The 72089-nt window shown below is 41.3% G+C and overlaps 3 protein-coding genes and 2 long non-coding RNA genes across 5 annotated transcripts; all 5 read right to left on the bottom strand.

Annotated features, from left to right (window-relative positions):
• Positions 1-29394: 29394 nt before the first annotated feature.
• Positions 29395-29943, bottom strand: LOC109188065. Its single transcript, XM_019338566.1, has one exon. It carries the CDS (start codon positions 29941-29943, stop codon positions 29395-29397), a length of 549 nt encoding a protein of 182 aa, XP_019194111.1.
• A 7149-nt stretch (positions 29944-37092) lies between these two features.
• LOC109188193 lies at positions 37093-39635 on the bottom strand. The gene is made up of 3 exons (XR_002055363.1): positions 39226-39635; positions 37492-37605; positions 37093-37292 (listed from the first exon to the last, which is right to left on the bottom strand). It is a non-coding gene; the product is annotated as an uncharacterized LOC109188193 (long non-coding RNA).
• A 5707-nt stretch (positions 39636-45342) lies between these two features.
• On the bottom strand, positions 45343-60505 carry LOC109187611. The gene is made up of 3 exons (XR_002055288.1): positions 60422-60505; positions 46943-46945; positions 45343-45353 (listed from the first exon to the last, which is right to left on the bottom strand). It is a non-coding gene; the product is annotated as an uncharacterized LOC109187611 (long non-coding RNA).
• Positions 54941-57054, bottom strand: LOC109187600 (DNA-directed RNA polymerase III subunit rpc9-like). The gene is made up of 5 exons (XM_019337839.1): positions 56959-57054; positions 56217-56370; positions 55970-56087; positions 55675-55827; positions 54941-55361 (listed from the first exon to the last, which is right to left on the bottom strand). Exons 2-5 carry the CDS (start codon positions 56222-56224, stop codon positions 55152-55154), a joined length of 489 nt encoding a protein of 162 aa, XP_019193384.1. The 5' UTR covers positions 56225-56370; positions 56959-57054; the 3' UTR covers positions 54941-55151.
• Positions 60506-62774: 2269 nt separating the features above from the next.
• LOC109187593 (WD repeat-containing protein 20-like) lies at positions 62775-67553 on the bottom strand. Its single transcript, XM_019337826.1, has 11 exons — positions 66937-67553; positions 66059-66367; positions 65871-65979; positions 65707-65800; positions 65341-65428; positions 65156-65239; positions 64841-64934; positions 64639-64726; positions 64360-64465; positions 64182-64274; positions 62775-63658 (listed from the first exon to the last, which is right to left on the bottom strand). The coding sequence occupies exons 1-11, from the start codon at positions 67129-67131 to the stop codon at positions 63287-63289; spliced, it is 1632 nt and encodes a 543-aa protein (XP_019193371.1). The 5' UTR covers positions 67132-67553; the 3' UTR covers positions 62775-63286.
• Between the last annotated feature and the right edge of the window lie 4536 nt (positions 67554-72089).

Genomic DNA, 72089 nt, shown 5'->3' with positions numbered 1-72089 from the left:
TATGTCCTTATTTATATATCTAAGATTCCTAATTAGGGTCTGAATGGTATGGGTTTGCTAGTTCTATTTCTTATAGGAATAGGGGGTTGGTTTTAGGGATAAGGATCCATGGACTATGGTGGACCCTTCCTAGTTAATTGATGGATTTTAATTCTCTTTTTAGGGTAAGTAATTAAATAATTGGTTTTGGTTAGAGGCCGTAACACGGGGTGTTACAACAGCGTCGCTTAGCGTCTGGGCGACCTGAGTCAGTTGCTGTAGATTCTGAACTAGTGATTCGTGAGCGGAGATTCAGGGGTCCTTCACTGACTTCTTGTCGGCACCATTCTTGTGGTCTACAGGGCCAATGTCGATTGTAATTGTAAGTTAGGGGTTCGCATCCTTACCTTGATGATATAAGTATTGGGAATCTTTAAACTAAGCACATGATAGAGTGAGGAGAAGTTAGGCAGACAATGATAGATAAACTCACAGCCTCACCGCGCGTCCTAAGATTCCTAAGTCTTAAGTATTTAAACTCCTAAAGTTACGGCTAAGCATCTTAAGGTCTCAAACTTAGAATACTATCCTAGATGTAGCTTATATTCTTAGAGCCTAACTCTTAACATCCCAAGTATGTATGTATCTAGAGTTCAAGCGTAATGTCCCAAAGTTTTATCCTAAAGGCATTGTCCTTGGGTCGAACTTAGGCTTTGATACCAACTGTAACGCCCATAAATTTCAAGGTATTTAAAACTTATAAAATAAGCTCATGACCTGAAAAACATTCGGTATAACAACTGTCAACGAATAATGCTAGTAACCCATTCCAACGCGTTAAGTACAATATAGGTAGATATAAGAAACTCATTTTGAAATTGTAATACATATATACTTACGAGACTCTAGTTTAAATCCAAGATCGAGACTCAAAGCGTATTAACAGACTCAATATCATAGAATAATCATAAAAACTAATAGACATCCTAACCATGAATTGCAGGACATAAAAGGCAGATAAGTATGCAAATAACTAAGGCATTCAATACAATCAATTAGCAAGTAGTTAACAAAGCACACAATTCATACTCCAACCTTATACCAGGTTCCAACCATATAACTCCCCTCCGTCCTTATATCAGTTCCAACCTATACCTCCAGGCCACCTTTATATCCCTACCCCTTATGCCTCCGGGAAATTAAACTACATGCCCCCACCGACGAACCCACCTTTCAACCACCAACATATCAAGATGGTGCCGCTGTGCCATTAAATGATCCGCACCTCTAGTGCCAATATCAAGGAGTTAGCATGTATAACTCTAACATGACATCGCAGCACTTATAACATGACCCATGCTCAACGGCAATCTAGTCGAAGGTGGGTGTGTGCCTTTAACACAGTCACCGCTATGGCCTGTACCTTTAGTACAATGACCGGGCACAAGTGGTGCCAACAGCCAACTGTTTATTTTCCACCAATCACAATCTCATCAATATCATTATCATCATAATCATCAGTTACACTGGCCATTGCGCAATGACCACAATACTCATCATCATCAATCAATCAACACATAAACATATAATCAAGCAAGACACAACAACAACGACACGTATCACACATAAAATCATGCCTAAAACACCAAACAAGACTCATACACGACAAACGGGGTACAACGGGACACGGCGAAACATCAAACGGGAAAAACACCTCGAACCACGTCAGGATTCCAGCGGGTAGGTGGCGGGTGGAGGACCACCCGCCGGCGGCGGGTCACTATTCCAGCGGGTGGCCGGTGGGCAGACCACCGCTCGCCGGCTGCCCGCTGGAACAGTGAATGCGGGCAGCGGGTGGTCAGTCCCCCCACCTACCCCCCACTGATATACAGGAAACTTTATGGTCCCGGAGGATCCCTCGTGGAACTCGAAACCATGTCCAAACACATTTAAACACATAACGACAACACCACGTATTCAATTTACGGAATTAAACCAAGAATCACACCAAATACACCCTAACACGATTCCTAAACATGTCAAGACTGAACATAAACCATATAATGATCCAGGGACATCCGGAATCACAAGAACATCAAGAAATCTATATGCAAAGTCCTAAACACAAGTCCTAGGCTAGACTCAACACCAGATCATGCGAAATCCCACCCAAATATACCAAGAACATGATAACGCGAAATCCATGTTATAACCGTAGGGCTCTAGACATAATCAAAATACAAGATCATTCATATAATTTATCATGGTATCAAGATCATCGAGATTATCTCATAAACATCAAGATTATCACATAAACACAATATAAACCCTAGGCAAAGCTCTATCAAGACTCAAGCATAGAATCATACATCAAAGGAGCCAATGAATAAGATATAACAAGGAAAATAGGTTTTGTCGAGACATGGGTTACTTCTTAGCCTTAATAAATATCTTTGGCTACTAAGGTTCTTTCTCTAAGATCTTTTTCCCATGGATTCTCCTACGTTTGGTGGCAGGGGGGATTCTTGGGAATATCTTGTGTGGTAGAATTAACTGTGGTTGGGTTTCTAAATGCTTCCTAAGTCCCTGTATATATGGGACTGAATAGTAAGGATGCTGTGACACCCCAAAATCCAAATTCAATAAATGGATTAATTGAGTAATTAATCCTATTTCAATTGGGGAATTAATTCCTAAAATCCTGAAAATTCAATACTTGGGGACTAGTAATTGACTAGTCAACCCCAAAGTCAAAGTTGTACCATGAGCTTTGTAAGGAGTTCCCTTGTTCCTTACACTTCCTAATGTTAGTAAGGGCATTCGGGGGAATAAGGTTGGACATGGCGTACAGGGGTCCTGGAGGTAAAGGTTGGAACTAGACATAAGGTTGGGGGTAGCCACAAGGTTGGAACAGGGCATAAGGAAGGCATATCAACTCGTGATGAGTGATATCACGAGGGCCTGTGTAGCTGTTGTTGTGTGTTCTCTTCTTGTGACGTGTGTAGTCACAAAGGCATGTGTTGCCTAGGCATGTGTTGCCATTGGTCGTGTCTTTATCCTTTGAGTTGTTGTTGTCCTTTGTGGTCTTGGGATGTGTTCCCGTGTTATTGTTGAGAGTGTTGAGTCTTGTGTTGGCTATTACTCTTGGTTTTACACTTATATATATGTATTCTGTTTCGAAAATGGCTTTACAATTTATATCTTACTTATGTATGTTATTTCACAAGTATTGGTGGTTTACCAGCATTATTCGCTGACCGGGCGTCGTCCCATGTTTATTTATGTTCTTTCAGGTGATGTCTAGGCGAGTGCGCGGTCTAGTGCTTGCTAGCATAGTTTTCCCCTCTCTTGGTATGGCCTGTGAGCCTGTTTAGTTATAGAACTTTGAACTTATGGGATAGTTGTAAACATTGCAGATATTGCCTGTGCGTTCATCCTTACGGTGAACGTGGCATAACACCCTGTGTTTCAGACTTTACCTATCTATCTATCGTTAAGACTTCCGATGTGTTTATTGTTTAGTTCCGTTATCTGCATGTTTTAAGGCTTTCTATAGCATGATTTAGGGGGTGTTACACTGTGAGCCATTATAGATTTAGAACTTTGAACTTATGGGATTAGTTGTAAACATTGTAGATATTGCCTGTGCGTTCATCCTTATGGTGAACGTGGCATAACACCCTGTGTTTCAGACTTTACCTATCTATCTATCATTCAGACTTCCGCTGTGTTTATTGTTTAGTTTCGTTATCTGCATGTTTTAAAGCTTTTTATAGCATGTTTTTAGGGGGTGTTACAGTTGGTATCAGAGCCTGGGTTTGAGCGTAGGAAGAGTTAACTCTAGACTTTCTAAGTGGCTAAGTGTGGTTTGAGACCCTTAAGCGACCTTAAGAATCTAAGTGTTAGGCTTAGGACTCTTGGTTGCGCGGTGAGCTGAGTGTTTCTTTCTGTTCTTTGCTTGTTTGCTATCTTTTGGTAACCGTGTTTTTGTTGTAGAAGTTTGCGATGCCTCCTCGTCCCCGAGCACGCACCCCGGAGACCCCGACAAACGAGCAGCTCGCTCAGAATCTCCACCAGCTGACACAGACAATGCAGACGCTCAGTGAAGCTTTGCTGAACAACAACCACGCTGTGCCGCCTCCCCAACCTGCTGGGCACCGTGATATAGGTCGCTTGGTGTCAGGGCATAGGCCGCCAACCTTCGCCGGTGAAGAAGACCCGGTAGTCTTGGAAGAATGGTTGAGGGTGTTCGACAAGATCTTCACAGTTTTGGGTTGCCCCGAAGAGAGAAGAGTGGAATTTGCAACGTTTTACTTTTGCCATGAAGCGGATTTGTGGTGGATCCATGAAGGTCTGGCTTTCCTTGAAGAACCTGAGTTCGATTGGCCCGCGCTTAAGGACAGAATGCGCGAGAGGTTTTACACAGAACATGTGCGAGCCGCCAGGTATGAAGAGTTTCTCCACCTGCAGCAAGGATCCATGTCTGTGGTTGAATACCACAAGAGGTTCTTGGAGTTGGCACATTTTGCGAGGATGCTCGTGCCTACAGAGCTCGCTAAAGTCGAGAAATTCGTGGCCGGTTTGAACTATGAGGCGCGAAAAGCTTTGACTGTGAGTAGGCCGAGTTCTCTTAAGGATATCTACGTGTGTGCCGTCGATCTGTATCGGGTACAGCAGCTTCAGAGAGGATCGTACGAGCTAGCTAGGAAGAGGACTGAGTGCGGAGGTTCTTCCACCTTTAAGAAGCCACGACCGATTTTTTAGGCCAAGAACGTGTCATCTTCATCTCAAGGACCATGCAGGATGGAACATCGGGATCAAGCTAAGATGGTTGCTTGCCGTAGATGTGGGAAGGTGCACGCGGGCCAAGATTGCAATGGCCAAGCGTTCCGGTGCTACCGATGCGGAGAACGTGGTCACAATGTCGCAGACCTTCCTCAGCTAGCCGGTCAGAGAGCGTTGCCGCCACCCCCGGGAGCCGGAGGAGCATCGGGAGGTAGTTCGGGTCGCGGAGCAGTTGGAGCTAGGCCACCTGGTAGGGTCTTCGTGATGGCGCGATCGCAGGCTGAGTCGGACAGTTTGATGGAGGAGGAGTTGGCAGGTAACCCTTTTCCCTAGCCTATCCTTGTTTTTTGCGAGCATCGTGTTCTTTGTTGTCTTGAGTGTTATCTTGTGTTTCGTCATTGTCTATTTGAGTTACTTGGCAATCCTTGGCATGTTTTCTTTTGTAATAATTCTTTTAGAGCTTAGTGTAAGCTCTTCGTGCTAAGTGACTTCCTTAGTTGGCATATAAGTTTCATTGTGGAGTTAGCTATCCATCTTTGGAATGAAATGTGCTTGGGTTAATCCTATAACCTTTGTATTTGGTCATTCTTGCAACCTTCCCTTTGTGAACCTTCTAAATTTTCCAAGTATTCTTTGAAATTGGAGATAGTCAATCCTTACCAAAAATCCTTTCTTGTGTAGCTTAAAAGTCAAGCCAAAATGGCTTGATTTTATTATAACCCTTGAGTTTCAAACCCAGGCCTATTCTTTGTCAACCCAACCTCTAAACTACTTGAGCTAATTGTCTTTCTTAGAACTTACCTAATCTTAATTTCATCTAAACCATAAATTTCCACTTTACCCAAATCCCCAAATTAAATCAGCTTTTCCCTAATTTTTCCCACAATCCCTAATTTCCCAATTTCTTCCCTTCTTCTTCTCCTTACCCGTGAACCACCACGATACCATCCCCACCCGTCGCCCACCATCAGCCCGTCGCACTACCACCGACGCAGCAGCATGCCGCCGCCGCTGTTCGCCGCCTTCCGGAGTCCCGCCGCCGTGCTGCTTCATCGCCGAGAAGCTGAGCGGGAGAGAGGGAGCAGCGAGAGAGGTAGAGAGAACCGTGAGCGAGGGAGAGAGAACCGCGAGAGAGGAGAGGAGAAGTTGTGGGCACCTTTTGTTGAGCTTCGGGTCATCTCCTACCATGCCTAGAAGGTCAAGTTTGGCTAGGAAAGCGGAATGGGTGGATGCCCACTACCTTGTTCTTGAAGGTAAAGCTTTTGATCCGAAATCTTTTCCTAATTCTTTGTTGGATATGCTTAGATTCCAGGGCTTGGTGGATGGGTTTCTCGCCATAAGGGTTGAGACTTACCCGAGTTTGGTTAAGGAATTTTATCGTCACATGGTTGTGACAAAAGAGGGTGAGAAGCTTGAGATCACTTCTAAAGTGAGAGGTGTGAAGAATGTGTTATCTGAAAAGAGGCTGGCTCAGCTTTTGAGTTTGACTGCTTCAGAAGTTGTGCAGTATAGTGGTCATTCTTGGATTAGTACGAATACCATGGGGTACTAGGACTACTTGAGCTACTTGTTGGGCCGTACGAGTGGTTTCACTCAAGCTTCTAGGCCGGAGAAAAAGTGGTTGACTGCGGAACAAAGGATTTTGGTTATGTTGGTGTCGGATTGTTTGTTGCCTAACAACAACAAGAGCAAGTTGAAGGGGAAGTTGGAGTGCACTTTTTGCCTTTTGCCTCAAGAATATGGTTAAGTTCAACTTGCCAGCTTTGCTGTTGCAACACATGGTTTTCTATCGGGATCATAATCGGAAAAGCCTACCGTATGGGATGGTGTTGAGTTGGATCTTGGTTAGGAAGGGTATCAGTGTGGACGGTTGTCTTCCGAAGGCCGTGAGAAAGTTGGTGTTGGATGTCACCAATCTTCGGAGTTGTAATTTGTTTCAGCTGGATGATGGTGAGTACATCACGCTTGAAGAAGTGGCAAGGAAAGCACCTGAAAAAAGGGCAGAGTTGGCAACCGAGCTTGGAATCCATGCCGGGAAGTTGAGCCTCGTTGTTCAGAGCTTGGGAGGTTATGAGGAAGCCGAAGATGAAGCCGATCGTGAGAATGATGTGGGAGCACTGGAAGCTGTCGAGGCCGAAGAAAGTGACTTGGAAGGCGAAGAGAACCGACGAAGAAGAGAAGCTCGCACCAAGAGGGAGCACGACTCCATGATGCATGAAGAACGTGTTGTCGCCTTGCTTCGCCAGCAGAACCACATGATCGAGGAGGGCTTCGCCTTTATGAAGACGCAGTTCGTCGCCGTGCACCACAGGCTAGATCAAATCGAACCCAGCTCGAGTCATAGAGGGGAAGATGACGAAGAATCTGAGTAGTCGGAGAGCGAGTCCTTCTAGAGTGAAGCTGTGGCTACCTTGTTCGCCCTTTCCTTAGTAGTTGTATCTCCTTAGACGTTGTTGCCGTTGTTGGTTGTTTGTTGTTTACTTTTGTGCTTGTTTTGCTTGTTGCCTTGTTGCCTTGTTGTTTAGTTAGCTTAGTAGTAGTAGGGGGTGTTTTGTGTTGGTTGCTTTGTCCTAGATGGTTGGCTAGAAGTTGGTGCTTGTATTAAGATTAGAGTTCGTGATGCTCCAAAACATCCATTTGTTAAACTCTTGCCAATCCTTGATTTTATATGCCTTCTTTCTTGTTTTGAAATTCTTGTGAATTCTTTTGAGTTTTGACCAAAAGAGTTTGTTCTTGAACCTCTTGTCACAATGTTGTTTCCCATCACCGTTTACTTTTAATTCGTCGTACCCAAGCTTCGGGGACGAAGCTTCTTTGAAGGGGGAGAGGATTTGACACCCCGAAATCCAAATTCAATTAATGGATTAATTGAGTAATTAATCCTATTTCAATTGGGGAATTAATTCCTAAATCCTAAAAATTCAATACTTGGGGACTAGTAATTGACTAGTCAACCCCAAAGTCAAAGTTGTACCATGAGCTTTGTAAGGAGTTCCCTTGGTCCTTACACTTCCTAATGTTAGTAAGGGCATTATTGACCTTTCACATGGTGTTAGTATTGTAACCTAACCTACTAGACCACCTTCATTCTTTCCTTACACTTTCTAAATATCTAGCTCCACCTTCTCTCTAAAAAGGTGAGTAGCTTTTCTTCCAAGCCAAGTTGGAGCCTTGCCAAGACTTCAAGAGTTGCTTCCAAGATTCGACCTTTCTTATATTTGGAAATCTAGGAGGGTAAGATCTAAGTTCATCTTGTGTTTTTGGTTTCATCTTATGTGTCTTTTCTTAAAGGTAGGATCTTTATGATCTTTTGGTTTGTTCTTGAAGTGGGTTTGGAAGGTGAGCCTTGAGAAGATCTTATTAAGGTGTAAAGTGAAGTCTTTAGTCTACAAGAGGTAACCCATGATCTACAAAATGTATTTTGCTTACCTATATGTGATTTCTTGGATTCTACATATGATTATGCTATGAAATGTGAGTGTTTATGCATTGTCTTGTGAAAATGCATATCTAGAGCTTGTGTTTAGGGTTCATTAGTGCCATTGCTTGGCATTTCCTATGATTCAAGTCAATTTGTTGTATTGGGTGAGATTTGGCATGTTTTGGACATGAATTTGAGTTTGGAGTTGAAAATCCCCGAAGGGATATTTTGAGGTACAGGGTTGTAGCCGCGGGCGGAACGGCGGGTAGGGGTCTAACCTGCCGCCCACCCACGGGGTACACATTTCGGGCAGCCTGTACCCGCGGGCGGAACCGCGGGTAGAGGCCTAACCGTGGGCCCTACCCGCGGGTACATATTGTGGTGATGGCGGGGATTTGTTCCCCGTGATTCTTTTGACTCGGTATTAGGTCTTTTGACTTCCGGATGTTCTTTTGTAGAACTATTTGAGTGTCTTCTTGATGTTTCGTATGTCTAGAACTATATGGTAGGAAGCCATGTAGGTATTTGGTGTCTTGAATCGTGCTAAGTGTTCAACATTGTGTTTCGTTGAACCGTGATGAGTCTTGTGTGTTCCTCGGAACTACGTTTGGTTTACCCGTTTGATAAGCATGCTAGTTTGGTGTCTAAATGCTAGCGTGTGTGTTGTTTGTACCTTCCGATTGGTTGAGGATAACTTGTGTTATTCATCATTGTTGTTGTTGGGCTGTGACCCATTCCTTGATTGAGTATGGTTTAATATCTTCGTTGTGATTCGTTGATTGATTCCTGGTGAGGTGTGATGCGTGTTTGGTTATACCTGGATTGCACGATTTCGGTTTATGGTGCCTTAATCACCAAGGTACGGCAGCGGTCCTCGTGGTGGCCGTGACGTGATTATGGAGTTTGTGACCTTTGTGTAAGGTTCACGTATTTCTTGGGAGGCATGTGTTGCCGTGTGTGTGAACCGTACCCTCGTGTACTATGAAATTGGTGGTCTCGTTGGCGGTCGTTGGTGGATGGGGACGACGGTCCTCGGAGGGATAAGGTGGGACTTGGTTATACAGGGGTCCTGGAGGTAATGGTTGGAAGACGAAATAAGGTTGGGGGTAGCCATAAGGTTGGAACCGGCCATAAGGAAGGCATATCAACTCGCGATGGGTGATGTCACGAGGGCTTGTGTAGCCATTGCTGTGAGTTCTTCTCTTGTGACGTGTGTAGTCACAAAGGCATGTGTTGCCGTTGGGTGTGTCCTATTCCTTTGCGTTGTGCATGTCGGGTTTTGATCTATTGAGTGATGATAGATCATACCTTGAGACTTCTTGTGAGCTGTGTTGTTCTTTGTGGTCTTGGGATGTGTTCCCGTGTCATTGTTGAGAATGTTGAGTCTTATGTTAGCTATTACTCTTGGTTTTGCACTTATATATATATATATATATATATATATATATATATATATATATATATATATATATATATATATATATATATATATATATATATATATATTCCGTTTCGAAAATGGCTTTACAACTTATATCTTACTTATGTATGTTATTTCACATGTATTGGTGGGTTACCAGCATTATTCGCTGACCGGGCGTCGTCCCATGTTTTTATTGTGTTCTTTCAGGTGATGTCTAGGCGAGTGCGCGGTCCAGTACTTGCTAGTATAGATTTCCTCTCTCGTTTTGTGGCCTGTGAGCCAGTGTAGATGTAGAACTTTGAACTTATGTGATTAGTTATAAACATTGCAGATATTGTATGTGCGTTCATCCTTATGGTGAACGTGGCATGACACCCTGTGTTTCAGACTTTACCTATCTATCTATCGTTCAGACTTCCGCTGTGTTTATTGTTTAGTTCCGTTATCTGCATGTTTTAAGGCTTTTTATAGCATGTTTTTAGGGGGTGTTACAGATGCACTTATCCTATTCCTTATAGGATTAAAGACTTGGTTTTAATGATGAGGGTCCATGATCTATGGTGGGCCACATCACCAAATTAAAGGGAATCCTAACCCAATTAAATCAGTTCTAATTATTATTAACGGAATAAATTAAATAATTACTCTGGGATTAGAGGCCGTAACACGGGGTGTTACATTAAACATAGTAGTCGGGGTGCTATGACACATATGAGCTAGAGAACTCAGATGCACAGGCTAAACTAACTAACAAAGTATAAACCATAATTAATACCAAATACAAATCAAGGCACGCAGGCCATCTCATCAAGGCTGGAACTATCTAAACTAAGTCCACAAATCCAACTAGCGCGCTCCGAAGCTACTCAACTGTCCCTAAAAAACATTCGGTGTAACAACCGTCAGCGAATAATGCTAGTAACCCACTCCAATGTGTTAAGTACAATATAGGTAGACATAAGAAACTCATTTTGAAACTGGAATACATATATACTTACGAGACTCTAGTTTAAATCCAAAATCAAGACACAAGATACATTAACAGACTCGACATTATAGAATAATCATAAAGACTAAGATGCATCCTAAGAACGCAACGCATGGCATAACAGGCAGATAAGCATATAAGAAACAGTTAGAGGCAACGAAGGCATTTAATACAATCAATTAGCAAGACAAAGCACACAATTCATCATCTAACCTTATACCAAGTTTCAACCTTGTAGTTCCCCTCTGTCCTTATATCAGTTCCAACCTATACCTCCAAGCCACCCTTATATCACCACCCATTATTCCTCCGAGCAACTACATGCCCCCACCGACAAACCACCTATCAACCACCAACATATCAAGATGGTGCTGCAGTGCCATTCACATGATCCGCACCTCTAGTGCCAATATCAAGGGGTTAGCGCATATAACTCAAACATGACACCGCAACACTTATAACCTGACCCATACTCAACGGCATGCAAGTCTAAGCTGGGTTTGTGCCTTCAGCACAGTAACCACTATGGCTTGTACCTTTAGTACAATGACTGGGCACAAGTGGTACCAATCTCCAACAACTCATTTCCACCAATCACAATCTCATCATCATCATCATCGTCGTCGTCGTCATCATCACCATTCACACCGGCCATTGCGCAATGACAACGACACTCATCACCATTCAATCAATCATCACATAGTCAAATAACAATCAAGACGCAACAACAATGACACATAATACACATGAATTCCTAGAATGGCTCACAAAACATCAAACGAGACTCATACAAGACAAACGGGGTACAATGGGACACAGGGAAACAACAAACGGGAAAAAACATCACGAACCATATACCCTTTCCAGCGGGTAGGTGGCGGGTGGTCTGGGTGACCACCCGCCAGCCACCTGCCGACGGCCGCTCGCCATTCCAGTGGGTGGCCAGCGGGCAGACCACCGCCTGTCGGCTGCCCGGTGGAACAGTGCCTTCCGGTAGCGGGTAGGTGGCGGGTGGTCACCCCCCCACCTACCCCCACTAGTACACAGGAAACTTTTCGACCCCGGGATCACTTGTGGGACCCGAAACTATGTCCAGACACATTTAAACACATAACGACAATACAACGTATTCAATTGACGGGATTAAATCAAGAATCACACCAAATACGTTCTAACACGATTCCTAAACATGCCAAGACCTAACATTGATCATATAACGATTTAGGAGCATCCGGAACCACAAGAATATCAAGAAGTCTATATGCAAAGTCCTGAACACAAGTCCTAGGCTAGACTCAACACCCGATCATGCATAATCCCACCCTATTATACCAAGAACATCATAACACGAAATTCACAATATAAACCCTAGGGCTCTATGCATAATTAAAATACAAGAACATTCATATAATCAATCATAGTATCAAGAACATCAAGATTATCACATAAACACAGCATAAACCCTAAGCAAGGCTCTATCAAGACTCAATCACAGAATTACACATACGATTATCAAAGGAGCCAATGAATAAGATATAGCGAGGAAAATAGGTTTTGTCGAGACATGGGTTACCTCTTAGCCTCAATTAATCCTCCCTTGGCTATTAAGATTCTTCCCTAAGATTTCCCTCCGATTGATCTCCCTTGGCTTGGTGGTGGGGAATTTCCCGGGGAATAATTTCGTGTAATATAACTATGGGTGGTAAGGGTTCTAGTTGCTTTCTAATCCCCTTTATAGAGTTAGGAATCCTAATCAGAGTCTGGATAGTAAAGACCTACATTCTATTCCTAACAGGTATATAGGTCTAGGATTCCTAATTAGAATATGAGTAGTAAAGGCCTACTATCTTTATTCCTAATAGGTTTAGGATTCCTAATTAGAATCTGAATAGTGGAAGGTCCTGTGACACCCCAAAAATCCACATTTCAATCCATGGGTTAATTGAGTAATTAATCCTATTTTTATTTGAGGAATTGATTCCTAAAATCCTGATTTTTAATACTCAAGGACTAGTATTTGACTAGTCAATCTTTAAGTTGTGTTGTACCTTGTGCTTTGAGAGGAGTTCCCTTGTTCCTTACACTTTCTAAAGGTTAGTAAGGGTATTCTTGTCCTTTCACCAAGAGTTAGTATTGTAACCTAACCTAGAAGACTTCTTTATTTCATTCCTTACAATTCTTAGAAATTAGCTCTACCTTCTCTCTAAAAAAGAAGTGTAGCTTATTCTCCAAGCCAAGTTGAGACCCTTGTCATGATTTCAAGTTTTGCTTCCAAGATTCAACCTTTCACCTATTTGGGCATCTAGGAGGGTAAGATCTAAGTTTATCTAGTCTTTTTGGTTCCATCTTAGTTGTCTTTTTCTTAAAGGTAGGATCTTTATGATCTTTTGGTTTGATCTTGAAGTGGATTTGGAAATTAAGCCTTGTGGGGAGCTTGTGGTGGTGTTAAGTGAAGTCTTTTGGTCTACAAGAGGTAACCCATGCTCTACAAAACCTATTTTGCTTACTTATATGTGATTTCTTGGATTCTACTTGTGCTTTGCTATGAAATGTGAGGGTTTATGCATTTATCTTGTGATATTGCATATCTAGAGCTTGTGTTTAGGGTTCCTTTGTGCCATTGCTTGGCATTTTCTATGATTCAAGTCATTTTGTTGTATTGGGTGAGATTTGGCATGTTTTGGACTTGAATTTGTGTTTGGAGATAAAAGTCCCCGAAGGGATTATTTTGCACAGGAGTATGTACCCGCGGGCGGAACGGCGGGGAGTGCCCTACCCGCCGCCCACCCGCAGGTACATAGGATTATGGGTAGTGTACCCGCGGGCAGAACCATGGCTAGGGGCCTACACGTGGGTCCACCCGCGGGGAACACAGTGGTGTTTGGTTCAGGATTTGTTCCCCGTGATTCGTTTGACTCGGTATTTGGTCCGTTGATTTCCCGATGTTCTTTTGTGGAACTATTTGAGCGTCTTCTTGATGTTTCGTATGTCTAGAACTATATGGTAGGTATCCATGTAGGACTCTGGTGTCTTGAATCGTGCTAACTGTTCAACATTGTGTTTCGTTGAACTAAGAGGTGTCTTGTGTGTTCCTCGGAATAATCTTGAGTTTCACTGTTGTTAAGCATGCTAGTTTATTGTCTTAATGCTAGCGCGTGTTTTGTTCGTACCTTCCGTGTGGTTGATGATAACTTGTGTTATACATCGTTGTTGTCGTTGGGTGGTGACCCATTCCTTGATTGAGTATAGTTTCATACCTTCGTTGTAATCCGTTGCTTGACTCGTGTGAGTTGTGGTGCGTGTGTGGCTTTACCTGGATTGCACGATTAGTGGTATGGGACGCTAGTCACCAAGGTATTGCAGCGGTCCTCGTGGTGGCCGTGACGTGATTATGGAGATGTGTTCCTTCGAGAAAGGTTCACGTGATTGGGGGATAACATGTGTTATCCGGGCATGTGTTTCGCCGTGTACGGTACCTTGTGTACTATGAATTGGTGGTCTTGTTGGTGGTTTGTTGGTGGGGGACGACGGTCCCAGGAGGGAAAAGGTTGGACTAAGAAGTACAGGGGTCCTGGAGGTAATGGTTGGCATGAAGGTACAAGGTTGGGGGTAGCCATAAGGTTGGAACAGGGCATAAGGAAGGCATATCAACTCGTGATGGGTGATGTCACGAGGGCTTGTGTAGCCGTTGTGGTGAGTTCTCTTTCTTGTGATGTGTGTAGTCACAAGGGCATGTGTTGCCATGGGTGAGTCTTATTCCTTTGTGTTGTGGTTAACCTTTGTGGTTTGGGATGTGTTCCCGTGTTATCTTTGAGAGTGATGAGTCTTGTGTTGTCTATTGATCTTGGCTTTTGACTTATATACTTATGTATTCCGTTTCGAAAATGGTTTTATGACTTATATCTACCTATATATGATACTTAACAGTATTTGTGGGTTACTAGCATTATCGCTGACCGGGCGTCGTCCCAATGTTTATCTTTCTATCTTTCAGGTGATGTTTAGACGAGCGCGATGTCTAGAGCTTGGTAGCTTAGCACCTTTATCCTTGATTTTGTGGCCTGTGCAACCAATGTAGTTAGACTGGTGTTTTGGGATAGGTGTATACACTTACAGATTGTTCGCCTTAGCGTTTACCGGGTTTGGTAGACGTGGCATAACACCCCGTTGGATTTCTTTTTATCCAGTTTCGGTTTTATCTTCCGCTGTGCTAGTTTTGTTGTTTAATCCGCATGTGTTAGGGCTTTTATTTGGGCCTTGTTTGGGGGGTGTTACAGGTCCACTCTCTTTATTCCTAATAGGCTTAAGACTCTAGCTTAGGCAAGGTCCACGATCCATGGTGGACCACATTAATTAATTAAAGGGAATCCTAACCAAATTAAATCCTTTTTAATTATTATTAACGGAATTAATTAAATAATTAATCCAGGATTAAAGGCCGTAACACGGGGTGTTACAATACCTTTCCAATTGCACTCCAAACTCTTGACAAATTAGATAGCTACACCAATCTTTACGCTAGTCTTCCCAATTCTTTTCAAGATCTCTCACGGACCAATCAACTGTGAGTTGATTTTCTCCTCTTATCGGTCTTCATCGTTGCCTTTGTAACCGAGACACCTTGCAATGCTTCATGTCCTTCTCAAAATTCGGCTTGTTGCACATTCTTGTTATACGTCTAGTGACTAAAACACTTAGCAACACTTAACTCTTTCTTCAAATACAGTTGGTTGTCTATTCTCATCGTTGAATGACTCGGTGGCTTTACAAACCAAGTTCACTTCCTTGTTGTACCTTATGACCATCGATTCCTTAACACCAATGTATCACTTATTGTAACACCCCATGTTACAAATCCTAAAACCAGCTGATTAATTAATTAATTAATAACCCAGGAGAAAGAATAAATTATAATGATTAATTAGGGAAAAAGGCCACCATAGCCCATGGACCCAATTATATAAACCCAACCCCTAACCCCAATAAGAATAAACTCTAAATAAACCCTTAGATCTATAAATAGGGAACTTAGGGAGCACCTAGAACCCCCACACGCCTAGACGCCCCACCACCCCAGGAGAGCTCCAAGAATTCCCTTAGAAGAAATCAAGAAAGCAAGAGAGCTTAAAGAAAGATCCTTCATAGCCAAGGAATTAATTAAGGCTAAGAGATAACCCATGTCTCAACAAAACCTATTTTCATAGCTATGATTTCCCCTTAGGGTTTCCCCCGTATGATTGTGAATGGCAAATTACTATGATTATTATTGATGTTGATTTAATGATTCCATGGGGAATCTTGGTAATCTTGATATTGGGAGTTTCTTGATAATCGGGATGTCCTTGATGATTAATTGGGATTCTTGATGATGATGTGCTGTTCTTGATGATTATGTTGTTCTTGATGATTAATTGCTATCCTTGATGATATGTGTTGTTCCTACCGAATCTTGCAATTAGAAGACGAATCGTATTCTTGTGGATATAAAAGTGATTAGAACCCTAGGTTGTATCGTATGATCTTATTCTTGGATTATCGGGTGGGAAATCGCATGTTTGGGTGTTGATTATGATTAGAAAAGCATGTTAGGTTATGTGCCGTTCGTCTATCGTAATTGATCCGTTAATTGTCTATGAGTTGTCGTTAATTACGTTGAAAAGTGTCTAAGCATGGTTTCGGGTTCCACAACGGTTCCCGGGGTGAAAAGTGATGAAAAGAGTCAGTGGGGGGTAGGTGGGGGGTAGGGGACCCACCACCTACCCGCGGCAATTCGGGCAGCTCCGGCAGCGGGCAGCCGGCGGGCGGGCAGCTGCCCGCCGGGCACCCGCTGCCCGGAACAGTGTCAGCCGGCGGGTGGACCCCACCCACCGGCTACCCGCTGGAATTTCTCCCACCTCGGGACCCCGGCTTCCCCGTTTGATGTTTCCCCGATCCCCGTGGTGTCCCAACGGACCCCGTTTGTCGTGCCTATGTCTAGTTTGATGTTTCGGGTACCGTTCGTAGGTTTATGAGTCCGTTATATCGCATGCTAGTTGAATGGGTATCCCGTTGACCTAGGTGAAAGAAGTATGAACCCCTTAGGACTATTCTTAGTATGTGATGGATCACGCATAGGTTTGTTATACGCTTTATCCCCCCTTCCCAATGTGTAATGTGGGTTGCATGTGCTTGCTATGTGTTATGTGTGTGTGTTACCCCAATTCGGTTGCGATCGGATTGGTTATCCTGAGCTGCGGTTCAGAAGCTGGCTGCGGTCAGATGGGTATTCCTGGCTGCGGTCAGATGACATTCTCTTGGGCTGCGGTCCACCGTTTGGTTGCGATCAAACGTTTCTATACGAGCTGCGGTTCGTCCTTTATCCTGGCTGCGGTCAGATGACACTCTCTTGGGCTGCGGTCCACTGTTTGGTTGCGATCAAACATTATGATGAGCTGCGGTTCATCGGTCGGTTGCGATCGACCTCCCCGTGTTGCGATACGGGGCATGGTGCTGCGGGGCCGTGTTAGAGCTATATGCGCTGACCCTCATGTATGGGCATGCGATTGGTCCTGTGGCGCCAACAAAGTGTGTTATGTGTTGTGATACGAATGAGTTGTGATTATGAGAGTCTTGGGGGCTGTGACTAAGGGATTTACATTGGGGATTGTTCATGTCGGGTTATGATTATTGTTTATGCTTTGCCTTATCTACCTTATCTGTTGTGAACTGCATATGCTCGTTATAACTGTTACTTGTGTCTGGCCTTATCTGTCGAGTCATTCCCGGTTTTAAAAGCTAGAGTTCGTAGGACATATCTTCATGCTCATAATGGTTTTCGTATATCTATATATATCTCTATATGTATTGTATTTCAACGCGTTGGAGTGGGTTACCAGCATCTCTCGCTGAACAGATATATTTGGCTTTCAGGCACAGAAGAATAAGTCACTGGAGCGCGCTAGAACTCGGAACGTAGAAGTAGATAGTTCCCTTTTTCCGGCCTGTGTGCCATGTTATGCATTTACATTATTGAGGATATTAGTTACTTAGCCTGTGCACCTGGGTTCTCTAGCTCAGGTGTGGCATAGCACCCCGTACACTTGTATTACGTTTTGGGATTTAATGAGATAATACCTTTATTTTGTGAGTTTTTAAATGTCTTAAAAATCTGGGGTGTTACAGTTGGTATCAGAGCCTAAGTTTGACCCTAGGAAAAGACTCTTAAGACCGGACTTTAGGACATTAGGCTTGAACTCCAGGTATCTAGGAACATAGGCTCCAGGAATCGTAGGATGCGCAGTGAGATTGTGAAACCTACACGTCACCCCGCACTTCATCCCTCTCTAATATTAGAAATCTCTTCCCCACTTATTATATCAAGTTGAAACACAAAATAACATCAACCTTTAATCACCAGGATGGCACCCAAGAAGAAACAGTCAGGAACACCGAGACACCCCTCTCAAGAAATCTTGACTCAAACCCTACAACGCCTGACCCAAATTGCCCAGGCACTGAGTACTATCGTTCCCCGACCTCTGCCGACAGACGAGAACTTGGAAATCCACCACCAAGTCTCGGCACATCAACCACCCACCCTCTTGGGAGACGAAGACCCCACAACCCTCGAGGAATGGATTGAGACATTCGACAAGGTGTTCAGGATGACTCAATGCCCCGAACGCCACCGGGTCAGTATAGCCTCCTTCTACTTCAGGCGCGAGGCCGACAGCTGGTGGGCCCGCGAGGGGCCTATGTACGAACAAGACCCCGGGTTCAACTGGGAGGACTTAAAGACGCAGTTACGAGAACAGTTCTACCCCAACCACCTGAAAGCCGCCATGAGCGAGGAATTTCTCAATCTAAGACAAGGAACGGCCCCGGTCTCAGAATACTACCAACGATTCTGCCGACTGGCTCGCCTCGCCCCCGAGCTAGTACCCACCGAAGGGATCAAAGTCAGGAAATTCCTAACGGGCCTTAAGCACGAACACCAGAGGGCCTTGGCCACCCAAGAACCGAAGACCCTCGGAGAGGCCTATGCCAAGGCATGTCAGCTACAACAGGTAGCGAACCCGCCTCCAGGGACGCAACTGGGGTATAAAAGGAAACCCGAAGGAAGTCGTCCAATTCTCGCCAAGGAACCTAAGAACCCCAAAACCGCCCCACTTGACCAAACCATCGCGCCGACTACCCGGGGAAGGATCCTCACCCTAAGCAAGTCCGGGATCGGAGATAGCAACATAGTCTCCGGAACCTTCCTAGTACACGCCACCCCAGCCATCATATTATTTGACTCAGGGGCTACCAACTCGTTTATAGCAACCAAGTTCGCCGCTCAGCTCGGCCTTAACGCCACCACCAAGGTCCGACTCCAAGTCAAGGTGGCCTCAGGCGAGGTCATAAAATGTGATCGCATGTACGAGCATGTAATGATCACCATTCAGGGAGTGGAATTTCCCAGTAACCTGATCCAGTTTCAATTAGATGGGATGCAAGTAATCTTGGGCATGGATTGGCTAGGGAAGTTCCAAGCGCAAATCCTGTGCGGAGAGCAGAAAGTGGTCCTACGAGGGCCAAACGGTAAGAGGGTGTCGTACCGCAGTGCCCGCCAGGATCCAGGGATCAAGCTGATAAACATGATGAAAATTAAGAAGTATCTGGGCCAAGGAAACGAGGCCTTCTTATGCTCAGTCGAAGACCTCAACGCCAAAACACCCGAACCACAAGCCATCCCAGTGGTAAACGAGTTCACCGACGTCTTCTCAGACGAAATCCCCGGGGCACCCCCGGCCAGAGAAGTCGAGTTCACCATAGACCTCATACCGGGCGCCGCCCCGATCTCTAAACCACCCTACAGGCTAGCACCAAAGGAAATGAAGGAACTGAAAACGCAACTCCAAGAACTGCTAGATAAGGGTTACATCTGACCCAGCACCTCCGCATATCTCTGCAAACCCTCAGGGAGGACCAACTCTACGCTAAATTCTCCAAGTGCGAATTCTGGCAAGACAGCATAACCTTCTTGGGCCACGTGATAACCAAAGAAGGGATTAGGGTGGACCCCGCTAAGGTTCGCGCCGTTAAAGAATGGACCACGCCGAACTCACTCTCGGAAGTCCGAAGCTTCCTAGGTCTAGCGGGCTACTACAGGAGGTTCGTACCCGACTTCACCAAGATAGCCCAACCCCTCATTAAGCTCATGAAAAAGGAAACCCCCTTCCGTTGGGACAACGGCTGCATCTCGGCCTTCCAAGCATTAAAGGATAAACTAACCACTGCACCCGTGCTAGCCATACCCTCCGGATCGGAAGGGTTTGAAGTCTACAGCGACGCATCCAAGAAGGGGTTAGGATGCGTACTAATGCAAGATGGCAAGGTAATAGCTTACGCATCCAGGCAACTCAAAACCCACGAAGAGAATTACCCCACCCATGACCTCGAGCTAGCCGCTATCGTATTCGCACTGAAAATCTGGAGGCACTACCTGTATGGGGTACAATGCAAGATCTACACCGACCATAAGAGCCTGAAGTACATCTTTACTCAAAAAGACCTAAACATGAGACAACGAAGATGGCTGGAACTCATAAAGGACTACAACCTAGATATTCAATACCACGAGGGGAAAGCCAACGTGGTGGCGGATGCCCTAAGCCGAAAGACGAATCATTCCCTTAACACCACGTGGGTCCTACCGGACCATCTGTACAGGGACTTCCAAAGGCTACACTTGGAAATAATAGGGCAGGGACAAACTCGCCCCAATGCCTATCTACTCAACACGCAGGTCGTGCCCACCCTCTTCGAGGAAATCAAATCGGGACAACAACAGGACCCGGAACTAGATAAAATCCGCCGCGACCTAACTCGAGGGAAAGAGGGCCCCTTCGAAGCACACCCAGACGGCAGCCTCCGCTACAAAGGGAGGTGGTGTGTACCCTCAACGCACCCCCACTTGAAACAGCGGATCTTGGAGGAAGGACACAACTCCCCTTACTCCGTCCACCCAGGCGGTGACAAATTATACCAAGACGTAAAGAAATCGTTTTGGTGGTCGAATATGAAAAAGGAAATCGCGGACTTTGTGGCCAAGTGTCTGAATTGCCAAAGGGTAAAAGCCGAACGATGCAAACCCAAGGGACTCGTACAACCCCTTGAAATACCACAAGGAAAATGGGATTCCATATCCATGGACTTCGTCGGAGGGCTACCCGCAACGAAAACCGGTAAGGATAAAATCTGGGTCATAGTGGATCGACTAACCAAGACAGCATGATTCATTGCCATGAAAGAAACATGGACGATGATGCAACTAGCCCAAGCTTACGTAAACCGGGTAGTGAAATACCACGGAGTTCCCCGGAACATTGTGTCCGACCGAGATTCCAGGTTCCTCTCGCAATTCTGGAAATCACTACAAGCGGCATTGGGGACGCAACTAAAGCTAAGCACAGCCTTTCACCCCACCACAGACGGCCAAACCGAAAGAACCATCCAAACCCTCGAAGACATGCTAAGAGCCTGCACGCTCGACTTCCGAGGGACGTGGGAAGAACACCTAGACCTCATCGAGTTCTCGTACAACAACAGCTACCACGCGAGCATTCGCATGGCACCATACGAAGCACTGTATGGTCAGAAATGTAGAGCCCCATTATGTTGGGAAGATATGGTCAACCCGGTGACACTGGGCCCCCAATACCTACAAGACACCATAGCTAAGGTCAAACACATCCAGGAAAGGATGAAGGCCGCCCAAGACCGCCAGAAGTCTTACGCCGACCTAAAGAGGAAGCAAGCCGAATTCAACCTCGGAGACAAGGTCTGGCTAAGGATCTCGCCCACCCGAGGGGTAATGAGGTTCGGGAGAAAAGGAAAACTCAGCCCCCGGTTCATCGGCCCTTACGAAATTGTGGAAAGAATCGGAGACTTGGCCTACCGTCTCGCCTTACCCGTCGAGCTAGAACGAGTACACAACGTGTTCCACGTATCTCAGCTAAAGAAATACATACACGATCCAAGCCACGTACTCCAACACGAGACCGTGGACCTCGACGAGTCACTAGTATACGAAGAGAAACCCGTAAGAATCCTGGACACCAAAACAAGAAATACCCGGAACCGAGTCATGGAAATGGTGAAGGTTCTCTGGACCAACCACGGGACCGAGGAAGCCACGTGGGAACTTAAGGACACGATGAAGGAGCGGTACCCCGAGCTGTTCACTCCAGGTAACTGAGGGAAAACTTTCTTTTTGTCACCCAGGGCCAAGCTTCGGGGACGAAGCTTCCTGTTAAGGGGGGGAGAGTGTAACACCCCGTGTTACGAATCCTAAAACCAGCTGATTAATTAATTAATTAATAACCCAGGAGAAAGAATAAATTATAATGATTAATTAGGGAAAAAGGCCACCATAGCCCATGGGCCCAATTATATAAACCCAACCCCTAACCCCAATAAGAATAAACTCTAAATAAACCCTTAGATCTATAAATAGGGAACTTAGGGAGCACCTAGAACCCCCACACGCCTAGACGCCCCACCACCCCAGGAGAGCTCCAAGAATTCCCTTAGAAGAAATCAAGAAAGCAAGAGAGCTTAAAGAAAGATCCTTCATAGCCAAGGAATTAATTAAGGCTAAGAGGTAACCCATGTCTCAACAAAACCTATTTTCATAGCTATGATTTCCCCTTAGGGTTTCCCCCGTATGATTGTGAATGGCAAATTACTATGATTATTATTGATGTTGATTTAATGATTCCATGGGGAATCTTGGTAATCTTGATATTGGGAGTTTCTTGATAATCGGGATGTTCTTGATGATTAATTGGGATTCTTGATGATGATGTGCTGTTCTTGATGATTATGTTGTTCTTGATGATTAATTGCTATCCTTGATGATATGTGTTGTTCCTACCGAATCTTGCAATTAGAAGACGAATCGTATTCTTGTGGATATAAAAGTGATTAGAACCCTAGGTTGTATCGTATGATCTTATTCTTGGATTATCGGGTGGGAAATCGCATGTTTGGGTGTTGATTATGATTAGAAAAGCATGTTAGGTTATGTGCCGTTCGTCTATCGTAATTGATCCGTTAATTGTCTATGAGTTGTCGTTAATTACGTTGAAAAGTGTCTAAGCATGGTTTCGGGTTCCACAACGGTTCCCGGGGTGAAAAGTGATGAAAAGAGTCAGTGGGGGGTAGGTGGGGGGTAGGGGACCCACCACCTACCCGCGGCAATTCGGGCAGCTCCGGCAGCGGGCAGCCGGCGGGCGGGCAGCTGCCCACCGGGCACCCGCTGCCCGGAACAGTGTCAGCCGGCGGGTGGACCCCACCCACCGGCTACCCGCTGGAATTTCTCCCACCTCGGGACCCCGGCTTCCCCGTTTGATGTTTCCCCGATCCCCGTGGTGTCCCAACGGACCCCGTTTGTCGTGCCTATGTCTAGTTTGATGTTTCGGGTACCGTTCGTAGGTTTATGAGTCCGTTATATCGCATGCTAGTTGAATGGGTATCCCGTTGACCTAGGTGAAAGAAGTATGAACCCCTTAGGACTATTCTTAGTATGTGATGGATCACGCATAGGTTTGTTATACGCTTTATCCCCCCTTCCCAATGTGTAATGTGGGTTGCATGTGCTTGCTATGTGTTATGTGTGTGTGTTACCCCAATTCGGTTGCGATCGGATTGGTTATCCTGAGCTGCGGTTCAGAAGCTGGCTGCGGTCAGATGGGTATTCCTGGCTGCGGTCAGATGACATTCTCTTGGGCTGCGGTCCACCGTTTGGTTGCGATCAAACGTTTCTATACGAGCTGCGGTTCGTCCTTTATCCTGGCTGCGGTCAGATGACACTCTCTTGGGCTGCGGTCCACTGTTTGGTTGCGATCAAACATTATGATGAGCTGCGGTTCATCGGTCGGTTGCGATCGACCTCCCCATGTTGCGATACGGGGCATGGTGCTGCGGGGCCGTGTTAGAGCTATATGCGCTGACCCTCATGTATGGGCATGCGATTGGTCCTGTGGCGCCAACAAAGTGTGTTATGTGTTGTGCTACGAACGAGTTGTGATTAAGAGAGTCTTGGGGGCTGTGACTAAGGGATTTACATTGGGGATTGTTCATGTCGGGTTATGATTATTGTTTATGCGTTGCCTTATCTACCTTATCTGTTGTGAACTGCATATGCTCGTTATAACTGTTACTTGTGTCTGGCCTTATCTGTCGAGTCATTCCCGGTTTTAAAAGCTAGAGTTCGTAGGACATATCTTCATGCTCATAATGGTTTTCGTATATCTATATATATCTCTATATGTATTGTATTTCAACGCGTTGGAGTGGGTTACCAGCATCTCTCGCTGAACAGATATATTTGGCTTTCAGGCACAGAAGAATAAGTCACTGGAGCGCGCTAGAACTCGGAACGTAGAAGTAGATAGTTCCCTTTTTCCGGCCTGCGTGCCATGTTATGCATTTACATTATTGAGGATATTAGTTAGTTAGCCTGTGCACCTGGGTTCTCTAGCTCAGGTGTGGCATAGCACCCCGTACACTTGTATTACGTTTTGGGATTTAATGAGATAATACCTTTATTTTGTGAGTTTTTAAATGTCTTAAAAATCTGGGGTGTTACACTTATACCTTCTTTAGCATGGGAATTTCTGCACTTTTGATCTTGCAAGACCTTGTAAGGGGTCCTTTGAATAGTTGAACGATAATCGTTACTGTAAGAAAGTCGATCCATCCTTCGTGTTTGTCTTAAGACCTTTGTAAGTCCATAGCACAAGCTCCCAACATGCTTTCTTAGTTTGCATGATTCGTTCCCGTTGGACGCCTATAGTTAGGGAAATGCAGAGCTCAGCTTCCACCTTATACATAACACTGTTTGTAGTACTCTTCCAAAAGTGTGATGTAACACCCCCTAATTTCCATGCTAATTAAAGCCTTAAACATGCAGATATCTAAACAAAACATCAAACACAGCGGAAGACTGAAAGAGGATTATATAAACTGGAAACGAAAGGGGTGCTATGCCACGCTCACCCAGAGGTGAACGGACAGGCTAACATCTGCATAATTCAACATCTAAAACCATACATGTTCAAAGTACTAAAGTCTATCCTTGGCACACAGGCCATAAAACACGAAAAGGGGGCTACACTAGCTGGCACTAGACCGCGCTCACGTCTAAACATCACCTGAAAGAAACACATAAAAGATGGGACAACGCCCGGTCAGCGAATAATGCTAGTAACCCACCAATACATGTGAAATATCATACATAGATAAGATATATGCTTGTAAAATCATTTTCGAAACAGAATATACATATATACGTTCAAAATCAAGAGCAGAAGTCAACACAAGACTCAAAGCACTCACAAAAAGATAAGGGAACACATCTCAAGACCACAAAGGACAACAACAACGCACAAGAATGTCTCAAGGTATAATCTATCATTACACAATAGATTAACACCCGACATGCACAACTCAAGAGAATAAGACACGACCAATGGCAACGCATGCCTTTGTGACAACACATGTCACAAATAGAGAAATATACAACAACGGCTACACAAGCCTTCGTGACATTATGTAACACCCCGAAATTTTAAAACTTTTGAAACTTATATAATGAATGTAGATTCTCATTAAAACCCAAAACATAATATAATAGAGTACGGGGTGCTATGCCACACCCGGGCTAGAGAACCCAGGTGCACAGGCCAACTAACTAATATCCTCGGTAATGTAAATACATGAGCGTGGCACGCAGGCCAAAAGGGAAAAACAATCTACTCTACGCTCCAAATCTCTAGCGCGCTCCAGTGTCTACTTCTCTGTGCCTGAAAGCCAAATATATCTGTTCAGCGAGAGATGCTGGTAACCCACTCCAACGCGTTGAAATACATTACAGATAGATATATATAGATATACGAAAACCATTTTGAAGCAGGGAGATATATACTTAGGAGACACTAGTTTTAAAACCAAGAATAGACTCGACAGATAGGGATAAGCACATTCAACAGTTATAATCGAGCATATAGAGATACTAACATATATCCTATGGGATAGGCACATTCAACAGTTGTAACCAAACATGTAAAGATACTAGCATATATCCTATGGTCACAGATTCACTTCATCTCATTCACATCATCACTCCAATTCGTATCTCATCACACGCAAGCACACTTTGGTGGCGCCACAGGACCAATCGCATGCCCATACATGAGGGTCAGCGCATATAGCTCTGACACGGCCCCGCAGCACCCTGCCTCGTATCGCAATACGAAGGGGTCGATCGCAACCGACCGATGAACCGCAGCTCATCATAATGTTTGATCGCAACCAAACAGTGGACCGCAGCCCAAGAGTAGTCATCTGGCCGCAGCCAGGAATATGAACCGCAGCTCATGTAAAACGTTTGATCGCAACCAAATGGTGGACCGCAGCCCGAGAGTGTAATTCTGACCGCAGCCAGCTTCTGAACCGCAGCTCAGGAATAACCAATTTGATCGCAACCAAATTGGGGTATCATGCACACATAACACATAGCAAGCACATGCAACCCACATTAACACATTGGGAAGGGGGAGAAATCGTATAACGAAACCTATGCGTGGTCATCCACATACTAGAATAACCCTAAGGGGTTCATGCTTCTTTCACCTAGGCCAACGGGATACCAATTCCACTAGCATGCAACGTCTATATATATATATATCATACGAATGGTACCCGAAACATCAAACTAGACTTTAGGCACGATAGACGGAGTCCGTTGGGACACCACGGGGGTCGGGGGAACATCAAACGGGGAAGCCGGGATCCCGAGGTGGGGAAATTTCCAGCGGGTAGCCGGTGGGGAAATATCCGGGCAGCGGGTGCCCGGCGGGCAGTCGCCTGCCCGCTGCTGGCGGCGTTATTTCCGGCCGCGGGTAGGTGGCGGGTCCCCTACCCCCCTGCTGACTCTTTTTCACTATACGCGCCCCGGGATCCTTTGTGGAATCCGAAACCATGCTTAGACGTCTTTAAACGCAATTGATGACAACACGTAGACAATTAACGGATCAAAAGCAAGAATCATACGTCACGTATCCTATCATAATTTCTAAACCAAAACAACACCCGAGCATGCGAATTCCCACCCAATACAACAAGAATAACACCATACGAATTTCACAATACATCCTAGGGCTCTAATCATATTTAAATTAACAAGAACATAACTGATCTTTTAATATCAAGAAACATCAAGATTCGTTAAGAATATCACATAATCATCAAGAATCATCATCATCATCAAGATTACCAAGATCACGCACAAAATCATATCACCAATTATCAAGATCACATCATCAATATTATAGACGATTCATCAAGACACAAGAATATAGAGGGAGGCCTAAGAGGGAGACCATAGCTAAGAAAATAGGTTTTGTTGAGACATGGGTTACCTCTTAGCCTTAATTGATTTCCTTGGCTATGAAGGGTCTTTCTCTAAGTCTTTCTTCTTTCTTGATTTCTCCTAGGGGAATTCTTGGAACTCCTTGTGTGGTGAGAGATTATTGTGGTGTGGGTTCTAGGTGCCTCCTATGCCCCCCCCCCCCTCCCCCCCCCCCTCCCCCCCTATTTATATACCTAAGAGTCCCTAACTAGGGTTAGTTTTATTCCTTCTAGAACTAGGAGATTGGGTTTAGGGATAAGGGCCCATGGACTATGGTGGGCCTTTTCTTAATTAATTATTGGAATTTAGTCCTTTCTTTTGGGTAATTGGTTAAATGATTAATTGGTTTTAGGGGCCGTAACACGGGGTGTTACACATTACCCATCACGAATTGATATGCCTTCCTAATGCCCAGTTCAAACTTTATGGCTACCCCCAACCTTATGTCTAGTTCCAACCATTACCTCCAGGACCCCTGTACACCAAGTCCAACCGTTTCCCTCCGAGAAACGTCGTCCCCATCCACCAACAAAACCACCAATTCATAGTACACGAGGGTACCGATCACACACAAGGCAACACATGCCTCGGCAACATATGCCTCCCAAGAAAATACGTGAACCCGACACACATGTCACAAACTCCATAATCACGTCATGGCCACCACGAGGACCACTGCCGTACCTTGGGGATTAAGGCCCCATAAACCGAAATCGTGCAATCCAGGTACAGCCACACACACATCACACCTCAACAGGAATCAATCAATAGATCACAAAGAAGGTATGAAACCATACTCATTCAAGGAATGGATCACAGTCCAACAACAACGATGAATAACACAAGTCATCATCAACAATAGGAAGGTACAAACAACACACATGCTAGTATTTAAACATAGGACTAGCATGCTCATCAAACGGGTAAACCAAACGTAGTTTCGAAGAACACATAAGACTCATCACGGTTCAACAAAACACGATGTTGAACACTTAGCACGATTCAAGACACCAAAACCTACATGGATTCCTACCATATACTTCTAGACATACGAAACTTCAAGAAAACGCTCAAATAGTTCCACAAAAGAACATCGGGAAGTCAAAACACCAAATACCGAGTCAAAAGAATCACGGGGAACAAATCTCCAACCAACCACATCATGTACCCGGCGGGTGGGCCCACGGGTAGACCCCCACCTGTGGTTCCACCCGAGGGTACACTACCCACCGGCCTTGTACCCCGCGGGTAGGGCGGCGGGTGGACGCCTACCCACCGTTCCGCCCGTGGGTACGTACCTGTACACCAAAGTAATCCCTTCGGGGATTTTGAACTCCAAGCTCAAATTCAAGTCCAAAACATGCCAAATCTCACCAAATACAACAAAATGACTTGAATCAAAAGAATTGCCAAGCAGTGGCATACATGAACCCTAATAACATGCTCTAGATATGCATTTTCACAAGACAATGCATAAACACTCACATTTCATAGCAAAATCACATGTGGTATCCAAGAAAACAACACATAGGTAAGGCTCACCCTCCAAACCCACTTCAAGAACACACCAAAAGATCATAGAGATTCTATCTTTAAGAAAAGACACCTTAGAAAACACTAAAAACACAAGATGAACATAGATCTTACCCTCCTAGATGCTCAAATGTATGAAAGGTAAAATCTTGGAGACAACTCTTGAAGATTTGACAAAGCTTCAACTTGGCTTGGAAGAAAAGCTGTCTATCTTTTAGAGAAGAGGTAGAGCTAAAGTTTGGAATGTGTAAGTAGAGAAATGAGGAGTGTCTACTAGGTTATCTTGCATTACTAACACAAGGTGAAATGTCATGAATACCCTTACTAAAATGAAGAGGTATAAGGGAACAAGGGAACTCCTCACAAAGCTTAAGGTACAACCTTGACTTTGGGTTGACTAGTCAATTACTAGTCCTCGACTATTGAATTTTCAGGAATTTAAGGAATTAAATTACCAATTGAATTAGGATTAATTACTTAATTAATCCCTTATTCGAATTTGGATTACGGGGTGTCACATCCTCTCCTCCTTCAAAGAAGCTTCATCCCCGAAGCTTGGATACGACGAGTTAAAACAAACGATGAAAGGAACAACAATGTGACAAGAGTATCAAGAACAACCTCTTTTGGTCAAAACCCAAAAGATTCACAAGGCATCAAAGCAAGCAAGAAGGTATATCAACATTAGGATTGAAAGAACGAAACCAACGGGGTAATGAGCATAACAAACTCTAAACCCAACACAACCACCAACTTCTAGCCAACAACTAAAAACTATACAACTATCTCAAAGCACCAACCACAAAACTAGCTACTCAACAAAACAATCAAGCAAGAACAAGCACACAAGGCAAGCAACAAACAACTAACAGCGGCAAAAACGAGGTACCTGACGAGAGCAACTCTGGATAACACTCCCTCATGGTTGACTCCAGCTCCCAAGTCGCTTCCTCTACACCGTGATGCGTCCACCAAACTTTCACCATCTTTACGGACTTCCTACGCGTGTCCCGAGTCTTGAAATCCAGAATCTTGAGCGGCCTCTCTTCGTAGGTCAAGTCCTCGTCTAACGGTATCACCTCCGGTGGTAAAACATGCGTCGGGTCGTGAATATATCTTTTAAGCTGGGATGCGTGGAACACGTTGTGCACTCTCTCCACCTCTATAGGTAGCGCCAATCGGTAAGCCAAACTCCCAATTCTCTCAAGGATTTCATACGGACCGATAAACCTGGGGCTCAACATCCCTTTTCTTCCAAACCGCATCACTCCCCGGGTGGGAGATACTTTCAACCAAACCATATCTCCAACCGAAAACTCCACTTGCCTTCTAGCCAAATCAGCGTAGGACTTTTGACGATCTTGAGCCGCTTTCATCCTTTCTTGAATCTGTTTAATCTTCTCGGATGTATCAAGTAGGTATTGCGGACCCAACACTACCGCATTGACTAGATTCTCCTAACATAGCGGACTGCGACACTTTTGACCGTAGAGGGCTTCATAAGGCGTCATGCGTATGCTCGAATGATAGCTGTTGTTGTATGAAAACTCGATTAAATCCAAATAATCCTCCCATGACCCTTGAAAGTCTAGCATACAAGCTCTTAACATATCCTCGATAGTCTGTATGGTCCTTTTTGTTTGTCTGTCTGTGGCCGGGTGGAAGGCAGTACTGAGAATTAATTTGGTTCCAAGGGCCGCCTGCAAGGATTTCCAAAACTGAGACAAGAACCTCGGATCCCGATCGGAGACGATATCCCTCGGAACTCCATGATACTTCACCACCTTATTAGCATAGGCTTGGGCCAATTGCGTCATTGTCCACGTCTCCTTCGTCGCGATAAGGCGAGCAGTCTTAGTCAACCGATCAACTATCACCCAAATTTTGTCCTTGCCGGAACGGGTCGTCGGCAGGCCTCCCACAAAATCCATAGATATAGAATCCCACTTTACTTGTGGAACTTCTAACGGTTGCACCAACCCCTTGACCTTACAACGCTCCGCTTTAACCTTTTTGGCAGTTGAGGCATTTCCTCACAAACTCAGTGACTTCCTTCTTCATATTAGGCCACCAAAAGAGTCTCTTCACATCCTTGTATAATTTGTCGCCACCGGGGTGAACCGAGTAAGGTGTATTATGGCCTTCTTCCAAAATCTGACGCTTCAACCGATCACATGATGCAGGTATACATAAACGACCTTCGTACTTCAACTCTCCATCCGTGGATAACTCAAACGGTCCCCCCTTTCCTTTGGCCAAATCGTTCCTTACCATCAACAAGCTTGCGTCCCTTAGTTGCTCCTACTTGATCTCTTCCAAAAATGTAGGTACGATCCTTAGGTGGTAAAGACAGACTTCCGACTCGACTTCGCCTTGTTCCACCACTTCTAGGTTCATCCGTTGAAGCTCCTTGCAAAGCTCGTCAGCCACTATCCAAATGGAACTAACGGTATGTTTAGATTTCCGGCTTAACGCGTCCGCCACTACGTTGGCCTTTCCTTCGTGATACTGGATATCCAACTCGTAGTCTTTGATGAGTTCCAACCACCTTCTTTGACGCATATTAAGATCCTTTTGTGTGAAGATGTATTTAAGACTCTTGTGATCCGTGAAGATCTTGCAACACACTCCGTACAAATAATGCCTCCAAATCTTCAAGGCGAACACTACGGCTGCCAACTCTAGATCATGTGTAGGATAATTCTCTTCGTGAACTTTAAGCTGGCGCGAGGCGTAGGCAATTACTCTCCCATTTTGTATCAACACACAGCCTAATCCCTTCTTGGATGCATCGCTATATACTTCAAACCCTTCCTTCCCTGATGGCAAGATTAAAACTGGTGCGGTCGTAAGCCTCTCTTTCAATTCCCGAAATGCTAGCTCGCAAGCTTGGTCCCAAATGAAAGGCACTTCCTTCCTCAATAACTTAGTTAAAGGTTGAGCCACCTTAGCAAAATCCAATACAAACCTTCGGTAATAACCTGCTAAACAAAGAAAGCTTCTTGCTTCCGCCACCGATGTCGGCACGGTCCATTCCTTTACTGCCCGTATCTTGTCCGGATCCACCGAAATACCCTTACTATCAATCACATGCCCCATAAATGCCACACTATCTTTCCAAAATTCACACTTCGAAAGCTTGGCATATAACTGTTTTTCCCTCAGAATCTGGAGTACTGTCCGAAGATGCCCTATATGTTTTTCCTTATCTCGAGAATACACAAGGATGTCGTCGATGAACGCGATCACGAAATCGTCGAGATGAGGCTTGAACACTCAGTTCATCAGGTCCATAAACAACACCGGAGATCCCCACGGTGACGTGCTCGGTCGGATGTAACCTTTGTCTAACAACTCTTGTAGTTGGGTCTTCAACTCTTGCATTTCCTTTGGCGCTAACCGGTAGGGAGCTTTGGATATAGGTGTCATGCCTGGTAGGAGGTCCATCGAGAATTCCACTTCCCTCGGAGGGGGCATACCCGGAATTTCCTCGGGAAAGACATCAAGGAATTCACAAACGACAGGTATGGCTTGAGCTGCATCCCCTTTCGCTTTCAGGTTCTCCACGGAGCACAAGAACACCTCATGGCCCTTCTCCACGTACTTCTTCATCTCCATCATCGATACTAACTTGATTCCTAGTTCCTCTATTGTCCCTCAGTACGACACCCTCTTCCCGCTGGGTCCTCGCAACACCACTTTCTGCTCGCTACACAGGATCTGAGCTCTAAACTGTCCCAACCAATCCATGCCTAGGACCACATCTATCTCATCCAAGCCTTACTGGATTAAGTCGCTGGGAAACTCCTCCCCATTGATGTTTATCTTGACGCCTTCGAAGAGTCGGTCACAGGTCCTAACTTCCCCGGATGCCACCTTAACATTAAGCTTTACTCCGGTGCCATCGGTTAAACCCAACTTCTTCACGAGCTCGGGAGATGCGAACAAGTTAGATGCCCCAGAGTCAAACAGGATCGTTGCTGGAATGGATTGCACGAGAAAGGTCCCAATTACCACATCACTGTCGCCCACTCGAGCTTCACTTAGGATGAGGGTCTTCTTTCAAGGTGATCCTTCCGTTGGATGTTGAACCTCTATTCCCCCACTTCTTCTTAAATCCCGAGTTGCCGACAAGATAACTGCGCTAGGGCTTACTCCAGTGGACGTGCCACTCCGGATCCACTATTCAATCATACCAGAAGCGTTACTAGATCCGGCCGTCCTAGATTTCTTAACCACTTCACCAGTGTCTTCAAATATCGCAGAACGCTGACGGGGAGGCATCGCAACTTCTACAACAACAACACGGTTACCAAAAAGACAACAAACAAGCAAAAAACTGTAAGTAACACTCATCTCACCGCGCAACCTAGAGTCCTAAGCCTAACACTTAGATTCTTAAGGTCACTTTAAGGTCTCAAACCACACTTAGCCACATAAAAGTCTAGACTTTACCCACCTAGGCTCTAATACCAACTGTAACACCCCCCTAATTTCCATTCTAATTAAAGCCTTAAACATGCAGATATCTAAACAAAACATCAAACACAGAGGAAGACTGAAAGAGGATTACATAAACTGGAAACGAAAGGGGTGCTATGCCACGCTCACCCAGAGGTGAACGCCCAGGCTAACATCTGCATAATTCAACATCTAAAACCATACATGTTCAAAGTACTAAAGTCTATCCTTGGCACACAGGCCATATAACACGAGAAGGGAGCTACACTAGCTGGCACTAGACCACGCTCACGTCTAAACATCACCTGAAAGAAACACATAAAAGATGGGACAACAACTGGTCAACGAATAATGCTAGTAACTCACCAATACATGTGAAATATCATACATAGATAAGATATATGTTTGTAAAATCATTTTCAAAATGGAATATACATATATACGTTCAAAATCAAGAGCCGAAGTCAACACAAGACTCAAAGCACTCACAACAAGATAAGGGAACACATCCCAAGACCACAAAGGACAACAACAATTCACAAGAACGTCTTAAGGTATAATCTATCATTACACAATAGATTAACACCCGACATGCACAACTCAAAAGAATAAGGACACGACCAATAGCAACACATGCCTTTGTGACAACACGTGTCACAAATAGAGAAATACACAACGGCTACACAAGCCTTCGTGACATCACCCATCACGAATTGATATGCCTTCCTTATGCCCGATTCCAACCTTATGGCTACCCCCAAGCTTATGTCTAGTTCCAACCATTACCTCCAGGACCCATGTACATCAAGTCCAACATTTTCCATCTAAGGACCGTGGTCCCATCCGCCGACAAACCGCCAACAAAACCACCAATTCATAGTACACGAAGGTACCGATCACACACACGGCAACACTTGCCTCTCAAAAAAATATGTGAACCCGACACACATGTCACAAACTCCATATTCACGACATGGCCACCACGAGGACCACTGCCGTACCTTGGTGATTAAGACCCCATAAACCGAAATCGTGCAATCCAGGTACATCCACACACACATCACACCTCAACAGAAATCAATCAACGGATCACAACGAAGGTATAAAACCATACTCAATCAAGGAATGGATCACAGTCCAACAACAACGATGAATAACACAAGTCATCAACAACAATAGGAAGGTACAATCAACACACACGCCAGCATTTAAACACGGGACTAGCATGCACATCAAACGGTGAAACGGGTAAACCAAACGTAGTTCCGAAGAACACACAAGACTCATCACGGTTCAACGAAACACAATGTGAACACTTAGCACGATTCAAGACACCAAAACCTACATGGATTCTTACCATATAGTTCTAGACATACGAAACATCAAGAAGACGCTCAAATAGTTCCACAAAAGAACATCAGAAAGTCAAAAAACCAAATACCGAGTCAAAAGAATCACGGAGAACAAATCCCCAATCAACCACATCATGTACCCCGCGTGTGGGCCCACGGGTAGACCCCCACCCGTGGTTCCGCCCGCGGGTACATTACCCACCAGCCTTGTACCCCTCGGGTAGGGTGGCGGGTGGTCGCCTACCCGCGGGTACGTACCTGTACACCAAAATAATCCCTTCGGGGGTTTCAACTCCAAGCTCAAATTCAAGTCCAAAACAAGCCAAATCTCACCAAATACAACCAAATGACTTGAATCAAAGGAATAGCCAAGCAATGGCATACATGAACCCTAATAACAAGCTCTAGATATGCATTTTTACAAGACAATGCATAAACACTCACATTTCATAGCAAAATCACATGTGGAATCCAAGAAATCATCACATAGGTAAGCAAAATAGATTTTGTAGAGCATAGGTTACCTCTTGTAGACAAAAACCTTCACTTAACACTTCACCAAGCTCCTAATAAGGCTCACCCTCCAAACCCACTTCAAGAACACACCAAAAGATCATAAAGATTCTATCTTTAAGAAAAGACACCTTAGAAAACACTAAAAACACAAGATGAACATAGATCTTACCCTTCTAGATGCTCAAATGTATGAAAGGTAGAATCTTGGATACAACTCTTGAAGATTTGACAAAGCTTCAACTTGGCTTGGAAGAAAAGGTATCTAACTTTTAGAGAGGAGGTAGAGCTAAAGTTTGGAATGTGTAAGGAGAGAAATGAGGAGTGTCTACTAGGTTAGCTTGCATTACTAACACAAGGTGAAATGTCATGAATACCCTTACTAAAATGAAGAGGTGTAAGGGAACAAGGGAACTACTCACAAAGCTTAAGGTACAACCTTGACACTGGGTTGACTAGTCAATTACTAGTCCCCGACTATTGAATTTTCAGGAATTTAAGGAATTAAATTACCAATTGAATTAGGATTAATGACTTAATTAATCCCTTATTCGAATTTGGATTACGGGGTGTCACATGTGACGTAAGTCAACATTTCTGCCAAAGTCAAGATCTTGGTTCGGTCCATGATACTTTGCTCAACGATCCCATTATGACCGTACTAAATGCGTAGTAAGTCTGAACTCGTTCACGATGGATAACCTTGTAGTCTTCGTAAGTCAATCAGCAAAACTCCAACTTTGTCTTTTCTTGTCCTGGTTATCAGCAAGTCTTTCATGAAAACTTTGTTTCCGCACAGCCCTGCTTACTTAAGGAAATCCAACAATAGGACTAGTCCTTAAGTTCACTCGCGTCCGTCTTAACCGTTTTGATAATCCAATCTTCTAACCACGAGCTTAGTTAAGTCTTGCTCCATTGTTACCACAAATTTCCTTCCTTATCTGAGCCAACAGTAGGTTTCCTACCAGATTCCGTTAGTACAGAATCTTACTTTCATTTGAAGACATCCGATGATTACATCCGCCCCTTTTAGGTTGGTTCCCGTCGGTTTTAGTCTTTTGACAACTCAACCAGTTGGGTATAACTTTGGCTATTTCTTCTTTCCTTTTCATTGCCAACATCTTTCCTTCAGGGTTTTATACTAGTTGTCACCTCCTGAGTGTATTGAATATGCGATGCCATTCTCCCATACTTCACTTCTTGATCTTCCCACGCTTCATAGAAGCACGAGACCTATTTCTGACGTTCATTTCCATCTTCATGCACCCCTTAAGGATCCAAACTTTCCTTTCTATTCATCGTTGTCTTCATCACTCCCAAGTCCATTGCTTTTAACTTGTTACTTCTTAACTGCTGCAAAAGTAGTTAGAACTACCATCACGCTGAACACTTGACTTCATGTTCCAGTTCTTCGTGCTCCGAGACTTCCAAAGTTGACTCTTAAGTCTTTAATCTTTGAAGACCTTTATATCATTGATTCAAGAACGACCACTTGGCGTGAGTTGACTTCTTCTGGGCGTGTCCACGACCACTCTTGACTTCCCTCGTGAGTGGGGATCTTCAAGTCTTAATCTTCACACTCCAATTGACGTCTTTGCTTCTTATCGGACTTCAGTTGCGCGAAACTTAGGCTTCAACTCTGGAGGCTAGCACAAATCTGAGAGATGATACCGCGCGAGTGGTGATGACACTTCACTTGGGCGAAGTCTGCTCCAGCTGACTCCACCCCGCGGGTAGAGTCACCTTCTTCTTCGGGTTGTCCAACTGTCTAGATGCATACACCACCACTTGACTACTTTGCAACAAAAGGCATCCAAGCCTTAAGTAAAACTAGAACGAAGCAACTTACCTGGAAGGTGCACACCAAACGAGTGCAACAGCCACAACAACTAACGCTAACAAGAGAACAAGATAAGAGAACTACACAGATAATAAAAGATAACTCACATCCTCACCGCGCGTCCTAAGAATCCTACACTTAGGTACTTAAACACTTAAAGGCTTCACTAAGTATCTTAAAGTCTCCTTCTTTAAACACTATCCTAGGTTCCAACCTAGGTTCTTACAGTCTAACTCTTACCATATTAGGTTCAACCAAGGCTCTGATACCAATTGTAACACCCCAAAAACTAGACATATTTTAAAACATTTAAACTTAGGAATTAAAGGTAAATATAACCATTTACACATATAAATCAAGCAAAATCTTAACAAAGTCTTAGAGATGCTATGTCACATATAGATTTCCAATCTAAATGCACAGGCTTACAAAAACTATTAACAAAAAGTCTACAAGTTCCAGGGCACACAGGCCAAACTACTACTAAGCTATAAGAAGGAAGCTAGTCTACTAGGCTCCACCGCTCCACTATCGCGCTCTTGGCTCAACTACTCTGCACCTGAAAAACATATGGTATTACAACTGTTAGCTAAAAGTGCTAAGTAACCCACTCCAACACGTTGAGCACACACACACACACACACACACACACTCCATCAAGGAGAGGTATTCAATAAACAACCAACAAAATGTTACATATAAAGATATGCTCATAAGCAAAGAGATACAAGAATCACAATCAATAGCCAAGTTCCAACCTTTACGCCACTCCATCCTTATAACAGTTCCAACCTGTACCTCCAAGCCACCCTGTACAACCAGTCCAACTGTATACCTCCTTGGATACTAAGCTCCTCTGCCTGATTTTCCACCTGCTTTTATCATTCATAATATAACATATCCGCCAGCTTTTATATACATAATATAACATATTCGCCAGCTTTCATTCTTTTGAGCAAAGCTCATTACCGCCAATCTCATAACAATCATAATCACATAGTCATCGACATAGATAATCAAGGCTCAACAATAGCCTCATTCAACGGATAATCAAGATGAGGTACAACAATTGTACAAGCTCACAATTGTAGATTCAATCGAAGGAATTCAAGGAAGAACATGAAGGAAACATTCCAAGGTATTGCTACAATAACAAAACACTTTCAAATCAAAAGACCACAACGATTGGTAAGCACAAGTCACTATCCTCATCAAGAATAGGCAAGTTCATTACGAGGAAAGCACATACTAGTACCAACGAACAACGTAGCTAGCATGCAATTCAACAAGATAATCATAAAGGCTCATACGAACATCATAGACTTCACATCAATCCAACGAATCACAAAGTTGGATCACAAACACGATTCAAGATTTACAAATCCTACCAAGGATACTTAAGACATCGTTCTAAACTTACGAAACATCAACGAAGACACACAAGTGCACAATGGATCAACAAAATGGAGGCCAAAGACCAATGTACCAGTGGGCGGTTTGGTGGGTGGCAAACCACCAGCCCAACACCCCGCCATGTACCAGCAGGTGGTACCACAGGTGGTCAACCACCTGTTGGACCCCCCGCTACCAAGCCACCTTGTACCAGCGGGTGGCAAACTGCCCGCCAGTCTGCCTGCGGGTACTGAGCCGAGAGGAGAAATCCCACTTCGGGAAAATTGCTAGAATGCTCAATTTCAAGTCCAAACACCTCAAAACACACATCAACAACAAAAGGGACTTGAATGCATAGAATAGCTCAATAAATAGCATTAAAGAACCTGAGATACAAGCTCTACAAAGCATATACACAAGAATATGCATAGAATCACTCAAGAGCATCATTAATCATAAATAGCAAGTGTAAATAGATTTTGTAAGACATGGATTACCTCTTTAGCTTAGCAATTCCAAAACAACACCAATCAAGTCCCATTTCGCAAGCCAATCTATCAAAAGAGAACTTGTGGACCAAATAGACCTTTACGCAATTACCCATTAAAATTATACCAAACTAAATGAGGGACTTGAACCCTAAACCTTTCCAATAATCCACCACTTCTTTGCCAACTAAAACAATTCACCTATTATTAATGTATAGCCTCATAAATAATAATGAGCATCCTCCATAAGGGAGGCCGTTACCATCTACTCAATTAATGAAGTTACAAGTTAAAACCACCATAAGGGGATACAAACCCTGGCCTCTTCAAAGATCACCTGATTTCTTTACCAACAGAGCTAACTGCCCGCTTATTAACCCATAACCAACATTATCTAATTAACCAATTAATCCATAGACTTTATTAATAACTAAATATTTTACATATAGCATTTAGCGTCATCAACAACGTTCAACGTCCTCATCATGCATAACCTTCCTCATTAATCATTATTCGTCACCATCAATAGCCACTAAGCACCCACTAATCACACTTTAATCAACATTAACCTTAACTAATCCCATTCTCCAACATCCAAAGCCGAAAGTTTACCTCAGAATCCTTTTTGCCGGAAACCAACGCACGACGCCGGAAGGGAGGCCACCATCGCTGCTGGCCAAACTGTCGGAGACCACCATTGTCGTTGCTACTGACCAAAGATGAAAGGAACAGGAGGACACCGCATCTTCCAAGATCTAGGTCGTCGTCGCACCGTGTCAAAGCTCGCCGGAAACCAGAGGAGGGAGGAGAGGAGCTCGTCGGGGCTGTTCTGCTTCGCCGCTACCGCCGAAACAATGCAGCTGTCGTTGCCATTCTCACCGGAAAAAATCGAAGGGAATGAAGGGGATGAAGGGTTGCTAGTTCGTGGCTTCTTCGAGGAAGGGGGAAAAGGTTCACGTTGATGTTCCTTACTCTGCCATCTACGAAGAAGATGGGGGAAATAATGAAAAGGGAAATGAAGGCTGTTGAATGTTGAAGAAGATACATTAACTTATATATCTATGTACATATTCCATATGTAGTAGGGTTATATCATTATCATTTGGGCTTAGGTCATTTATAGAAGGTTGGACCTAGATAGTTTGGGCTTGGGTATTTCTTTTGGGTTTAAGAACAATCATGATATACATCTTCACCAAAAAAAAAAAAATGATATACATATATGATTTGGGCTTACGAAAAGGGTAGGCTTTTAGGAAACAAAAAATCATTTTGGGCTTAAGGCATTTTGCTAGTAAAATCATGGTTCATAAAATAAATAGATCAAAGCCCCTTTTTAAAATAATTAGGTTTATATATTTTTAGTAAAATATTTAATATATATTTAGGAAAATACGGGGTGTCACAGTCTCAATGCCAAGAAAAATTCAAGTTTACCAAGATCTCTAATTTTAAATGCAGTGAAAAGTTTTGACACTAACTGAGTAACTAGATCTTGATCACTCTCCCACATAAGTATATCATCCACATAAACTAATAGATATACACAATCAGATCATTGTGAGTAGTAAAACAATGATACGTCCGTTTTTTATGCCTCAAAACCAATAGATAATAAGAAGGTGTGCAAACAATTAAACCAAGCCCTAGGTGGCTATTTTAATCCGTAAAGAGACCTTTTCAGTAAGCAAATATGATTTGGATACTGAGCATCAATATAACTAGGTGGTTGCTTCATGTACACAATCTCTGATAGATTTCTATTTAAAAAGGCATTATGAACATCAAGTTGCCTAACAGTCCACCCAGATGATAAAGCCAGAAAAAGAAGTAACCTGATTATAGATGGCTTAACCACTAGACTGAAAGTATCAAAGAAATCTTGTCCAAACACCTGATATAACCATTTTGCTACTAGTATTGCCTTATGTCTCTCAATGGAGCCATCTGCCTTTCGTTTCGTACGAAAGACCCAATAATATTCATACCTGCTTGTGATGGTACAAGAGACCATGTTAGTTTCTGAAGAAGGCCTTAAATTCTTGATCTATAGCTTCACACCATTCTGGGTACTTAACTGCCTGAGTCAAGTGGGATCCGAATGACAAACGTGAATTTTGGGGTTGACTAGTCAATTACTAGTCCCCGACTATTGAATTTTCAGGAATTTAAGGAATTAAATTACCAATTGAATTAGGATTAATTACTTAATTAATCCCTTAATCGAATTTGGATTACGAGGTGTCACATCCTCTCCCCCTTCAAAGAAGCTTCATCCCCGAAGCTTGGGTACGACGATTTAAAACAAACGGTAAAAGAAACAACAATGTGACAAGAGTGTCAAGAACAATCTCTTTTGGTCAAACCCAAATGGTTCAAAGCAAGAAAAAAGGTATACCAAAACAAGGATTGAAAGAATTTAACAACGGATATATTGAGCATATCGAACTCTAATCCCCAACACAACCATCAACACTTACACCTTTCCTAACCAGAATCCAGCTCAACACCATCCCATACGGTAGGCTCTTTCGATTATGATCACGACAGAATACCATATATTGCAACATTAAAGCCGGAAGATTGAACTTGACCATATTCTTGAGACAGAAAGCAAAGGTGCACTCGAGCTTTCCCTACAACCAACTTTTGTTGTTATTGGGTAACAAACAATCCGACACCAGCATAACCAAGATCCTTTGCTCCGCGGACAACTACTTTTTCTCTGGTCTTGAAGCTTGAGTGAAACCACTCGTGCGACCCAACAAATAACTCAAGTAGTCCCGGTACCCCATGATATCCGTACTAATCCACGAGTTACCGCTATACTGAGCAACTCCCGAAGCAGATAAACTCAAAAGCTGAGCTAGCCTCTTTTCAGACAGAACTACCTTCACACCTCTCACTTTAGAAGTGATCTCAAGCTTATCACCATCCTTTGTTACAACCATGTGACGATAGAATTCCTTAACTAAACTCGGGTATGTCTCGGCCCTTATGTCGAGGAACCCATCCAACAAACCTTGGAATCTAAGCATATCCAACAAAGAATTAGGAAAAGATTCTGGGTCAAAGGCTTTACCTTCAAGAACGAGGTAATGGGCATCCACCCATTCCACTTTTCGAGCCAAACTTGACCTTCTAGGCATGGTAGGAGATGACCCAAAGCTCAACAAAAGAAGCCCACAACTTTCCTCTTCTTTCATCTTCACACTCGCTGCCTCTCACTCTCTCGCTACTCTCTCGGCGTCGCGGCAACACAACAGGTCAACGACGAAGCTCCAGCGGTGGTGCGTCGACGGGCAGGTGATGGTGGCGGGTTGCAGGTGAGGCGACGGGTGGAGGGGGAGGGGTTTCGGCTGCACACGGGTAGGAAGGGAAGAGAAAGAAAGATTTGGGAATTTAGGGATTTGGGGAAAAAATTGGAAAAAGATGATTAAATTTGGGGATTTGGGTAAAGTGGAAATTTATGGTTTATATGGAATTAAAATTGGATAGGTACCAAGAAAGATATTTAGCTCAAGTGGTTTAGAGGTTGGGTTAGCAAAGAGTATACTAGGGTTTGAAACTCAAGGTTTGTAATTAAATAATTTACTTGAATTTTAGGCTACACAAGAAATGATTCTTTTTTTTCTTTTTTTTTTTTTTGTATAGGTTTTCTATTCTCTAATTCAAGAATACTTGGGGGAAATTTAGGTTGTTCTCAAAGAAAAGGTTGTAAGAATATCCAAGTGCAAAGATTATAAAATTAACCCAAGCATGACTCATTTCAAGAATAAATAGCTAACTCCACAACGAAGCTTGCTCATAAAACTAAGAGAATCATTTACCAAGAAAGGCTTACACTTAATTACAAAAGAATCATTTATCAAGGGGAAACATGACAAGGATAGCAAAGTAACTCAAATAGACAACGAAGAAACACAAGACAACACACAAGGCAACAAGGAACAAGATGCGTACTAAAGACAAGGGTAGGCTAGGAAAGGATTACCTGCTAGCTCCTCCTCCACTAAACCCTCAGTCTCCGCCTGCGAACGCCGCATCACAAAGACTCTCCCTGATGGTCTGGCACCGGCTGCTCCACGACTTGAACTACCTCCTGCTGTTCCTCCGGCTCCTGGGGGTGGTGGCAACACCCTCTGATTGGCTTGCTGGGGACACTCAGCGACCTTGTGACCCCTATCTCCGCAACGAAAGCACTTAAACGCTTGGCCATGACAATCTTGGCCCGTGTGCACCTTCCCACATCTACGGCATGCAAACGTCTTAGCTTGATTCCCTTGCTCCATCCGGTTGGGTCCTTGGGTTGGTGATGATGCATTCCTGGCTTGAAAACTCGGTCGTGGCTTCTTGAAGGTGGAAGAACCTCCACTCTTGGTCCTCTTCCTCGCTAGCTCATAAGACCCTCGTTGAAGCTGTTGAACACGGTACAGATCCGCGGCACTCACATAAGCATCCTTCAAAGAACTCGGCTTACTCATGGTCAAGGCCTTTCGTGCCTCATAATTCAAGCTGGCAACGAATTTCTCGACCTTAGCGAGCTCCGTAGGCACCAGCATCCGAGCAAAGCGCGCCAACTCCAAAAACTTCTTGTGGTACTCAACCACAGACAGAGATCCTTGCTGCGGATGGAGAAATTCCTCGTACATGGCAGCTCGCACATGTGCCGGGTAAAACCTCTCGTGCATCCTATCCTTAAGCGCAGACCAATCAAACTCAGGCTCCTCAAGGTAGGCCGGACCCTCATGAATCCACCACAGATCAGCCTCATGACAGAAGTAGAACGTTGCCAATTCTACCCTCCTCTCCTCAGGACAACCCACAACCGCGAAGATCTTGTCGAACACTCTCATCCATTCCTCCAAAACAACCGGGTCTTCTTCACCCGCGAAGGTCGGTGGCCTGTGACCCGACACCAAACGACCCATGTCCCTGTGCCCAGCAAGTTGAGGGGGTGGCACGGGGTGGTTGTTGTTCAGCAACGCCTCACTAAGAGTCTGCATCGTCTGCGTCAACTGCTGCAGGTTCTGAGCGAGCTACTCATTCATCGGGGTCTCCGGGGTACGCGCTCGCGGACGAGGAGACATCGCAAACTTCTACAACAACAACACGGTTACCAAAAAGACAACAAACAAGCAAATAACTGAAAGCAACACTCAGCTCACCGCGCAACCTAGAGCCCTAAGCCTAACACTTAAATTCTTAAGGTCTCAAACCACACTTGGCCACTTAAAAGTCTAGACTTTACCCACCTAGGCTCAATCCTACGCTCTGATACCAACTGTAACACCCCCTAATTTTCATGCTAATTAAAGCCTTAAACATGCATAATAATGCTTGTAACCCACCAATACATGTGAAATATCATACATAGAAAAGATATACGTTTGTAAAGTCATTTGCGAAACGGAATACATATATATAAGTTCAAAACCAAGAGCAGAAGTCAACACAAGACTCAAACACTCACAACGAGGATAAGGGAACACATCCCAAGATCACAAAGAACAATAACGACTCACAAGGACGGCTCAAGGTATAATCTACCACCACACAGTAGATTAACACCCGACATGCATAATACAAGAGATTAAGGAAACAACCCGTGGCAACACATGCCTTTGTGACTACACGTCACAATAAGAGAACTCACAACAACGGCTACACAAGCCATGGTGACATCACCCATCACGAATTGATATGTCTTCCCTATGCCCGGTTCCAACCTTATGGCTACCCCAACCTTATGTCTAGTTCCAATCGTTACCTCCAGGACCCCTGTACAACCAAGTCCAACATTTTCCCTCCTGGGACCGTCGTCCCCCACCAACGACCACTAACAAGACCACCAATTTCATAGTACACGAGGGTACCGATCACACACACGGCGGCACACGCCTCCCAAGAAATACGTGAACCCGACACACAGGTCACAAACTCCATAATCACGTCATGGCCACCACGAAGACCATTGCCGTACCTTGGTGACTAGTGTCCCATACCACTAATCGTGCAATCCAGGTACAGCCACACACACACATCACACCTCAACAGGAATCAATCAACGGATCACAACGAAGATATGAAACCATACTCAATCAAGGAATGGATCACAGTCCAACCACAACGATGAATAACACAAGTCATCATCAAAATTAGGAAGGTACAAACAACACACATGCTAGCATTTAAACACCGAACTAGCATGCTCATCAAACGGGTAAACCAAACGTAGTTCCGAAGAACATACAAGACTCATCACGGTTCAATGAATCACAATGTTGAACACGTAGCACGATTCACGACACCAAAACCTACATGGATTCCTACCACATAGTTCTAGACACACGAAACATCAAGAAGACACTCAAATAGTTCCACAAAAGAACATCGGGAAGTCAAAAGATCAAATACCGAGTCAAAAGAATCACAGGGAACAAATCCCACAACAACCATATATTATTCCCCGCGGGTGGGCCCACGGGTAGGCCCCCACCCGTGGTTCCGCCCGCGGGTACACACCACGCCAACTTGTACCCCGCGGGTGGGCGGCGGGTGGACACCTACCCCTCGTTCCGCCCACGGGTACGTACCTGTAGACCAAATAATCCTGTCGGCGATTTTCAATACCAAGCTCAAATTCAAGTCCAAAACATGCCAAATCTCACCAAATACAACAAAATGACTTGAATCAAAGGAATAGCCAAGCAATGGCTTACACGAACCCTAATAACAATCTCTAGATATGCATTTTCACAAGATAATGCATAAACACTCACATTTCATAGCAAAATCACATGTAGAATCCAAGAAATCATCACATAGGTAAGCAAAATAGATTTTGTAGAGCATGGGTTACCTCTTGTAGACAAAAACCTTCACTTAACACTTCACCAAGCTCCTAATAAGGCTCACCTTCCAAACCCACTTCAAGAACACACCAAAAGATCATAAAGATTCTATCTTTAAGAAAAGACACCTTAGAAAACACTGAACACACAAGATGAACATAGATCTTACCCTCCTAGATGCCCAAATGTATGAAATGTAGAATCTTGGAGACAACTCTTGAAGATTTGACAAAGCTTCAACTTGGTTTGGAAGAAAAGCTATCTAACTTTTTAGAGAGAAGGTAGAGCTAAAGTTTGGAAAGTGTAAGGAGAGAAATGAGGAGTGTCTACTAGGTTAGGTTGCATTACTAACACAAGGTGAAAAGTCATGAATACCCTTACTAAAATGAAGAGGTGTAAGGGAACAAGGGAACTACTCACAAAGCTTAAGGTACAACCTTGACTTTGGGGTTGACTAGTCAATTACTAGTCCCCGACTATTAAATTTTCAGGAATTTAAGGAATTAAATTACCAATTGAATTAGGATTAATTACTCAATTAATCCCTTTATCGAATTTGGATTACGGGGTGTCACAATGAGGCTATTTCTACCCGGCGTCCCTCCGGGCACTCTACTACCTCGACGATCTTGTCGAAGGTTTGGATCCATTCTTCGAGGATTGTGGGGTCATCTTCCCCTGAGAAGATAGGTGGGCGGTGGTTCGAAACTTGGCGAGCTACATCTGAGTTTCTATTTGGTGGTGGTGGTAGTCAGTTATTGTTATGGAGGATAGCGTCGCTTAGCGTCTGGGCGACCTGAGTCAGTTGCTGTAGATTCTGAACTAGTGATTCGTGAGCGGAGGGTTCAGGGGTCCTTGACTTACTTCTTTCCGGTGCCATTCTGGTGGCCTACAGGGCCAATGTCGATTGTAATGGTTAGTTAGGGGTTCGCATCCTTACCTTGATGCTATAAGTATTGGGAATCTTTAAACTAAGCACATGATAGAGTGAGGAGAAGTTAGGCAGACAATGATAGATAAACTCACAGCCTCACCGCGCGTCCTAAGATTCCTAAGTCCTAAGTATTTAAACACCTAGAGTTACGGCTAAGCATCTTTAGGTCTCAAACTTAGAGTACTATCCTAGATGTAGCTTAGATTCTTAGAGTCTAACTCTTAACATCCCAAGTATGTAGGTATCTAGAGTTCAAGCTTAATGTCCCAAAGTCTTATCCTAAAGGCATTGCCCTAGGGTCGAACTTAGGCTCTGATACCAACTATAACATCCCTAAATTTTAAGGTATTTAAAACTTATAAAATAAAGGCGAATTCATTGATTGAATCAAAATAGAGCATGAAGCTATCCATAAGAGTCGGGGTGCTATGCCACACCTAGGTTTGAGAACCTAGGTACACAAAACTAACTAAGCATGAGAAATCTTCAAATCAATATTCAATACAACCCCAAGGCTCGCAAGCCACTACTGAGCTAAAACTAACTAAGCTGGTCCAAGGCTCTGACTGGCGCGCTCCGAAGCTAAAACTCATCACCTGAAAATCATTCGGTATAACAACCGTCAGCGAATAATGCTGGTAACCCACTCCAACGCGTTAAGTAAAATACAGGTAGATATAAGAAACTCATTTTGAAACTGGAATACATATATACTTACGAGACTCTAGTTTAAATCCAAGATCAAGACTCAAGGCGTATTAACAGACTCAATATCATAGAATAATCATAAGAACTAATAGACATCCTAACCATGAATTGCAGGACATAACAGGCAGATAAGTATGCAAATAACTAAGGCATTCAACACAATCAATTAGCAAGTAGTTAACAAAGCACACAATTCATCCTTCAACCTTATACCAAGTTCCAACCATATAACTCCCCTATGTCCTTATATTAGTTCCAACCTATACCTCCAGGCCACCCTTATATCACCACCCCTTATGCCTCCTGGCAACTACATGCCCCCACCGACGAACCCACCTTTCAACCACCAACATATCAAGATGGTGCCGCAGTGCCATTCAATGATCCGCACCTCTAGTGCCAATATCAAGGGGTTAGCGCGCATAGCTCTAACATGACACCGCAACACTTATAACCTGACCCATGCTCAACGGCAAGCTAGTTGAAGGTGGGTATGTGCCTTTAGCACAGTCACCGCTATGGCCTGTACCTTTAGTACAATGACCGGGCACAAGTGGTGCCAACCGCCAACAGTTTATTTTCCACCAATCACAATCTCATCAATATCATTATCATCATCATCATCATCAGTTACACTGGCCATTGCGCAATGACCACAATACTCATCATCATCAATCAATCAACACATAACCACATAACAAGCAAGACACGACAACAACGACACGAATCACACATAAAATCATAGAACGATGCTAAAACACCAAGTGAGACTCAGACACGACAAACGGGGTACAACGGGACACGAGGAAACATCAAACGGGGAAAAACACCCTGAACTATGCTGGGATTCCAGCGGGTAGGTGGTGGGTGGAGGACCACCCGCCAGCCTCCCGCCGGCGGCCGGGCACTATTCGGCGGGCAGACCACCGCCCGCCGGCTGCCCGCTAGAACAGTGTTGCGGGCAGCGGGTAGGTAACGGGTGGTCAGTCCCCCCTCCTACCCCCCACTGATACGCAGGCAACTTTTGGTTCCAGGACCTCTCGTGGAACCTGAAACCATGTCCAAACACATTCAAACATATAACGACAACGCCACGCATTCAAGTTACGAAATTTAACCAAGAATCACACCAAATATACCGTAACACGATTCCTGATCATGACAAGACTTAACATAACTCACATAACGATCCAGGGACATCTGGAATCTCAAGAACATCAGGAAACCTATATGCGAAGTCCTAAACACAAGTCCTAGGCTAGACTCAACACCCGATCATGAAAAATCCCACCCAAGTATTACAAGAACATCATAATACGGAATCCACGTTATAATCCTAGGGCTCTAGACATAATCAAAATATAAGATCGTTCATATAATTTATCATAGTATCAAGAACGTCAAGATTATCACATAAGCATCAAGATTAACACATAACATCAAGATCATCACATAAACACAATATAATCCCTAGGCAAAGCTCTATCAAGACTCAAGCGTAGAATCATATATCAAAGGAGCCAACGAATTAGATATAGCGAGGAAAATAGGTTTTGTTGAGACATGGGTTACCTCTTAGCCTTAATCAATATCCTTGGCTACTAAGGTTCTTTCTCTAAGATCTTCTTCCCATGGATTCTCCTACGTCTGGTAGCAGGAGGGGGGGGGGGGGGATTCCTGGGAATATCTTGCGTGGTAGAATTAACTGCGGTAGGATTTCTAAATGCTTCCTAAGTCCTTTTATATATATATATATATATATATATATATATATATATATATATATATATATATATATATATATATATATATATATATATATATATATATATATATATATATATATATATTTATTTATTTATTTATTTATTTATTTATTTATTTATTTAGGAGTCCTAACTAGGGTCTGAATAGTAAGGTTCCACTTATCCTATTCCTTATAGGATTAAGGATTTGATTTTGAGGATGAGGGTCCATGATCCATGGTGGGCCACATCAATTAATTAAAGTGAATCCTAACCCAATTAAATCCTTTTTAATTATTATTAACGGAATCAATTAAATAAGTAGTCCAGGATTAGACGTCGTAACACGGGGTGTTACATCATGACTCCTCATCCTGATTTTAAAGCTAGAGTTGTTTAGGACTATATCTATGTATTCCCAAGTCTCAAAATGATTTTCCTATAACTATATATATTGTACTCAATGCGTGGGAGTGGTTTACTTAGCATTATTCGCTAACAATTGCTACACCATATGTGTTTCAGGTACAGATTATGTAACACCCCGTGTTACGACCCCTAAAACCAATTAATTAATTAACCAATGGCCCAGGAGAAAGAATAAATCACAATAATTAATTAGGGAAAAAGGCCCACCATAGTCCGTGGGCCCTCATCCCTAAACCCAACCCCTAGTCCTAAAAGGATTAGAATCCAAAATAAGACCCCTAGATCTATAAATAGGGAACTTAGAAGGCACCAAGAATTCCCACCACAAATAATCTCTCACCATCCAAAGTGTTCAAAGAATTCCCCTAGGAGAAATCAAGAAAGCAAGAAAGCTTAAAGAAAGATCCTTCATAGCCAAGGAATTAATTAAGGATAAAGAGGTAACCCATGTCTCAACAAAACCTATTTTCATAGCTATGATTTCCCCCGTAGGATTTCCCCATATTATTGTGTATTGATGATTTGTGATATTATTATTGATGATTGATGGGATAATTCCATGGGTGAACTTGATATTGGGAGATTCTTGATAATTATGGTGTTCTTGATGATTATGTGGAGTTCTTGATGTTTATATGTCGTTCTTGATAATTGTATGGCATTCTTGATGCTTATGTGATATTCTTACCGAATCTTGTAATTAGAAGACGAATCGTATTCTTGTTGGTATAAAAGTGATTAGAACCCTAGGTTGTATCGTATGATATTATTCTTGGTGTATCGGGTGGGAAATCGCATGTTTGGGTGTCGATTATGTTTAGAAAAGCATGATAGGTTATGTGCCGTACGTTTCTCGTATTTGATCCGTTAATTGTCTACGTGTTGATCGTTAATTGCGTTGTAAAGTGTCTAAGCATGGTTTCGGGTTCCACAATGGTTCCCGGGGCGTTTTGTGTATAAAGAGTCAGTGGGGGGTAGGTGGGGGGGGGGGTAGGGGACCCGCCACCTACCCGCGGCCAGAAGGGACGTCTCCAGCAGCGGGCAGCTGCCCGCCGGCGACCCGCTGCCCGGAACAGTGCTTACCGGCGGGCAGCCGGCGGGTGGCCCCCCACCCACCGGCTACCCGTTGGAAATCTCCCCCATTCGGGACCCCGGCTTCCCCGTTTGATGTTTCCCCGATCCCCGTGGTGTCCCAACGGACTCCGTTTATCGTGCCGTGTCTAGTTTGATGTTTCGGGTACCGTTCGTAGGTTTATGAGTCTTTTATATTGCATGCTAGTTGAATTGGTATCCCGTTGACCTAGGTGGAAGAAGTATGAACCCCTTAGGACCATTCCTAGTATGTGAAGGATCACGCATAGGTTTTGTTATACGCTTTCTCCCCTTCCCAATGTGTTAATGTGGGTTGCATGTGCTTGCTATGTGTTATGTGTGCATGACACCCCAATTCGGTTGCGATCGGATTGGTTATTCCTGAGCTGCGGTTCAGAAGCTGGCTGCGGTCAGATTTACACTCTCGGGCTGTGGTCCACCGTTTGGTTGCGATCAAACGTTTCTACATGAGCTGCGGTTCATATTTCCTGGCTGCGGTCAGATGACATTCTCTTGGGCTGCGGTCCACTGTTTGGTTGCGATCAAACATTATGATGAGCTGCGGTTCATTGGTCGGTTGCGATCGACCCCTCCGTGTTGCGATACGGGACAGGGTGCTGTGGGGCCGTGTCAGAGCTATATGCGCTGACCCTCATGTATGGGCATGCGATTGGTCCTGTGGCGCCAACAAAGTGTGCTATGTGATGAGATATGGATGAGTTGTGATTATGAGTATCTTGGGGAATGTGACTATGGGATTTATGCTGGGGATTGTTTATGTTGGGTTATGATTATTAATTGTGCTCAGGTTTATTTGTCTTGCCTGTTGTGGATTGTATACGCTAGTTATAACTGTTACTTGTGTCTAGCCTTATCTGTCGAGTCATTCCCGGTTTTAAAAGCTAGAGTTCGTAGGATATATCTTCATGCTCAAAATGGTTTTCGTATATCTATATATATATCTCTATATGTAATGTATTTCAATGCGTTGGAGTGGGTTACCAGCATCCCTCGCTGAACAGATATATTTGGCTTTCAGGCACGGACGAGTAGATCACTGGAGCGCGCTAGAGGTTGGGGCGTAGTTTAGATAGTTCTTCCCTTTCGGCCTGCGTGCCATGATTTGTATTGGTACCTATTGAGATTGTTATAATCTAGCATGTGCACCTGAGTTCTCCAACTCAGGTGTGGCATAACACCCCGTGCTTCTGTAAACGTATTTTGGGATTTATGACTATTTATCTTTATTATGCTGCTTTAAAGGTTTTAAAAATCTCGTGGTGTTACAGATTAGTTGGCTCGTGAGCGCGCTAGACGGAGCTGTGGCTCCTAGTTTAGTTAGTAATTAGTTTTAGTTGGACGGCCAGTGAGCCATTTTATATTTCGGATGATTATGGATTTTGATTAGTTAGTTTGTAGCCTGTGCATCTAGGTCCTCAAACATAGATGTGGCATAGCACCCCCAACTATATTGTTTAGCTTCCGCTTATTTTGGTATTAATGATAGACTTATTCTTATTTCGTAAGCTTTAATTGGTTTTAAATATGCCTGAAAATCGGGGGTGTTACACAAACCTCCCGTGACGTACGACGTCCAACGGCAAAGTGCATGACTTCCTCCGACAGCGGGGTTGGACTCGGGGATGGCGCCTTCGACGGCGGGAAGGAATGCGATTGGACAGGGGTGGCTTCCATCGACAAACGGCATGAGTTCGTGTCCGTCCAGGAACGGAATGACTTGAGTTCTCCAAAATAGATCATTTTTATTGGTGAGCTTAATACTGATAAAGTGATGAGCAGTAGAAAGCGAATTAACAGCCATGCTAGCGGAAGACATGATAGCGGCATCAGAAACGGTCCGTTCGATTAACAAATTTGTCAGCTATTGGAACGAAAGAAAACCCTAGCTTAACTGATACTAGATGAGAACTGTATAAAACTGTATTGAATGAACAGTGATTACAACTGTACAGACTGGTGCAATATATACAAGAGGAATCATAGGGAGATTAGGATAGGTAGTCATAATGTGACTCAAATACATAGAGTCCTAATAGATTCCTTAAAGCTTTTGAGACCGAAACTAACATTTGTTAGAGTGACCCAAGAAAATGGGAAAACATTAGGTGCATGTTGGGTTCGCTGGAAAATGTTTTCTTTGAATTTGAGGAAAATTGGCTTTTCTTTTGTTTAGTTCATGAAAAAAATATTTTCTTCAGGAATGAGAAAAACATTTTCCATGGTCCCTTGATATTTTGTTTTCTATGGAAAACAAGCAGGATAATTATGTTCTCACCAACTTTTCTTAATTATTATTATTATTATTATTATTGTTGTTGTTGTTGTTGTTGTTGTTGTTGTGTAGGGGTACAATTGTCTTTATACTCATTATTGTTTACAATTCCAAACTCAAACAAACAATGGAATCAGTATTCTTAATAATTTATTTTACACCAACCAAACAATGTAATTAATCTTCCCAGTAATTTTTTTGTCATGAAATTTCAATTCCATTTCCGCTCAAATATTTTTCACAAACCAAACGGGCTGTAATAAGGGATGAACACAAACTTGAACAGGTCAAAGTACCTTCGAGGTTCTTATACTATAGTGTTTTGTTTAATTTAGTCCTTATATCTTTATTTGAGATAAGGGTCAAATAAGTCATCCAACTATACACCAAAATGCAATTAGGCTACTGAACTCAAAAAACGTACAATTAGGTCCCTGAACTGCACAAATTCATGCAATTTAACATAAAATGACTTTTTTACCTGATAATGTGATGACGTGTTGATTCCTTTATTTAAAAATAATTTTTAAAATTTTGTTTTATAATTATAAATAAAATAATTATTTTAACTAAAAAAAAAAAAAAAAAAAATCGTCTCCGGACAGCCAACCGGGGAGACAAAGGGTACCCTTCGTCTCCGGCCACCATGGAGACAAAGGGGATCGTCTCCATGGCCGGCCGGAGACGAGGGCACCGCTTCGTTTCCGGCTAGCTATGGAGACGATCCCTTTCGACTCCATGGCCTAGCCGGAGACGAAGTCTCCTTAGTCTCCAGCCGACAATAGAGACGATCCCCTTCGTCTCCATGGTGGCCGGAGACGAAGCGGACCCTTCGTCTCCCTGGCTGGCTGCCCGAAGACGAAGGATTACCTTCATCTCCGGCGGGCTGTTTTTTTTTTTTTTATATATATATAAATTAAAATAAATTTTTTATTTATAATTATTAAAATAAAATTTTAAAAATTAATTTTAAATAAAAAAATCGACACGTCATCACATTAATAAGTAAACAAGTCATTTTAAGTTAAATTGAATGAATTTGTGTAGTTCAGGGACTTAATTGTAGATTTTTTGAGTTCAATGACCTAATTGCATTTTGGTGTGTATTTGGATGACCTATTTGAACCTTATCCCTCTTTATTTTGTTCAATTTAGTCCCTGTACTATAAAAAGTTGTGCAATTAAGGATAGTAGTTAACGGTGTCAATATTACCGTTAACTTAGGTTACGTGGCGCTGACATCATGATATTTATATTCCTACTCATTTATAAATATTTAAAATTAATTATTTTAACCACCAATATATTACATTAGTATGTCTAAAATAAATAATTACAACCATGTTCCTAATGAGATTTGGACACTTGATGTCAACAGGCTTGTAATTATTTACTTTGGACATATTAATGTAATATATTAGTGGTAAAAATAATTAATTTTAAATATTTTTAAAATAATATATGAGTTAGAATATAAATATCATGATGTGATAGCAATTATGTTAGTACCACTACCAACATGATTGGCGTGGTAATTCAGCACCTCGTCCCTTAAATATAGGGTTGGGGGTTTGATCCCCACCCATGTGAATGGAGCAAATCAAATCATTTGACCACTTAGTGTGCTAAGAGTAGGGAATGATAATATTAACTATTGTCCTTAGTTTTACAACTTTTTAAAGTAAACAGACTAAATTGAACAAAATAAAAGTACAAGGACTAAATTGAACAAAACAATATAATACAAGGACTTTATAAGTACTTTGACCACTTGAACATGGAAAGAACCTTACTAAACTTTCATCAATTAATGCCAGAACAATAGAAAATGTTTTCGGCAAATTCTATTGTGGACTATTCAATTATTCATCAAAATACATTCACACAAACAGGGACGGAGCCAGAAATTCGATTAAAGGGGGGCAAAGTAGGACGGATTCAGAAATTTTTTTCAGTAAAAGCGAAACATTAAAATAAAAGATATAATTTTAAAAAAATAAATAAATTATCTAAGAAATTTTTTTTTTAACCATTACTTAAGAAATATAATTGTAATTTAATAAAATAATTTGAATAGAAAATACATTATAAATTATACATATCACTATTAATATAAAAGAATGTTATATATATATATATATATATATATATATATATATATATATATATATATATATATATATATATATGTGTGTGTGTGTGTGTGTGTGTGTGTGTGTGTGTGTGTGTGTGTGTGTGTGTGTGTGTGTGTGTACAATTTCACCAATAATAAGAACTCTCTTAACACAACTTCTACATGGATTGCAACATAACTTAATCTAACAGAACCAAAGCAATCTTGATTGGCGAAATGTTGAACTGAAAATATAAGGTTGTAACTAGTAGTGGAGGAGAAAAACATCCATTTTCACATGATGTTTGCATCCACTAATCAAACGTAATTCTAACTAAAACTCTTCATTCCAAGTAAGCAGCTTTTCTATTTAGTCGCCTCCATCTGGAGCTGCTTGCTCTTGAACAGCTTGCGCATCAGTCTCCATTTGCGTTGGAGAATCAGTTCCAGCATCCTTAGCAGCTTCTGTATCCGTATTCATTTCAGTTGGAGGAGGAGGCAAGACCTGGGTGATTGTTTCAATCAGCTCGTTAATAGTTTCTTCATTTTCCCCAAAGCGCGTATCACATTCCTCAATAATCTGTGTCGAATTCAACAAAACCAAAGTATGTGACAATTTGAAAAAAAAAAGATTAAAAAAAAAAACCGCCTTAGCTTTGTCAACAAAAAATAAAGGGCAAACAAGCATAATAACAATAGTAAGTTAGGAATGAAGTAGAGCAATAGCATTATGGCTCCATTCAGAATATATATATATATATATATATATATATATATATATATATATATATATATATAATCAATTTGAAAAGCTGGCATAGACAGTTGAAAAATAACAGACAAGCACTAGGAGGAACACCTTAAAATCTTAATGAACTGAACATTAGCATTACCGTGTCAATTTCAACCAAAGAGGATGGCCTAATGTTGGTTATGTTCAATATCTCAGCTTTTGCAAGATTGAATTGTTTACATTTAGCTAAAAATTCTTCTATAATCTTTCTTGTCTGATTGCAAGCAGCAGTTCGCTCTAAGTAATCATAAACCTGCAGATACACTTACAGCACCAGTTACACGAGTACATGACTAAACACCATAATAATAATAATAATAATAATAATAATAATAATAATAATAATAATAATAATATAATATCACTAGCAAATTGGCATAACGAAAGCTTCCTACCTTGAACTCAGATGGTAAAACAGGAACCATGACCCTTGTAGCATCATTTCCTGCACCTCTTGATCGTAGAAAGTCAAGCACCTCAAAGTTAGTAAGTGCACCGGCATTTGCTTCAAGACTGCATAAAACAAATTTAAGATGTAACCACCCAAAGAAGTAGATCAAGTCATCAAACTAGAGCTTTAGATACTCAGATCACTGAATGCCACTAAACCAGAAGGATATATAGAATCTAGCAATTACATACATCTTCATCCTCAGAAGCACAACGGTGAGCACACGGAGCTGTTATAACTTTAATCTTCAAATCAACATGACCGGCTACACCAGTGATCAAAGAAAACCAGAACTAGAACTTTAGATTTTTGTAACCCAATCAATACAAGGGAACTATTGAACCCCTGCAATATTCAAAAGTGCCACAAACATAAGAAAGGGTTCTAGTAAAACACATCTAAGAAGCCAAGTTGAAGATAATAAGGCCTGCATATTTGTAAATAATAATAAACCTAATACTATAATACAAAACTAATATATAACCACAAATCCATAAATACAAGAAATCTAACAGCACAATGTCCAGAATCACATGACAACCAACCAATAACAATGCTCTATTGCTCTATGAAGATTCAACTATCAACAAATACATCTTGCTTGAAGGTTCAATCAATATACAAAAACAGTATAAAACTAGACCACAAATCAACAATATAATGACCACTCCTCAGAACATTTATATGCAAACTACAGCAAAATTATACACAAATCCAGGCTAAAAAAAGAACCAATAAGGCAATAATATACACAAATCCGTAGGCCGCAGCCGCAGGAGGTCAGTGTAGCGGCTCGCGACTGCTGCTGCCGTCAGTGCGTCAGGCCACTGCCGGTCGCGAGTAGCCGTCGCCGGTTTAACTCACAAATTCATATTTACAGAATTACAGAGAAAAGCAAGCTATGCGTGTAAAAGAAAGAGTGAGAAGACCAACCTGATGCCGCCGTCAGTGCTGCGGGAGTCGCAGGTGGTCGAAAGTCGAAACCCGTCAGACCTCACTGTGTCTTCGGCTTTGAGGAATTAGAAATTGAAAATTTGGGATTAAGGTTTTGTTTAATATATATACTCGGGTAAATAAAAAATGAAATTTATAATTTATAAATAATTTAATGTGGTGTTTGGTTGGGGACTTTTGTGGCAAATTATTGTGTGGACCATTTGGACCATAACAAAAAGTACATTTTTAATATATTAAATATACATTATTTTTGTATTGAATATACATTGTACAATATAATGTACACTCAGAACATAAATAATGTACGTCTCCTGAATATAATGTACATTATTTTTGTACTGAATATACATTATTTTTGTATTGAATATACATTATTTTACAGTAGACAAAATATGGTCCACACAACTTGTATGGACCATGGTCCACACAATAATGATTGAACTTTTGTACCATACTATAGATTTTGAAATTGATTTTTGTTGTAACCCATTAGCCCAAACATGATCAAAGGAAATACAAAGAAAAGAGACAAGTAAGAAGATCATCTTCTTATTCATCTGTGTCCTTCATATTACATACAACCACAACATATATAATATACAAATATAACGGAAGACGTAATGTAGTCATTAATCTCCTAACTGTTACATAATCAATACTAATAATGACAACACTAAATATATTATTTATAACACTCCCCCTTGGACATTATTTGGCCACGATCTTGCCTCATTAAAAACTTGCTAGAAAAACCTTGTGGAAAAAACCTAGACAATACAAGAGTACTATGGATAGTATATTTCTTCACTAGGAAAAGTACATGGGAAAAAACCTAGTTGAAGAATGTGCGCCCAGGCACGCGCGCGATTCAATTGTTGACGTCACTCCATCTATCCAAACGGCCCAAACCCCATTATGTGTGTATTCAGTTAAAAGTTTCTGGTGTATTGTGTTATGAGTTTCTGTGTATTCAGTTAAGAGTTTCTATGTATTTAGTTAAGAGTTTCTGTGTATTCAGTTAAGTGTTTCTGTGTATTTAGTTAAGAGTTTCTGTGTATTATGTATCATGTTAAATTATGTGTATTCAGTTATGAGTTTCTGTATATTTTGTTATGAGTTTGTGTATTCAAAACAGATGATTTTTTATTATTATTATTATTTTTTGACAATGCACCAAAACGACGTCATTTTGGGTAGGGCAGGGCGCACAATGCATTGTGCTCCCTTGGAAGTGTTGCATCCATCTCCATAACTTCATATTTGGCTCTCATTGACTCCAAATTCATCCAAAATGCCCCAAAAGCACACAATTGCCTCAAACTCAACAATTTATGCATCTAAAGATATAAACAAAGGAATTAAGGCGGCACTTCTTTGCATAAAATCAAAGTGTTTAACACTCAAAATAGATCTATAAATGGGGTAAAAATATTGACATAAATGCACTTATCAATCTCTCGACATAGACAACCTACAAATTAAAAACCCCCAATAATCCTAATCGCCCTGTGACGCGCGCGTCTTCCTAGGAGCATAACATTTTGGTTCCGTTACCAAATATCAATCGGGGCAATATGAAAAAGCTCCAGGAGGATATGCGAGACATTCGCTTAATCATGCATAAATTGGAACACCTACCAACCACCGTGCAAAAACTTGAAGAATTACCATCAACCTTTAATACTCTGTTTATAGTCGCTGCACACCTCACGACAGTTGTGAACTCTTTTTTTGTGAACCACCAGCCCGCAACGAGCTCCACTGCTGTCATGCACTCTATCGCTAGCCACACCACTCCAGAAATTGTTGTCCTAACACTGCCAGACCCCACTCCATCCACTCGTGTCACCCGACTTAAGTTTCCGACATTTTCAACCAAATTAGACCCACACGTGTGGTTACATCGTTGTGAATTGTGCTTTGACAAATCCTCTCTCAGCGATCACGGGAAAGCCTCCACAGCAACCTACTATATGTTCGATATGGCGCAACTCTTATTCAAAAAACGCTTAAAGGATGGCCAACAGTTTTTTTGGGCGAAATTCAAAGAGGTTTGTACTCTCCGATTTTGCCCTCCTCGCAGCATCAACCACCTGCTGAATTTGCGAACCTCAAACCGAAAAACATGGACCTTGAGGACTTCATAGATAATTTCCATACCCTCCTCGCTAGAGCTGACAACGTCCGTTATTCTCAGCAGGTCAATACTAAAAATAGATCTATAAATGAGGTAAAAATATGGACACAAATGCACTTATCAATCTCTCAACATAGACAGCCTACAAAAAAACCTCCAACAATCCTAATCGCCCTGTGCACGCGTTTTTCTAAGAACATAACATTTTGGTTCCGTTACCAAATATCAATCGGGGCAATATGAAAAAGCTCCAGGAGGATATGCGAGACATTCGCTTAATCGTGCATAAAATGGAACACCTACCAGCCACCGTGCAAAAACTTGAAGAATTACCATCAACCTTTAATACTCTGTTTATAGCCGCTGCACATCTCACGACAGTTGTGTTTTTTTTTTTTTTTTTTTTTTTTTTTTTTTGTGAACCACTAGCCCGCAACGAGCTCCACTGCTGTCATGCACTCTATCGCTAGCCACACCACTCCAGAAACTGTTGTCCTAACACTGCCAGATCCTCTCCATCCACTCGTGTCACCCGACTCAATTTTCCAACATTTTCAGCCAAATTAGACTCACACGTGTGGTTACATCGTTGTGAATTGTGCTTTGACAAATCCTCTCTCAGCAATCACGGGAAAGTTTCCACAGCAGCCTACTATATCTTCGATCTGGCGCAACTTTGGTTCAAAAAACGTTTGAAGGATGACCAACAGTTTTTTTGGGCGAAATTCAAAGAGGCTTGTACTCTCCGATTTGGCCCTCCTCGCAGCATCAACCCCCTGGTGAATTTGCGAACCTCAAACAGAAAAACAGGGACCTTGAGGACTTCATAGATAATTTCCAGACCCTCCTCGCTAGAGCTGATAACGGACTTCTCAACAGGTCAATCTATTCACAACAGGCCTTGATGAGGTTCTACGTATAGATGTGAGGTTCTACGTATAGATGTTGAAATGATGCGGCCAGTTTCTCTTGATGAGGCCAATAACATAGCACGAGATTATGCTCGTAAAGGCTTCTTGCTTCACCATGCACCCCCCTCCCCCCCGGCAACCTTTCTCATCCCAAACACGCCCTAGTTGCGCCATAGCAGTGCACCAACAGCCACAATCACGTCCTCGGTTCCATAAACTCTCCCCGACAGAAATGATAGAGCGCCAAAAGCGAGGCCTCTATTATCCTAATAAAATAACAAGCAAGAAAGAAGTTAAGTTAAAATCAAGAGGTGGGATAACTCTCAAAACGTTCCTATTATCCTTGTTCCCTAATCGCCTTGTGACTTGTGCGTTTGCCCAGGAACATAACATATGCACTCGAAGAGACAAACATATGCACTTGAAGAAGGAAAAATATGCACTTGAAGAAGGAAAATAATGCACTCATTTGTTTATAAGCTAATAAAATAAATATGTATTCCAAGTGAAACTATGCACTCAAAAAGACAAACATATTACATATGCACTTAAAGAAGGAAAAATATGCACTCGAAGAGACAAACATATGCATTCAAAGAAGGAAAGATATGTACTCGAAGAAGGAAAACTGTGCATTCGAAGTAGGAAAATAATAAACCTAAAGACAAAGCATATGAACTTACTTACATTAAATTATCATAGTGCCATCGCGTTTTTTTTTTCTTCATTCACATTAAAAAAAGAAAAAAAAAAAACTTCATTCTGAACTGTTAATTTGAACTAGATGAATGACTAAGGGGGGTGTATTCAATCATGACTTTTGTAGAGTTTTAATGACTTTTAAAATGATAGATTTTAATAAACTTTGATTGACTTTCATAGAGTCGTTCAAAACTTTTTAAAACTTTATAAGACTCTATAAAAGTTTATATAAAAAACATTCATAGACTTTTATCAACTTTTTATTTTAAAAAGTCTACAAAACTCAATGAAATTCTAAATTGAATACATCCTTACAAACTTTCAATGATTTTGATTCTTATCTTTTATAAATTTTCTTACAAAATATTTATAATATATCATAAAATTCTTCTTATTATATAGTTCTTCACCCACATCAACATTCTCAACATTATTATTTTTATCCATAGTATGCTGAGACTTATATGTTAATTACTTATATATATTATTAATAAACATCAACAAAAAAAAAATATTTCATTAGAAATTCATAATAATATTGAACAATAAAATTCATAATAAAAGACTTGATCAAATAAAATATTTAAAAACATAATTACAAGTTGCATAAGATAAAAAATAAAAATCTAATATTAATAATATATATATAATTATCCTTGATATGTTGCTAGGCATCACACAAAGAACTATTATTTACAATAGCAATTTGAGACTACAAACCACAACAAGGTGCTACTGTTTGCAACTCCAAATTGTTGTTGCGAACAGTAATTCACTATACGTAGTAACCTGTTGTTGAAAACAAAAAAGGAAAAATATATATTACGAATATAAACATAAAATAATAAAAATCAAAATATATAAGTATTTATATGAATATTACGAAACATATACTAATAAAATTTGACGATGAAAAATTTGCTTTGTTCATGTATTTATGGAGAATTAGAGAAAGTTAGGGATAAAAATTCATAGAAAAAAAAAAAATAAAAAAAACCAATGTAAACAAGCAATAATGAAGTAAAAATAATATTAATTTAAATTTTTAGATAAAATTCTAAAGTTTATAAGAGAGAAAAATTGGTAGAGTTTAGGTGTGAGGAAAATATAAGATAATGAAGAAAAAAATACTTTTATTGAATTTAGATAGGTTTATAGAGTTTAAATAGGGAGAAAAAATAGAGTTTAAATAGAAAGAGAAAACATTCAAAGTTGTTAGAAAGAAAATTTGAAATCTTGGGGTTGATGGTTGGATTTCAACTATTTATATTTGTGAAGGAAAAGTCTACAAAAGTCTATAAAAGTCTTTAAATTAAAAAGTCTACAAAAGTTCATAACTTTTTGAATACCACATGACTTTTAAAGACTCTTTAAAAGTCTTAATCGAATATCACACGACTTTTAAAGACTCTTTAAAAATCTTGATTGAATACCGCCTGACTTTTAAAGACTCTCTAAAAGTTTGAATTGAATACCTCCAAACTTTTAAAGTTCATAAAAGTCTTTAAAATTCTATGAAAGTCATGATTGAATACACCCCCCTAAGATTTTACTCATAATCCAAACTAAAAAGCAAATCATTAAACCAAATCAAAAAAACTAAAGCATAATGTTTAAAAGTGCATCGTATAGAAAATCAATACATGTGTGGCTATGCACATACGTCTGATAGTGTGGCAGTCCTAATATATAATTAGGACTCCTACAAAATGGAAAAGATATTAAATCAATTTAATATAATTAAAATACTTTATTCTCCGTGTGTGCATTCCTTCTCGGTATGTGCATTCCTACTATTCCCACGTTGTAATATTTGAAATTGTAATCCTACCATAATTACAATCCCTATAATCATGCAACATATATTATTCCAATATTAATTGTATTAGAAGATTTGTTTTAATTACTTTATTGCTCCTATTTTTTAATATTAAAAAAAAAAAAATTAATCTCAAATCTAGACCTTAAATTTAGATGGAGGTTCCAGATATATTCCCACGTTCTCATGTGGAAGAGTGTTCTCACTTGAACCTACCACTATATAGGTATAAAATATAAAATAATAAAAAATAGTACATTTCAAATATTAGTATTTAGTAGCTAATGTGAAATGTAAAGCAAGGTTTCTGGTTGTTAAACTAAACTATCAGACTAAAACCCACTGAATACTTCTATCAGCCTCAGACTGGCATGACCATAATAACGCTGGACCACACAAATCTGGGGCAACTTGGTTGAGAACTGAATGTCAGCCAAAAAATTGGTTAAGGGGAAAACAACAAAAGCAAGAAAAGCGGCCATGGGAACTACAATTCTGAAACTTGCAATGTTAATTTTGTTTTTTGTTTTTTGTTTTTTTTTTTTCCTTCTTGTTGGTCGTTTTAGTATTCCTCCTTTGACAACCTTCTCATACTTACAAGGCGGTTTGGGCACTTTTCTTCTGACACCATCGTGCCCCTGACAAGCGCTATACAACAGACTTGGTTAACCTCAATGCACAAACTTTGGGTGTTGTGGTTGATATGTAAGAGTAAAGCGGAGTGATGACGTTGTGCTATTGCTTGAAACTTGAACTCACCGCCTTCAAGCTTGTGCTCAATAAAGAAGCGGAGTTGGTTGTTGAGCTTTCGCCAAAGACTGGTCTTGTCCATACCTTTATGTGCCCCTCTCTGCAAATAGTAAGAACAGATTCGTGGGTGAATATCAATCCAGAGAGAGGTTCGGTGTGAACATGGTGGGCAACCAATGGGGACAGCTTCGGGACATCTCGCATGCTTGGAGCAGGATGCAAAGTACCCATAGGACAAGCGGTATCCCAGTGAGCTGACTGACTTCCGGTACTGAAAGTAGGAGATCCTCCAGAAGGGCGGCGCATTGGGACCACTATCTCATCCATTTCCAAATCCCATAAAAGCAATTGCGTGTCCTGTACAGAAGCATCACGTTGGTGCCAAATATATTTTGCAAGAGTTGAGAAACAAGTATTAGTAAACTTGGCAAACCACTTGCCAAATAAAGAATATCGAACTTGAATACCCAAGATTAGTGTGGAAATCTGTGTCTTTGGGTCACATAGTCATTTTCTTCAACCAGGAGCGAGAAACCTAAGAAGACTTGTAGGCTATAGCACTTAGAGTTTGAACAAGAAGGATCATTTGGCGGAAAAGTTTTGGTACAAAAGATGGTTAGGCAAATTGCTTTAGTACCTAAATATACAATTGAAATACATAGATGATATCTGCTTCGAGAGAGACATTGAAAAAATGGGTATCTCAGAGAAGATAAAGGGAAGGGAAAGGCAGGTGGTGGCGAACTAGAGAATTGAAAGAGAACAATTAATAAGAAAGTATAAACAATAAAATAATAATAATAATAATAAAAAGGTTTCAAATATACAAGATATAAAAGCAACAATGAATTCTGCACAACTGACAGTGGTTTATAAGTACCTGGCCAACAGAACCAAACCGGTAGACAATATTTTCACCTGTGCCATCTGAATTTGGCGTTGACCAATAAGAATCAAATGACACACCACTCACCTGTAAGACGTGAATTAACAGAGTAACAAATCCATGGTTGTTAGACAAGAAACAAGAAAGCTTGCTAGGTTTGTTAAAAACTAACCCATGAACTGTGTCCCTCGCCCCATGCTACAACCTTCCGCTCCTCCATACTCCAAACTTGAACTAGGTCATCCTCTCCACCAGTTAAGATATATTTACCATCCATACTGTTCATTAAATTACTATGAATTGCAACTTTCTCTAATTGAAAAACCAATAAAGGTATTTAGGAAAAAAGAAAAATTTCCTGAAAAGCGAAAACTAATGTCATTGGGAAGGTAAATACATAAAATTTCAATGCCATATGAATATATTCTCAGTAAAAATCAATAGTTCTTACCTCCAAGCACAGCATAATAAAGCACCATAATATCCTTTTCCACCACATACAAGCTGCTCATTTCTGTAGTCAAACACGCGCAGGTAACCTAAATTCATTTGTTACCTTTAGCTTATATAAACCAATATAATACTTATAGGAAACAAAACCCCAAAAGAAAGATATGCAAAAGGATTAAAAACTCATTAGGTGGGGAGGATACCATCCCTCCCTACAGTTGCAATATATGCCCCATCTGTAGAGAAAGCAATGCTATTTATTGAGCCTTGAAGAATATGCCATCTAGCAACAGGATTCTGCATAGAAATATTCAAAATCAATCTAAAGAAGGCATGCAACCATTCAAAAGAATAGAAATCGGTAAAAGAACTTTTCGTAATAAAATTGCTAGACATCAAATCACAAATACTCAAAGACCCTCGGGATGTCACCATTGCAGGAAGATTGTTGATCACATACACTTCTGGCACATATCATAAAAGTTACGGCCAGAAACTATGAATTCAATTATTGATACCTTACTGTTACGAGCATGGGCGACTGAAAATTGAGTCTGATCCTTAATAGCCGGAAATGAAGGATCACTAGAAATATCTTTACTCTGGAAAATGAAAACAGAATTGGAATTAGAGGTCAAAATAAAATTGAGATGATTATTAATAGGAAGATAAAAATTACATTCCTGAGATCATCAAGACCTGCCTTGTCATAGACATAAAAACTTCCATCCGTGTGACCAACAACAAAAGTTCCATCACTGTGAGGCACCCATGCAATAGTAGTACAGCGGCTGTTGTAGGCAAAGAAATTATTTAATTGGCAAGAAAACATAATCCCTAGGCATAAGACTATATTATTAGAATAACAAAAAACTTTTCTCATAAATGTTGTCCAAAAAGTTGAATAAAAATTCACTAGCAATAAGAGTTTTTAAACTCAAAAGCTAGTATTTGGAAATGAAAATCACTTATTGGGGCAATATAATGGAGAAATAGAAAACCAGTCCAGACTCCAGATGTGTAATGCAGGAATGATTTTGGGGGTGGGGACATAGAGTTAGGGGTTTACGTGCTGTTAACAGAACCATCTTTGTTATAATGCTGTGCTCCAACAAGCTTCTTTCCAATCTCTTGCAATTGCTGCCGCAAAGACACCAAATAAACTACAAACACATAAAATAATAATTAGTCTACAGATGGATATAGTTTGTTGGAAGTCCAACAATTTTTTACCATCTCCGGATGCTAGCCCAATAAGCAGATCATGACTGTCCTTAGCTTCTGGATCAAATGCATGGCAGACAGGAGGGTTTGAACTAAAATGTAAAGACTTTATAGGGTCCTACATTTCAAAGCAAATCACTCAAAATTCATATTAACCAAATCCAAGTCAGAAGGCAGGATATAGATAAAAGCCACACCTTATCTCGAGAATTCAAATCACAAATAAATATATCTTCACCAAAATTGAACACCAAGTAATTTCCCTTGCCATCAAAATTTGAATTACCCACATAGTGATTTGTACTTGAAGCCCCTAATGATCCAATTCTAGTACTCATACCACTAACCGCCTTACTTCCACCATTGGCTCCAACAAAACTAAGTGACTTACTCCCATTTCCACCACCCAAGAACCTTGCTGCTGCAGACCTAACACCACTGCTGGCCCCAAAACTTGACTGTGATTGTGCATGCATTGGCTTGTCTTTAAGATGAGCAAGGGTTGCCTGAACATCAAAGTTAATCAATAACATTCTCCAAAGTAAGCCCAAATACTCAATTTCCTATTGAAAGCTGTGCGAATGGATTAAAAAAAACAAACAAAACAAAACAAAACAAAACAAAATCATTGCCAAGTTACTAGTGCTAATTCTTATAGTTTCAAAACACTGAAAGATATCATATACCTCCTTCACAAGTACCCCATCTTCACTTCAGATGAAGAACTAGTAATATGTGTTTGAACTGGAAATACATTCAAATTGACCACATAGAAAGATGGAAACATTGCAAAAACAGAATACTATCACAAATAATAGAACTCTTAGGGAATAAGGCCATGTTAACAGGTTGAAGACCCATACATTTATAAACCAAATTCACACAATAATTAAGCAACCCATTGCAAATTCTACACCAAAAAATCAATCTTGCAAAATGGGTAAACACCAAAATCCAAACACGGCCTCCAATCCATACCAGCAACAAAATGCAGACAAAGAAAAAAACCTGAAGAAATCGAGACCCAAACTGAGACAGATTGAAAAGAAGTAAACTCTAAAATATGACGAAGAACCTGAGTAAAGGTTTTGGCCTGGGACTGGGTCTGGCCATATTGAGTATAACCAGTAGGGTAAGTTTTCTCGTACTGGAGCTTGTACCTCCCCTCTGGGGTCTTGAAATGCGTCTTCAGACCAGGCGATTGCGCGTTATTCCCAGATGTAGACGACGACGACGCCATCATACTATTACTCCCCGCAGAGTTGATCATCCTCGCAAAAACAAACAAACAAACACCAATCAAAGGCTCTTTATCTTTAACTCCCCCGTCCGCGTCCAAATATGCAAATGAGATCGTCCGGGGCTAACTTTGCCTTGCGTATCTCCCGGGCTCTTTGCTAAATTGCTAATCGTGGATCATGAATATCGGAGCAGGGTAGGGGGCAGAGATTTGGCGGAGGGTGGGGATTGACTCTTGAGGAGGTTTCGTCGAAGCGATGGGCGGTTGGGATTCAACTGGCGGTCTTGACTTGTATGTTGTTGCTTCTTTGTTCTTGGTTTTGGGGAGTTTGGGAATGGTCAGATTCACCTTCGGGAGCTTCAAAGAACACACAAGAATACCATCAATTTTGCAGTCCAGCAGATTACACTCGCATCAATATCCAATATCTACAATTCTATTAATTTTTTAGAGTAAAATTATTATCTAGTATAAGAATATATAAGAATAAGGTTAAATAAACAATAAGTGAATTCAATTGAAAAATTTTAAAAAACTAGAGGGTTAATTTGACTAAATTGAAAATTATGAAGTAAATTGATAGTGGTAAAATAATTGATGGATCAAAACAGTAATTTTTCTTTTTAAATATGTAAAAAAGTTTAATTGAGCTATAAATTTATCTATTCAGCACGTTACTACTTATTTAGCATTAATTATACTTTCACGTATGCTATTATTTTGATGTGATGATTACTTAATATTGAATATGGTGATGACTTGGCATAATTTAGAAAAAGTTTTACAAAAATAAAAATTCAAAAAATATATTAAAAAAAAAAATTGTTCGGGCGGCATATGAGCCAAATCACCTTTCATCCATTGATTGGACGCCAAGTAATCACCAAATCATAATAGTAGAGCACGAGGAAGTATAGTCAGTGTCAAATCAAAGATAACCTACTAAATAAGTAAAATTAGAATTCAATTGCATTTTTTTGTCAATTTAAGGGATCTCAAAAAATAATTTTTTTAGTTAGGGCCTTAATTGAATTATTTGGTACACTAGTATGTCCCGCCTCGATCGCCCGCCATACCTCGCGCGACGTGGATTGCCCGATCGCGAGATACATGACTTCTTCCGAAAGGGACGCAACAAGCATTGAAAGGATAGCCTGATTTTGTTGCTCCCAAGCCAGAACCGCCGAGTTGTCTACCGTGAAGACTTCGTCGTCAGACACGATTGTCACCACCGCCGGACACGGATACGAGCCGTCAACAAAACGAAGCAGCCCTGTCCACGGAGAAACGACATCATCTGAGTATGTTAGAAGATGAAGTTTTTGGACTAAAATTTGAGTGAGACAAAGTGATGCGCCGATGAGAGCGCGGGTGGAGCCACCGCCGGAGAAGTCGAAGTGCCGGTGGGAACAGTGAGCTCAGAGGACTCATCGGACGTGGTGGGGTGAACAGAAGTCAGCAGGATCGTAACAAGGCGATTGATACCAGATGAGTGAACCGTAATTGAGTATCTTAAATTATCACAATAGATAATACAGACTAATAAGATAATGTAACTAAGAGATAGAAGGCTACTAGGACTCTAATACTTGAGTCAGTTACTATCATATTACGTGCGATGCACGCTATATAGTTATGGTTATAGTATAATTAAGAAATATAAAATGATTAATAAAATAATAATAAAAAAACAATAAAAAAAAAGATTATACCATGCATGATAACGCTTAGAGGGGTGTGAAATGATACACTTTTTGTTGACATTTTATGAGATTGAGAGTTGATGGGATTACCATGTTCATATCCTCACATAAATAAGTTAATGGTGTTTGAATCTTCTCATTTCTAAGCAGAGAAATTCAATGTGTAAGAAGTAAAAGGATAGGTAAATATATATATTTTTTTTGGTGAGGATAGGTAAACATTTAATAACTAAAGCATTGATTAAATATTAAAATAAAGAATTTTACACAAAATATGAACAATATAGATCCATATTAAAAAAAATCTGTTGTCTTCTCTCTATTTCGCTCTCTGATTGAGTAGATCTAGGGTTTTGACAATACCTTAATAATTAGGCCATCTCCAAGGGGCACACCAAATCACCATTTTGGAGGAAAATATAGCGTTTTTCGTCTCCAATGAAGACGCCGCACCATGAATAGTGCAGTGCCAAATATGGCGCTGCACTGTTCATCCGCACCAAATTTTGGTGTGTTTGTTTTTCCCCATTTTACCCCCAACTTTTATTTGTAATTCCTTTTATGTCCTTGTTTAATTTCAATATATTTGATCTGGAATCATGCAAAACACCCAGGACTCCTATTTCCACCTCCATAAAAATATCAAAAGATGATACTGGTCCATCAGTTGATATCACAGTCTATAGAAGTCTGATTGGAAGTCTGCTCTACTTAACCGCCAGTCGACCAGATATAATGTTCAGTGTTGGGATGTGTGCGAGATATCAAGCTGATCCCAAAGAGTCACATTTGATAGCTGTTAAACGGATCTTGAAATATACCAAGGGTACAATTCAATATGGTATATAGTACTCCAAGGACAGTGAACTCAGTCTGATTGCATATTGTGATGCTGATTGGGCAGGAAATATTGATGACAGGAAAAGTACATCTGGTGGATGCTTCTTTGTTGGTAAGAATTTAGTATCATGGCTGAGCAAGAAACAAAATTCAATCTCTCTAAGTACAGCTGAGGCAGAATACATCGCTGCTGGAGGATGTTGCACTCAACTGGTCTGGATGAAGCAAATGCTTCTAGATTATGGTCTCACTCAGAGGACTATGACACTTTACTGTGACAATGTCAGTGCAATAAACATCTAAAAGAATCCAGTTCAACATTACAGGACTAAGCATATTGATATAAGGCATCACTATATCAGAGATTTGGTGGAGTCAAAGGAAATAGAATTGGAATATATTCAAACAGAAAAGCAATTGGCTGACATACTGACTAAGCCTCTAGACGCGAATCGGTTTGAGATTCTCAGATCTGCTCTGGAGATCTGCAGGATTGATCAGTAAAGCAGAATGGTAACACAGAAGGAGAGTGAATGGTTTTCTCAATCTCGGGTCAAAATTACTTCTTGGACTTCCTTTTTAATCTCTCTTCTGTTTTTGTTAAGAAAATATCTTAACCTTGATTACCAAAATTAAATTGTCCTATTCAAATGTCAAACCTTCCGTTTTATCCCTAAAAAAAAGCTATACCGTTGCGTCAATCACATCATAGCTGCATGCATTCTGACAGCCGCATTGAATAGTGTTCATCACCCTTGGAATTAATACTAATCATTACTATGCTCTCTGTTAATCTTCTTCTGGTTCTCTGCCTAGGGTTTTTTCTCTTCTCTTCCCCAAATCTCACAAATATGGCCAATGCAGTAAGGAATATCATTATCAAGTTGGGAAGGAAAATCCACACACCAGAAAACACAACGAAGCGTGTGAAAACACTCCTCCAACTCGCAATGAAGAAGAAGTTGTAATAATAATGTTAATAGACAAAACCCAATTGAATTTACGGTCTAAAATAAGAATAATAACAATAAAAATATTATTATTGTAATAATAATACTAATAATAAAATATAGAATGAATATAATAATAATAATAATAATAATAATAATAATAATAATAATAATAACAATAACAATAATAATAATAATAATAATAATGTTATTTGATCAAAATTATCAGGCCTCATTTAATGAAAATTATTACAAAACAATATTTAATTAAAACTCAATTAAATTATGGCCCAAAACCAGCCTATTAATATTAAAATCTGAAAACCCTAATCCTTACAGGCGTTTGGTTGGAGGGAATATAAATTCCCTTCCCACTTAATTCACACCTAATTCCAAAGACCACAAAATTTTCTTGTTTGGTTGAAAGAAATTGCAATTCCATGGAATTGCAATTCCCCCATTTTCATGGAATTAAAATCTAATGTCCCCCCTGGGATTTAATTCCTGGGATTTTAGGAAGAAAAAAAAAAAAAGATAGTGATGAGTCAAAATTACCCCTTCATTTTTTTAACCTAAAATTAATGCCTAACAAGTAACAACAACAATAGATATTTTTGACTTTATACTACTTATTCCCTTTCAATTCCCATTATACCAAACACTGGAATTGAAATTCCCAGTAATTCTATTCTTGTAAACCAAACACTGGAATTTAAATTCCCACTTTATTTCCAGTAATTCATCTCCCATGGAATTGCAATTCCTTTCCTACGTAATTCTCCCTCTCCAATCAAACGCCCTGTTATTTCTTCTTTCCTCCCAGCCGCAGCTTACTTCCACCTCTCTTCTTTATTTTCATCAGCAGCGCACTCCTTCCAACCCTTCATCTATTATCAACCACAAATCCTAACCTACATTATATATATATATATATATATATATATATATATATATATATATATATATATATATATATATATATATAGAGAGAGAGAGAGAGAGAGAGAGAGACAGAGAGAGACAGAGAGAGAATAATGCTCATATGTGGTCATGTTATTAGGTGTAGTTGTGTGACGGAATTTCAGAATACACCAACAGTGTTAACAACATGCACCAACGGTGTAAGGAAAACACGCCATAATGAAATGCAAAAAAAAAAAAAAAAAAAAAAAAAAAAAAAAAAAAAAAAACCAAAAAATACACAACAGACCCAAAATATACACCATATAACTCACCAATCCCAATGGCGTATTTTCGAACACTGTATGATGTTTCTACTCACACCTAATGGTGTGTTGTTGGTGAAGCGTACCTAATTTGTGTGCGTTTTTTGTGGTGCATTTTCTGACGTTGATGGTGTATATCTTACTAACTATTGGTGTATTCTGAAAATCGCCACATGACCATACGGGAAAGGATCGCCACACCTGAGTGCGACCTTTTATATATATATATATATATATATATATATATATATATATATATATATATATAT

Source organism: Ipomoea nil, unplaced genomic scaffold (assembly GCF_001879475.1).
Source record: "Ipomoea nil cultivar Tokyo-kokei standard unplaced genomic scaffold, Asagao_1.1 scaffold0191, whole genome shotgun sequence".
Classification (NCBI taxonomy): Eukaryota; Viridiplantae; Streptophyta; class Magnoliopsida; order Solanales; family Convolvulaceae; genus Ipomoea; species Ipomoea nil.
The sequence above is the reverse complement of the archived record's forward strand: the minus strand, read 5'-3'. Positions and strand labels throughout refer to the sequence as shown.

What these genes read in the sequence shown, in the direction of transcription:
- LOC109187593 (XM_019337826.1), bottom strand. Translation starts at nt 67,131, where the DNA reads ATGATCAACTCTGCGGGGAGTAATAGTATGATGGCGTCGTCGTCGTCT. An exon ending in ATTTGAATTCTCGAGATAAG is followed by an intron (nt 65,980 to 66,058) that starts GTGTGGCTTTTA and finishes TTTGAAATGTAG; the next exon opens with GACCCTATAAAGTCTTTACA. An exon ending in GTTTTTATGTCTATGACAAG is followed by an intron (nt 65,240 to 65,340) that starts GCAGGTCTTGAT and finishes TTCATTTTCCAG; the next exon opens with AGTAAAGATATTTCTAGTGA.
- LOC109188065 (XM_019338566.1), bottom strand. Translation starts at nt 29,943, where the DNA reads ATGAAAGCGGCTCAAGATCGTCAAAAGTCCTACGCTGATTTGGCTAGA.
- LOC109187600 (XM_019337839.1), bottom strand. An exon ending in TTTTACCATCTGAGTTCAAG is followed by an intron (nt 55,828 to 55,969) that starts GTAGGAAGCTTT and finishes GTGTATCTGCAG; the next exon opens with GTTTATGATTACTTAGAGCG. An exon ending in CTTTGGTTGAAATTGACACG is followed by an intron (nt 55,362 to 55,674) that starts GTAATGCTAATG and finishes AATTCGACACAG; the next exon opens with ATTATTGAGGAATGTGATAC.